The sequence below is a fragment of the Helianthus annuus genome, chromosome 9 (assembly GCF_002127325.2).
Source record: "Helianthus annuus cultivar XRQ/B chromosome 9, HanXRQr2.0-SUNRISE, whole genome shotgun sequence".
Taxonomy (NCBI): domain Eukaryota; kingdom Viridiplantae; phylum Streptophyta; class Magnoliopsida; order Asterales; family Asteraceae; genus Helianthus; species Helianthus annuus.
Window position 1 is genome coordinate 21,693,662 of NC_035441.2, and position 72,089 is coordinate 21,765,750.

The 72,089-nt window shown below is 37.3% G+C and overlaps 1 protein-coding gene and 3 long non-coding RNA genes across 4 annotated transcripts; all 4 read right to left on the bottom strand.

Moving 5' to 3' along the window:
• Positions 1-6,456: 6,456 nt before the first annotated feature.
• Positions 6,457-11,466, bottom strand: LOC110874143 (annexin A7). The gene is made up of 3 exons (XM_022123014.2): positions 11,149-11,466; positions 10,898-11,030; positions 6,457-6,649 (listed from the first exon to the last, which is right to left on the bottom strand). The coding sequence occupies exons 1-3, from the start codon at positions 11,195-11,197 to the stop codon at positions 6,595-6,597; spliced, it is 237 nt and encodes a 78-aa protein (XP_021978706.1). The 5' UTR covers positions 11,198-11,466; the 3' UTR covers positions 6,457-6,594.
• A 32,679-nt stretch (positions 11,467-44,145) lies between these two features.
• LOC110874164 lies at positions 44,146-45,488 on the bottom strand. The gene is made up of 3 exons (XR_002555693.1): positions 45,360-45,488; positions 44,833-44,886; positions 44,146-44,316 (listed from the first exon to the last, which is right to left on the bottom strand). It is a non-coding gene; the product is annotated as an uncharacterized LOC110874164 (long non-coding RNA).
• Positions 45,489-51,203: 5,715 nt separating this feature from the next.
• LOC110874165 lies at positions 51,204-52,460 on the bottom strand. Its single transcript, XR_002555694.2, has 3 exons — positions 52,332-52,460; positions 51,805-51,858; positions 51,204-51,288 (listed from the first exon to the last, which is right to left on the bottom strand). It is a non-coding gene; the product is annotated as an uncharacterized LOC110874165 (long non-coding RNA).
• Positions 52,461-65,907: 13,447 nt separating this feature from the next.
• LOC110877296 lies at positions 65,908-66,849 on the bottom strand. The gene is made up of 2 exons (XR_002556930.2): positions 66,410-66,849; positions 65,908-66,338 (listed from the first exon to the last, which is right to left on the bottom strand). It is a non-coding gene; the product is annotated as an uncharacterized LOC110877296 (long non-coding RNA).
• Positions 66,850-72,089: the final 5,240 nt, after the last annotated feature.

Here is a 72,089-nt window from a genome sequence, read left to right on the forward strand (position 1 = left end):
TCAAATGATTGATTTTATCGCAATAACTCCAATAAATATGATAAGGTGTTATAAGCACCTGTGAGATTAACTCAAATGTTGGAGTTTTAGAATGTTTGAGGAAAATCCTTCCTATATGTTATCCTAATTTGTTTGCTTAAATGACTAGTCTCAACTGACTTGTGACATAGATCAAATGCTAGGCATGAAATCGATACGTGTAGTTTTTAATGTATTGTTGGGTGTTATAGTAATCACCTCAGTTAGCATTCTAAGAAATGGAAAAATTGAATTCTCAAGTAACAACTCAAGAATTTTGAACAGGTAGTGATCGTTAGTCTGACCCGCAAAGCCCACCAGGATTCCCATCCACTGCAAGTTATTATTATGTGGGCCCCTGTAACAATAAATTGCCTTGTATGGTCACCCTAACGTTCCCTCATTCAAAACAGACAATTAGGCGGAGAGGGGGACATGACTGTCTATCTACCTTTAACATAGAATGGACCTTCGTGATGGTCCACGCGTTAATACTTGTTGCCATCACTCGCGGAATGGCACGACGTTAAGAATTATAAGTAAAGAGGATTCTTAACAATAATGGCTGAACGGGCACCTTCAAGATGAGTGTTTCATCTTCCTTATCTTGATAAGATTGTCACTAATCTTGATTAAGATGAACCATAGGAACCTCATTCCTACTAATAGGGTGTTCGTCCAAGGCTACCACCTCCGCCTCATTGTCATCATCGAGGTCATGCATTTTCCGTATCCGAGGGAAAACAACCATCTTTTAGGGAATGTCGAGCTCAGGGTTTCACTTAGGGACTACGCCCTTCCATAAGATCATCAATAGATGCGAGGTCAATACGCTTGTTTTGAGAATCCAGAATAATAGAATTTGAATACTAAGATATCATGGACGTGGCAAAATAATCCATACAACGTATATATGTGAACAACTTATAAATAATCGATTTTTGGGCAATTGTACTTTTGTTTTCATCGTTGTTTATTTCGTATATCGTTTCCATTTCGACTTATTGTTATCGTGTCTAAACCCCATAGACTTGTACCAAATAAACTAGTCTTTGGTATCATCGTTTCGAGCTATCGTTTAATACTATCACATAGTATCCTTGGATTATCATTTCGAATTCATCGTTTTGTATTAGTGGACGCTTTGTAAAAATAAAATGTTGCTTGTTGTAAAGAACATTGTTTTGAAATTGTAGACTAGACTAAAAAGAATCTTAGTTCACTACAATTGATGCTCTGATACTAGGTCTGTCACACCCCAATTTTTGGTTTATGCGGAAGCGTATTGCGAGGTGTGGCCAGAGCGGCAATCGTTATAATCAATCGAGTAAACAACATATGTAAACCATAAAAGGATGTTCATCCATACATTTTTTTGAAACCATAATTTACATAACTTGTTTCAAAATTGTAAACAACTACAACTTTAACAACATTGTTCAAAGTTTAAAATAGTTTCACACAACATAACAACTGAAAACGGATGACATCTCAAAAGCTTGCGTTCTTGATAACTACATGAACATATTTTTCCCAAAGTCGTCCACTAATCTCCTGTAATACATGTTAGTTTTGAAAACGTCAACAAAAGTTAAGTGAATTCATGTCAAAAAACGTTGAGTGAATTCATGTTATTTTGTTTTTGCATCAAATGAGTCTCCAAAACATTTGAAGTAGTAAAATTAATTTTTGTATAGTAAGATAAAAAACCGAATGATCATTAGTGTTTTGCAAGGACACTAATATATATACCGAATAGGAGGCAACCAAACCTTGACAATTTATCGTGTGTGTCAACGACACTAGTTTGGACACAAAGGCCCTCTTAACGATCATGGTTATGGTTGCCGATAAGAGTGAGGCTTGCCAAAACCCAAATAGATCTATCTGTTTGTTCCTCGGTACTTGTTTATTCATTAACGGTCCCTTTATTTTAAACAACTATCCGCATGTGATCAAAATTGTTTCATCGTGTCATCATACTATTTGTAACATGTATACATCCCCAAAAGTTTAAAACCAGAAACATTCAAAGTAAAAGGGGAAACATGAACTCACAAATTTGCGTTCCAAGCAAATATTGTTTCGATTTCAAATTCTTCGTTTGTTTCTCAACCTACAAGTGCTCTAACCTCATTAGACACTTAGGTTTACGTTTGTTTTTCGTACAAGTATCTCATCTTGAATTTCGTTTTTGTTTCTTGTATTCGTTTGCTTTCTTTGTTTATGTTTGAATGGGTCTAGCCCATGTGTTCTTATAAAAGTGGGTTTATCTTAATGGGTTGGATCCATGTTTAAAGTTTACTTTTATTTTGTATGGGTGTGCCTGATAACCTGGATGTCCAAGTAACTTGTTTGGGTTAATGGCTGACAACCTAGACTAATAACCTAGATGACCAAATAAGTTGTCTGTGTTATGACTGATGACCATATAACTTGTCTGGGTTATGACTGATAAACTAGATGACCAAATAAGTCGTCTGGGTTATGACTGATGACCAGATAACTTGTATAATCATGATTAAAGTTTCTAATCATTTTTATTCAAAATAATCTTTAGTTAAACATATTTTAATCATGATTAAATTTTATAAAAATTTTGCCATAGTTTCCCTTAAACTATGGACTTTTCCCATGTTTTATAAACATGATTTTATATACTTTTTCAAATCAACGATTTTCGGTTCTTCCAAAATAACAATATAAACTTAAAACCTTATCATGAAGCATTATGAACTTAGATGAAATCCTTTTTAGTTCAAAAATCATGTTTTAAAGTGTTCATCTTTATTTTCTTAACATGTTCATGTAAGTTTTCGGTTCAACAAAGCCTATGTAAACTTTGTTTATATATTTTTAAAGACTTCATTTTTGTAACATGGTTTTCTTACCAATCTATGTATTTCATGTTTTATAAAAACATTTTTAAACAAAATTACAAGTTCATAACATTCATGTTAATGGATCTTACTAGATCTAAACACGCATGTGTTTAGATCATACTTTTAAAAATGAAGATGCAAGATCGAGTTTACTACATGGTCATAACTTCAAAGATTATCAAGAACATCATAATTAACAAATAATCATATTGGTTTTGTTTAGTCTTTGTTAGTGATTCATGTGAATTTTAAATAAGCTTCAAGATGATTACTTGTACATTTGTGTTTAAACATAAATCACAAAAATGTAAGTACAAGATTTGAAGCTTACTATTAGCACTTGGCTAGGGATGAACAAGTTGAAAAGATGATAAAAAGATGAAGATCCAAGAGCTTCCAAGCTTAAGCAAATGCTTCAAGTGTGCTCCCCAAGTCTTAAAATGCCTTAAATCATCTTTGAACCTCCATGTATGTATGAAATCCTAGTGTTTGGATTTTGGAAAGTTGAAGATGGAGGTGTTTGATCTTGATGGATATCTAGAGGGAGAAAGAGAGTGAGTTGTGTGTGTTGATTGCTTATGAAAAACCTAAACTGAAATGGTTTGTGAGATGTATTTGTTAAGTGTTGTGATCATCTCTTCTTCTTACACATCACCAACACTAATCACTCTCTAAATTTTACAACACATCAATGGATGATGAGTTGGTGGGGGACCCACCAAAACCATGGACATGGGGGTGGTTTGAGGTTTTATAAGTTTTTTATAAAAACTTTGTTATGCTTTATAAACTTCATAAACTTTAATAATTTAGATGAAGTTTTCTATAAAGTTTCAAGATCCAACATTTTAAAGTAATGTGACACTAGATAAAACTAACTCACTAAAATTGGTAGTTCGTTGTTCGGTTGAAAAATATGGTTCAGGTCATGTACCGGGTTAAATACTGACACCGTGTTTCGTACATGACAAAATTTATTTTTTCACATGTTTTATTATCCAAATAATTAATCCAACTTTTTGGACTAAAAATTTTACTATTTCTGACACGGTTCCGGTACCAGCTTTGCTGTCTGGCAGTTTACTGAACTAGCCATGCAGCATAACGCAATAAGATTCAGTTGCGGATTTTGTGTCGTTTTTAATACCCATTATATTATTTATGTCAAACAATATTTATTTTTGGGTTTTTGAACAGTTACTGTTTTGTTCTGCGGAATGTTGTACACTTCCGCGGATTACTGTATTTTTCTGCGGACTTGGACAATTTGGTTTTTAATTGGAATTTTCTAATTAATAAGGCATATATTATTTTGGACAAAGCTTTTATAGAATATTTGTGTAGACATATCTGTATGTCTTGTTTTTATCGTATCAGACTGTACCACGACTAGTACTGACAAGTATCGTTTATTCGCGTTCTTATTGTTAGTCTAGGATTTGTTATCATAATTCACTATGATTTTTATAATTCCTATACTTTTACGACTTAATTAATTAAAATCAAGATAAACGCGCGAGAATAATAGTTGAAATAGTTGTTCAGGTTGTACGGAATTACCGGAATTTTGCCGATTGTCACAATTGGTACTGTGTCTGGGCGTCCCGACTGATTAACTATTATGGCCATACGAAATAGCGTGAATGGGTAGGCATACCGACTGTAAGATACGTTTATTTAACTTTGGTGTGTACCATTAATCATTATAACACTAAAAATGACCGTCTCTGATCCCTAGTTCCCATTGTATGACAAGTATGTAAATCCGATGACAAGATAAAATCCCAAGAAATATTAAATGATAACCTATGGGTTTTCTCTATGTATAAAATCATTTTTGAAAAACTATTTTCAAAATGAGTAAGTTAATTGTATTTACCAGCGAAAGCTGACGTATTTTCAAAAGATTGAACTAAAGGTACTGAACCTTATAATAGGCTGGGATTCCGGGTCGTCTTGAATGAAGGCTAAGGAATTTGCAACTCCTCAGTTAAGGCCTATGATGTCTAAAGCTCTTTTTATTAGATCCTGCATGTGGGTTTGTACTCTAATACTTGTAACATATCTTTTTTTATGTTTTTTTAAATGAAGTATCCCGTTAAATAACTGAACAAACTTGAATGCTGTCTGTGCATATTCGTGTGTATAACGTAAATTGAACAAACCAACAAATGCACATGAACACAAAACCTAATGAAATTTCTTGTTCATGCATGTTCATTTAAACATCTGACGTGTCCGTGCTCGTTCATAAAGAAAACAACTATTTTCGTGTTCGTTTATCTTCCTTTGCTAATATTTTAAACAAACGTAGAAGAAAGAACATTACTTTCATTAGCTGATTATTGTGATCCTGTTCACATACGTTCTTGCACTCGAGTTGGAGTAAATGTGTAACTAAGGAAACTTATGTCCATACAATGAGGACCATTGGCCTAACTAATTCCTTTATATGTTTATCAAAAGAGGTAAGCTTTTAACCGAATTGAAAGAATATGAATGAGCTTGCTCATATTCGTTCGTTCCAAGTTAACCAATCAAATAGACACACTTGAACACTTAATTGATGGAATTTTGGTGTTCATGTTTGATTATTAAGATAATGGGCGTGTTCCTGCTCGTTTATTATGTTGTGTTCAATTCGTTAATATTATAAACCACACAGATGAAGGGCATTACTTGATTAAATGATTACTGTTTTGATGTCCAATTTCGTTCGTTCACTAACTAGAGTTGGACTGAAGGTATAATTACTAAAAATTATGGCCATGCAACGAGGACCATCTGTGTAAATTATTTCTTCAAATGTTTATCAAGGGAAGTAGGCCTTAAAACGAACAATGAATGAGGCTTGTTCATATTCGTTGTTTTTTAAAAAAAACAAACATACCCGAACACTTAAACCAACAAATTTTCTTGTTCATGTACCTAAATTATGAAAATGAATGTGTTTGTGCTCATTCTTTAAAAAACAAATGTGTTTTGCGTTCGTTTATCTTCTTTTGTTAATATTCCAAACAAACAACAAACACTAATGAAATAACACATTTTGATTAGGTGATAATCATGTTCATCTCCATTTGTTCACTCATTAGAGTTAGAGTTGGACTAAAGGTATAATTTAGAAAACTTATGGCCATACAACAAGGACCATCTGTGTAACTAATTTCTATATATGTTTTTCGAATGAAGTTGGTCTTAAAATAAATTGATCGGACATGAAACAGGTTTGTTCATATTCGTTCGTTTGGCATTAATTAAACAATCAAATACACATAAACACTTAAACTAACGAATTTTAATTTTTATGTGTGTTCATTAAGAAAATGGACATGTGCGTGCTCATTCATTAAAATGTGTTCTTGCTCATTGATGATTCCAAAGGAAGGAAAATTTAATTTGATTAGGTGATTATTGTGTTCCTGTTTCATGTTTGTTCACTCGTTAGGCGGCGAAGAAAATAGTCGTGTTTGTGTTCGTTTCTTGGCTTGGTTCAAAAATTTGATAGGTTGATGGCTTATCTTACTAATAACTAATAAATAAATTAAAATAAACATTACCGAACATAAACATATATAGATAAACAACAAACGATGTAAATTAACAAACGGAGAACAACCAGATACATTTTCAAGTCCAAGATAATACACTAAAAGATAAAAGAAAATTTCAAATCCGGTGATAAGCCTGCTTGTTAGGGGCGCAAACAATGTTGTAGTACTTCTATACAGACACACGTAACATGCAAACTGCACACAATCACCATTAGCAAACAAAGTCAACAGCTTAACCTATTCATAGAATCAGTTTAGATCAACTATATATCTTTATAATAGTTTTGTAAACGTATTTATTTGCTATAACAAAGTATTAAATGAAAAAAAAGAAAGTTGACCAAAATACGTCATTGGGTCAATGCAATTTAAACCATATTGTCAAACAGACCATTAACTTATGTTATTCGTATATTTTTTTCTAGATTCAAAATGCAAACCAACTGTAGGTTTTGTATTACCTTAAGAATTGTGTGCGATCTGGATTTAAACTAAACTATTTCTTGGAGACAAAATCTTTAATCGGATAAGACAGATTTTTACAAAGAACGAATTTTCTTTACGTGAAAATGATGTTGTAAAAACAAGTGTTAAACATACCATTGAATTCCTTAATATAGCTATCAAAGTATCACACTTATTGGGAATAAACGATGCAATTCTTTGTGAAACATGCAACTAAGATTGGTTATAAGTGATGGTAGTTATATGTTATTGTTGGTGCACTTGTGTCTGTACTTTGTCTGTATTCGGTCACGATGTAAACGATGTCCTGATTAGTGTTGTAAGTTGACCAAGTCAACCATCCTCCGGTTTGACTTGGACAACAGTTTATAAAATGTTGAAAGATGTTCTGTGTCGAAGGATAAGAGATCGAAGGATAATGTGGATCCTTCGATCTCATCGAAAGATATGTTTCGAATGATAGATCTCGAAAGGTGATCTTTCGAGGTCCCTGCTGATCCTTCGAATGCTTTGTCATCGATAGATGATCCTTCGGACCATCTATCGGATCCTTCGGACCAGACATCATGGGCTGGGTATAAATACCCATGCAGTGTGTTGAGTTTAGATAGATGCACACAGACAAGAGACTTGAGAGCTTGAGAGCATTCTGTCCGAAACACACACACACATAGTGAGAGTTTGCAAGTTAGATTTGTAAACATTGTGCTTGTAACTGGAACCTTCATACGTATTAATACAGTGGTGTTAATCGGTGAACTCTTGTGTGTTTGTTTCTCTACTTGCTTCATCCCGGTTTGCTTACTAGCTTGGATTCCGCACTCGCTAGTAGGTTTGTATAACAAGGTTTAGGTTCGTCATCCTCCGTGAAAGGGACCTAGAATTGGTATCAGAGCTTTGGCTCTTTACCTTGTTTAAAACCGGGTTGTTCGAGTTCTTGGTGTTTTTGGACACTAGGTTTAGCACCTGTTTTGGTGGTTTTTCTTGCATCTTAAAACTGAAAAACGAGTTCTAAACTTTCGGGAGTGTTCAAGGTTGGGTTGGGTAACTTGAAAACTTGTTTTTAAGTGACTTTGATTTTTCCGGCCATATTTCCGATGTGCTCCGGTGACTGGACTTGTTGGATAAGATTTGCCTTCATACGTGATTGATTTGAGAAAAGGCTAATCGATGTTGTTAAGGTCCACACCGATGACCAACGTGCCGACTTATTTACCAAAGCTTTTGACAAATCTAGATTTGACTTCTTATTATTGGTAAACGGCATTAAGGTCAAGCAAGAGTAAACCAACATCGGAAAATCATTTTTGTATATATCTCTGTGTGTTTTAAATTTGTCTCAGTTTATTGATTTTAGGGGGAGTAAATCCGAAAATCTGAAAATCCAAAAACAACGAAAAATTTCAAAAACACAAAAACAATAGAAAAACAAAAATGAGTTTCCTGGAGAGCAAAAGAGAAAATGATAGTACATCAGTGGTCTATCCAAACCTCTTTAAACCTTAAATGAAAAACGATAAGCAGCTCTATATAAGATGTATCGGTAGGCTCACAATCATTTTAAAGTGTGCAGGGTGATATAAATCTTAATCGACTGAAGACCAGGTGGGAACCATTCATTGGCATATGGTCTTAGTACCGAAATTTCGTTTGATAGATTGCCGAGGTTCTGAGATATTCGGTCTTTATGCTGCTTATCATCTGGGTATCATGGTTGTATCTTTTACCGAAAAATAACGGGGACGCAAGTCTAGATCTTCCATGATACTATACATACGTGTACATATTACATACTGCATTCGACCTCAATAAGTGATAAACAATCACATGTCCAAACAAATAAGTGATAAAATATCACATTCTTCCGGGTGTCAAGTTCGTCTCTCTTCTGTACGGAAGTACTGACCTGTTCACGGACTTGCACCTGTGCCCTCATGCATATGAAAATCAAGTTCCTCATCAATAAGTGATTATATCACATAGGGCTTGTTTTCAAATCAAAATAAGTGAGTATCTCACAGCTTATACGGTCAAACAGATGATAATCGGTATACTCACCGGTAAGATGAACCCTCGTGCATACCTTGATACGGGAATGTGTCGTGATGTGGATGAACACCGGTCGGTAAGTATAAATCATACCTTAACGTATCCCCTCGCCATGATTACATCTGATAAGTTGAGCTTAAGTGGACAACAATACCGATAATTGTTATAGGATGCTTATCTTAATGTTAACTAACTGAACAACAAGAGTGTTTTGGCATGACCGTACACTGATATGATTCTCTTACCCTCGAAACTCGCAAAAAGAATGTCTGTATATATTTATTTACTGCTTAACTTTTATTATTTTCTTTTAAAACAGTTTCGTCGTTTGGTGCATATCAGCACGACATTAGCGGTGATGTCGTTTGATAACACTCAAAGGATTTTAAATTGTTGTCTTTTAATTTCAAAAATACCAAAAAGATTTTAAGCGTGTTTTAATATAAACTTTATAAAAGCCAAAAAGATTTTATTTCTATTTTATTTTCGATCGTACGATGTTTGGAACTCTAGTCTACGTTACCTGAAACCTGACTGAAAACCGAATTGACTAAATCTTCATAAACGGTCAAAATTTGCAGATTTTGAAAGTTAGAATTTAAAATTGATAAATTTATTAAACTTTCAAACTGTCGGACGGTGTTTGATTATGACATGGTCATTCGTGTGTCTTTTGGTTATACTAACTATTCCAAGCAGTTGTTCTCATTACGCGTTTAGATTTCTTGCATGTGCAGATTCTAAAGGCTAGGAGAACATGGTCGATGACAAGCTTTGGAATGAAGACACGACGAGAAGGCGCTCAAAAGATGAAGATGATCGAGTTGCCGCTGGCCATCATCAACACCACAAGGATCTCACTTCATAAAGATCAAGTCATTCACGAGCATAACTCAAGGGGGAGCTTATGTTAAGGGGGAGTTTGTCAACACACTTCCTACATGATACAGGTAGTTTGTTGATACACTCTCTGCTTTCAAAACGTGAAGACTTTGAAGATCCTCTGACATTGAAGACTTGAAAGGACATCAGAGTTTTGAGAACTCGAAGACCAAAGACCATCGAAGTTCGAGACGAGTCTACAACTATAGAAGATAAAGACAAAGCTACAGCCAAGGGGGAGTTTGTTGGTGCACTTGTGTCTGTACTTTGTCTGTATTCGGTCACGATGTAAACGATGTCCTGATTAGTGTTGTAAGTTGACCAAGTCAACCATCCTCCGGTTTGACTTGGACAACAGTTTATAAAATGTTGAAAGATGTTCTGTGTCGAAGGATAAGAGATCGAAGGATAATGTGGATCCTTCGATCTCATCGAAAGATATGTTTCGAATGATAGATCTCGAAAGGTGATCTTTCGAGGTCCCTGCTGATCCTTCGAATGCTTTGTCATCGATAGATGATCCTTCGGACCATCTATCGGATCCTTCGGACCAGACATCATGGGCTGGGTATAAATACCCATGCAGTGTGTTGAGTTTAGATAGATGCACACAGACAAGAGACTTGAGAGCTTGAGAGCATTCTGTCCGAAACACACACACACATAGTGAGAGTTTGCAAGTTAGATTTGTAAACATTGTGCTTGTAACTGGAACCTTCATACGTATTAATACAGTGGTGTTAATCGGTGAACTCTTGTGTGTTTGTTTCTCTACTTGCTTCATCCCGGTTTGCTTACTAGCTTGGATTCCGCACTCGCTAGTAGGTTTGTATAACAAGGTTTAGGTTCGTCATCCTCCGTGAAAGGGACCTACAGTTAAATTAGTGGTAACTTAAATGGAGGAGACTCACACCAGGAGTAACTAGCTATGTTACTACAACCACCCATATTGTTACAATCTCACAGTGGTAACACTGCTTAAAGATACTACAAGACTTAAATGAGTAATTTCAGTTCTATAGAGGGGAGAGAGAAATTGGTAATTACCAACAAGAGGCGGCCTTGACTTCTTGTGGTCCTATTCCTCGTTGTTGTTGTTGCTGCTTAGGCGCATACTCAGGAGCAGGATGACTGCCATGCTTAGGAGGGTATCCCTGTGGGGGGTGCACTGGTGGATAACCTATAAGAATCGAACACCATTCGTTGATTTTACCAATTAGTTCATAAACCATAACTCTAAAACTTCTTAAATAATATATAAACTAAACATATAAAACCAAATGGAAAAGAGAATGAACCTTCTGGTGGAGGAGGAGGAGGAGTTTGGCTTTGATTGTTGTAACTCATGATGAGTATGATGACAGTGTTGCAGATGAGTGGGTGTTAATTAATGGAGGGATTGGGGGGTTTTATAGAGTCAGATTGGGCGTTGATCTATAGAACAAACAACTACGGAATTGTATAATAATAAATTATTATATTAAAATTAAAAGAACTTAACAAATAACTGTAGTTCTAGAGTAATATTCATTTCGTTGATTTCCTATTAACATAACATGTCAAGTCAAAGTTTTTTACTCTTTTAAGTCAAAATTGTTTCCTTTCATCTGTGTACAAAACAAACTACTTACAATCTTTCTATCTTTTCTTTTATATATATATACATATACATATATAGATATATATATATATATATATATAGGGTAAGGATCATTTCAGAACCATAAATATTTACAGAACTCACATAACTCCTAATAAACAATCTTTTTATTTAAATATTTTTATATTTATGATAATTTTATCATTTATTATGTGTATTTTTATGATTACATATATATTAAAAGTAATTTTATCATTTTTTATATGTGAATTTATGACTACACATATGTAAACTAGTTTTTTTACGTATATGTAATTAGTTATTACAAATATATATAATTTGGCTATTATACATATGTAAACTACTTTTAACATGTATGTAATCATAAAAATACATATAATAGATTATAAAAAGATCCTAAATATAAACAAATGTATATAAAATGATTGTTTATTAGGAGTTCTAAAAGTTCTGCAAATATTTAGAGTTCTGAAATGAGCCCAACTATATACATATATAGATATATATATATATATAGAGAGAGAGAGAGAGGAAATATATATATATATAGAGAGAGAGAAAGAGACGGAGTGAGGAAGGTTAACGTACATTACGGCTTAACGTACATCACGTACGACAGGTAATTACGCACGTTCATTTTAAAATCACGCATGTCATAACTCAAAAATCCAAAATCACGCATGTTGAAACACAGTAATCACGCATATTGAAAACATTAATCACGCATGTTATAGAACAAATCACGCACGTTGTTGTACGTGAAGTACGTTATGATGTAATGTACGATATACTTTTTCTATATATATATAGGCTAATTATAATGAAGAAGCCCACCCCAGTTGAAGAAACCTAGGAAACTCACTTGTGTGGATTGGAGAACGCCACATCAATTCAATGATCAGTTATAAAAGTTGTGAAGTAAGGGTAGTATTGGAACTTAACAATGGACAATTTAAGAGTGATAAGGTGGTTCTTTTGCATCTATCTATATCCATTTAATGGATGCATAGTATTATTCTTTGGAAAATTGGTTTTTAATAAACCAACCTTTGTTCATTGGTAAATAATAATCTTACCTACGTAATTGGTATACAATAATCCTAACTATCAACATGTTGGTACTCAATGAACTTCCTTTAATTTTTTTAACTGAAGTTAATTTTTAATTTTTATTTATTACACAAAAAGTCCATGTAGTTGTAATTTACTACTTTTAATTATTTTATAAAACAAAAAAAAAAAAAACTCAAGGGACTGTAATTTACTAGTTTTAAAATAGTTAAAACTAGTAAATTACAACTACATGGACTTTTTGTGTAATAAATAAAACTTAAAAATTAACTTCAGTTAAAAAAATTAACGGAAGTTCATTGAGTACCAACATGTTGATAGGTAGGATTATTGTATACCAATTACGTAGGTAAGATTATTATTTACCAACGGGACAAATGTTGGTTTATTAAAAACCAATTTTCCTTATTCTTTTGTCCTTATAGCTTTTTGTTGGTGCACTTGTGTCTGTACTTTGTCTGTATTCGGTCTGATATAAACGATGTCCTGATTTGTGTTGTAAGTTGACCAAGTCAACCATCCTCCGGTTTGACTTGGACAACAGTTGAAAGATGTTCTGATCGAAGGATAGCCTCGAAGGATACACCTGATCCTTCGAGGTGATCGAAAGATATGGTTCGACCATGGTTCGACCATTAGACCTCGAAGGATGATCCTTCGAGGTCCATGCTGATCTTTCGTGTGAACTATGATCGATAGATGATCCTTCGGACCATCTATCAGATCCTTCGATCAAGACTTCATGGGCTGGGTATATATACCCATGCATGTGTTGAGTTTCAGTAGACAGACACACAGACAGAAAGATACCGAGAGATAGGTTGAGAGCATTCTGTCCAAAACTCACACACACACTTAGAGAGTTTATAGAACATTTCTGTAAACATTGAGCTTGTAACCGAACCCTCATTGCATTAATACAAGTTGTGTTAATCGGTGAACTTGTGTGTTTGTTTCTCTACTTGCTACTAACTCGGTTTGCTTGCTAGCTTGGATTCCGCACTCGCTAGTAGGTTTGTATAACAAGGTTTAGGTTCGTAATCCTCCGCGAAAAGGGACCTACAAGTGGTATCAGAGCTTGGCTCTTAACCTTGTTTAAAACCGGGTTTTTACAAGTTTTGGTGTGTTGAAACACTTGGTTTTGCACCTGTTTTTACTTGTTTTCCTGCATTTTCTTTGAGTAAAAACGTGTCTAAACTAACCGGGAGTGTTTTAAGGTGGGTTGGGTAACTTGAAAACTTGTTTTTGAGTGATTTGGTGAATTCCGGCAATATTCCGGTTAAGGTTCCGGTCACCGGACTTGGTGGATAAGGTTTGCCATTTTTGGGCTTTGTTTTTGAAAGTCAAAAAGTTGGTAAGATCCGTGTGCAGAACATACCTTTCTGCCGAAAGTACTTCACCAACCCATCACCTTTTCACCAACCTTTCACATCAGATCAGTTTGTGTCAGAACCTCTCGAAAGATATCTTTCGACATCGAAAGACTATCCTTCGACATCTGTCGATCAAGGAAGGCTCGAAAGATTGTTATCCTTCGACCCATCCTTCGAAGTCTGAATCATATCCTTCGAGAAAGGAATCTAATCGAAAGACAAGTGTCCGAAAGATAAGGATCTTTCGTATTGGTGAATCTTTCGAGATCTGTTGTCCGAAAGATAGGGATTTAGCTCGAAAGATAAGGATCTTTCAAAGGAGAATCCTTCGAGCTCTTGAATCTTTCGAAATCATTGTTCGAGAGTCAACAGTAATCTTTCGAATACTGTTGATCCTTCGAACAAGGTTATATCTTTCGATTGTGGTCAGTTTGTTGTTAACAAGTTTCTGTGATTTCAGATCCTTCGACCAGGATCCTTCGGCTGTGTATCTTTCGGATCATTCTTACTTAGCATTTATTTTGCTCATCTATCATGAATCCGAGTTGGTGGGGAAGTCCGGCTCCAGACAGTGGAAAATACATGAATACCAGTCAATCTCCATCATGGGCCGAATCGCCAGTATCTACATCCTCACAAACAAATGCCACTCCAGCTGGTCAATGGGCGTTTGTTTCAAATCAAACTCCGAGTATTCAAAGTCTTCTTCTAAGCGAAAGTGAAACCGGAAGTTTGAACAGGCCTCCAAAGTTGATGCATCTTAATGAATATCCGGGATGGGTTGATCGTTTCCATACATACATTCTTGGTCAAAATACAGAGTTGTGGTTGCGGTTCACTACGGAATTCGATCAAACTATCGAGGTTGCTGCTTCTTCTACTGCTACATTTGCCGATCTTCCTGATGATCAAAAGAAGACGTATGACTTAGAAAAGAAAGCATACGCTATTCTCACTCAAGCACTGAGCAAGGATATTTATCATCAGTTCGTCAGTTTCAAGACTACGAAGAAGCTGTGGGATGCATTGAAGACAAGAGGAGTAGGTAATGAAGCCACACGTCAACTACGACGAGATCTACTGAAGAAAGAATTCGATGGCTTCACATGTATGGATAAGGAGTCCTTGGGAGATATGACAAGCCGTTTCTATCACCTGCTTACTGAGCTGACCAACTTTGAAGTCACAACGACTCCAACAGAGGTGGTAAAGAAGTTTGCCGATGCATTGCCTCCTCAATGGAATAACTTCCTGGAAATCTTGAAGTACAACGGAACGTTGAAAACTACAAATATCAACGATTTCGTGCAGCTTCTGGAGAACAAGGATCAGGAAGAAACGTTGAAGGCAAAGAGAGTTGCAGTGCCACAGAATCCAGAGATGTATTATGGCACCTCCACTACTTCATCTGCAAAAGCCGGTTCACATGCTCCACTTCAGACGGCGTTTGTCACAAGCACGGATATGTATGGCAATCCAGTGCAAGTTCCTGTAAAGCCGCCTCCAACCACAGATCTGTATGGAAATCCAATACAACCACCTCCTCCTCCTCCTGCTCAACAACCACAATATGCGTGTTATGGAGGAACATCATCTGCTGCAGGTCAACAATCAAAGTCAAGTACAGTACAGCTCGACACGTCAAGCTTTTCTAAAATCAGTGTCGAAGTAGCTAAGGAACACATGGAGCTGCTTAACACTGTAGTCAGCGCGTACTGTGGGTTGATAGAAGGTCAGATTGGAAACATTAATCTGACACAAGAAGATTACAGGCAGATTGATAAGGAAGAGATGGACTTGATGGATATCAAGTGGGCCTTTGCGAGTGCTGTGAGAAGAGCAAAGGATTGGATGGAAAGTACTGGCAGAACCAGCTTGGAAAGCAAGCGAGACACCAAGTATGGGTTCGATAAGCAGGCTGTTAAATGCTTCAACTGTGGTGAACGGGGCCACTTTAAAAGGGAATGTACAAAGCCAGCACAGCACGGGAATCAAAATCCCTTCAGAAACCGAGGCAACCAGCAGAATCAGAACAGAAACACTGAGCGTTCATTGGTGCCTGCAAATAACCAAACCAACCGAGCACTTGCAGTTCAGGTTGATGAAGGTTGTGACTGGTCAATCCAGTTAGGTGGTGATGCTCCTGATGAAACAGCATGTTTTGCTCAGATTGTGAAGGAGCTAGTTCACACCAGTGGTGGAGAATCTTCTGCCAGTGGTGGTGAATCGTCTGAAGATGAAGACTCTTCTGGTTATAGCAGGAGTGCTGATGAAGAATCATCCAATTCTGGTGATGATTATGTGGGTGAGACATCGAATGCAGCAGTCAATGCAGATATTGATGAACTCTTGGAGGAAGCTGCAGCAGAAACTCAAAGAAGATCTATTCTGGTGGATCAAGCTGCTTATACTTCGTCTTCTCTCCATTCAGCCTTTATGGCTAATGTCGACGGTTCATCAAGTCAGGTATGTGTCGATGAACCCACTGCTGTTAATTGTGATGAATGTGATAGGTTGCATGCTAGATGTGCAGAAATGGAGAAAAGTATGTCTGAGTTGCAAGGCAAACATGATGCTTTACAAGCTAGTTTGTTTGACTTGCAAGACAAACATACTACTGTGAATGAGAATTTGAGTGACTTGCAAAGTAAGCATGACGCTTTGCAAGAGAAATATGATGTGACATTCATCCACAATCAGAAGTTGACTGTGGACCTCTCTAAATGCACAGAAGCCAACATGTTTTATGAAAACCATGAAAAAGAATTTAAGTCAGTAATTGAAACATTAAAGAAGGATAAAACAGAACTGACTAAAATGGTTTCAAGAAAACAAACTGATATTAATTTGTATATATCTCGCCTTGAGAGTATGCAAAAAGAGATGGCTTGTGTGAAAACCGAAAGTGATGCGATCAAACTCAAGCTAGACAGTTATTTGAGTTCTAGCTATGTGTTAGATCACATCATTGACGTTCAGAAGGAAAAGAGAGATGTCACATGCATAGGCTACAAGAAATGTCCACCACCAGTGAGACATAATTATGACGCCATGCCTGATGAAGAGGACAGGGTTTTCTTTGAACCTTCTGTGCCTCTAGATGTTAAGGAGTTTGCTGCAGGACTCGGATACCAAAAGGAAGTATCCTCAGATTCAGATGTGTCAGCAGATACATTTGTGAGTGCTGAACAGAATCAAGATCCTCCAGTTGTGATTGAGGATGCTGATTCGTCTGATGATGAATCTGATGATACTGTCCCAGCAAAGTCTGATGCGGTAGTCAAAAATGAGGACATACCTCTTGAGAATCACATTCTATGTGATCCCCCTGTCAAACCCGCTAAGACTGTTGCAACTGAGTCCTCGTCTGAGAAGGAGTCGGAGAGTGTGAATTTGCTGTACACTCTAGTTGGTGATGATAAAATTTACTCAGACAAAGATTTTCCCATTAAGAATGTTAATCAATCCTTAATCTGCAAAGTCTTTGAGAATTCGACGAGTAAGTTCTTGGGAAAGGCAGGACCTAAAGTTACAGTTACACAGTGTCCTCCTATTCCAAAAGCTGAAATTCGAAAGCAATTTGGTAACAAGAAATTACCAACAGTGCCAACACAGCAAAATCACACCAAACCCAAAGGTAAAACACCGTCTCAAGCTGACAAGAAGCCGAACCAAAAGAAGAAGAAAAAGGTTAACTTTGTGAAATCGACGGGAACGGACAAAATTGAAAAGTTTGAAAATCAATCTAACTTAGATTTTGTCAAGAAAGTTTTTGTCGAGAAAAGAAATGAACCAAGTAGTTCAAAACCTAGTACCTCGGGTTCACAAAGTACAACGTCATCGGCTAAGCGATCACATGATTCTTCGGGGTTTGTAGAACGAAGATCATGTTTTGAGTGTGGAACCATTGGGCACATTATTAGAAACTGCCCATATCTTCATAAGCAGAAAGGAAAGGTTGATGATCCCCGTGGCAAAACTGACCGTAAGCCAACTGTTTCCACAAAACAAGATCCCCGCCTTGTAAAAGAAAGGGAAAAGAAACAGAAACGCCAACAGGTCAAAAAGATAGAAAAAGCGATTAAAACCGATGCGGTTCAAAAACAATCTGTTGTTGTAAAACCAGACAATTCTAAAACTTCAAATCATCAAGAAGTTAAAATTTTAAAGAAGAACACTGGTGAAACCAAACAGACTTGGAAACCTAAATCGGTTACTGAATCAGGGGGACCATCACAATTCACCAACCATCAAAGACAAGAAGTTATTGTCATTGATGAAAATGGAAGACCCAAGACCACAATGGCTTGGGTCCCCATCTCCAACTAATTGATTGAGTTCATGTGCAGGGTGCTTCAGGAGGAACTATCAGTAGTCATTGGATTGTTGATAGTGGGGCATCCAGGCACATGACGGGCGACATGAAGCTTCTCTACGACGTTAAATCTATTAGAGGAGGTTATGTTGCTTTTGCTGGAGATAAAGGTGGATACATTACGGGTGAAGGAATGATATCTAACGGGATTGTCAGCTTTGACAAGATCAATTTTGTGCAACAACTTGATCACAATCTTCTTAGTGTTTCTCAAATTTGTGACAAGAAATTTTCAGTACACTTTGATGCTAATGGATGTTATGTGCTGAAACCCGGCTTCAAAATTCCAAAAGAATGGATTCTCTTGTCGGCTCCAAGGATAAATGATTTGTACGTCCTTGACATGAGCCAAGCTATTACTACGTCTGCACAAGCAACTTGTTTCGTTTCAAAAGCCACAGAAAAAGACACTATCTCTTGGCACAGACGAATGGGTCACATTCACTTACGAAAAATGAATCATTTGGTTTCAAATGAATTGGTGAATGGTGTTCCCCTCAAAAATTTCCATCTTCAAGACATCTGTGTTTCGTGCCAGAAAGGAAAACAAACAAAGAAGAAGCACCCTACAAAGAAGATCAACACAGTGGCAGTTCCTCTTGAACGTTTGCACATGGATTTGTTCGGTCCTGTCAAGCACAAGAGTATTCGGGGTGATCAATACTGCCTCGTGGTTACTGATGATTATTCAAGATTTTCTTGGGTTGCGTTCATGGCACACAAGAGTGAAACCTTCGGTATTATCAAAAACTTGATCATTCAGATTGAGAATTTGTATAAGTTGAAGGTTAGGCGGATACGTAGCGACAATGGTACTGAATTTAAGAATCATTCCATGGCGGAGTTCTGTACTTCAAAGGGTATTCTTCATGAGTTTAGTGCAGCCTATACTCCTCAACAGAATGGTGTCGCTGAACGTAAGAACCGCACATTGATCGAGACTGCTAGGACAATGTTGGTAGAGTCACAGTTACCCATTCCATTCTGGACTGAAGCTGTGGCCTCTGCATGTTACACATTGAACAGAGTTCTTACAGTCAAAAGGCACAACAAGACCTGCTTTGAGCTTCTTCAAAAACGGAAACCAGATTTGTCTTATCTAGAACCGTTTGGAGCTCCATGCACGATCATCGATCCTAATGGAAAGTTTGGGGCAAGAGCAATTGATGGATACTTTCTTGGGTATGCCACCCCTAACTTACGAGTCTGGAATCTAGAGACTAAAAGGGTCGAGGAATGGTCTGAGGTCAGAGTACAAAGGCACACCTTGCCAGTCAAAAATCCGGGTCAACCTTGGATGTTTGAGTACGATGACTTCTTCAATTCGATCAATGTTGAAGCCGTTGAAGAAAATGCTGCGGCTAGGATGTTTTTCGAGAGTGACAATGCAACAGTTTCACCGGTGGTTCGTCCAATTCTTGTTAATCAAGAACCATCTTCTTCGGTGAACAATAATACTCTCAATAATGAGGATTTTCATGATGCAAACGAATTGAACGAATCTTCAGAGGATGATGAATTTCTAGATGCAGATCAAGAAGCTCCTACAACAGCAGTTCATGGTACTTCAGAGGGTACTCCTCCAGTGGATACACATCGAACAGCTGAGACTACTGCATCATCCTCTTCGTCAATTCCGGGTCTTGAATTGGTTGTTAATCTTAATCTCAACAACCTGGGTATAAATGTTCCAGTTCCAGATAATCCAGAAACAAGGATTCATAATACCCATCCTCAACAAAACATCATTGGAAATGTGCAGAGTGGCGTTCAAACAAGAAACATGTTGCGAAACAACAACAATGCAGGCTTGTATGCAGCTATTCGAGAATCCGGGCAACAAAACGATTGGTCCTTCGCGTGTTATGTCTCACAGGAAGAACCAAGAACTTGGAAAGAAGCCTTGAAGGATAATGCCTGGGTTGAAGCAATGCAGGAAGAACTGCAACAATTCCAGAAGCTGGGTGTCTGGAAACTAGTAGAGAAACCTGCTGGATACAAGAAGATTGGTACCCGTTGGGTTTTCAAATGCAAAAAGGATGACCGGGGAGTTGTTATCCGAAACAAAGCTCGTTTAGTCGTTCAAGGTTTTCGTCAGATTGAAGGGATCGACTACAACGAAGTCTATGCACCTGTTGCACGTCTCGAAGCAATTCGAATCTTTCTAGCCTATGCGTCCTTCAAAGGATTCAAGGTCTATCAGATGGACGTGAAAAGTGCATTTTTACATGGTGTGGTTGAAGAAGAGGTGTACGTCGAGCAGCCTCCAGGTTTTGAAGATCCTATCCATCCCGATCGGGTTTGGTTGCTCAACAAAGCTCTTTATGGTCTTCATCAAGCACCACGAGCTTGGTATGCAACCTTATCACACTATCTGCTGGAGAACGGTTTTCGCAGAGGTCTTATCGACTGTACTCTTTTCATCAAAGAACAAGATGGAGATCTTCTTCTGGTACAGGTATATGTTGATGATATTATTTTTGGTTCTACTAATGATGTCCTGTGTAGGGAATTCGAGCGCATTATGCAGGATAAATTCGAGATGAGTGCTATGGGGGAAATGACTTTCTTCTTGGGCCTACAAGTACAACAAACGGAGTCTGGGATATTCATCCATCAGACTAAATATGTTGGTGACATCTTGAGCCGGTTCCAGATGTCTGATGCAACGCCCATTGGTACCCCATTGCCAACTAATCACGGAATTACTCCAGACTTGAAGGGAGAAGCTGTTAGCCCTTCAATCTATCGCGCTATGATCGGATCTCTTATGTACCTCACAGCATCAAGGCCAGACATAATGTACCCAACGTGCCTGCTTGCCAGATATCAAGTTAACCCGAAGGCCTCACATCTTGCTGCTGTTAAAAGGATTTTTCGTTATTTGAAGGCGTACCCTGACACCGGTCTGTGGTACCCTAGGGATAATAACTTTGAATTGGTAGCTTTCAGTGATTCTGATTTTGGCGGATGTAAAATCGACGGCAAGTCCACAACGGCTGGATGTCAGTTCTTAGGAAATCGCCTAGTCACATGGCAGTGCAAGAAGCAGACGTGTGTAGCTACATCAACATGCGAAGCTGAATACATTGCTGCCTCAAGTTGTTGCTCTCAAGTTCTTTGGATCCAACAACAAATGCGGGACTACGGTTTTGAATTCCTAACTACTCCTATTTACGTTGATAATTCTGCTGCTTTAGATATCACTAGAAATCCTGTGCAGCATTCAAAGACCAAACACATCGAAATCAAATATCACTTCATACGTGATTGCTTTGAGAAAAGGCTAATCGATGTTGTTAAGGTCCACACCGATGACCAACGTGCCGACTTATTTACCAAAGCTTTTGACAAATCAAGATTTGACTTTTTATTATTGGTAAACGGCATTAAGGTCAAGCAAGAGTAAAACCAACATCGGAAAATCATTTTTGTAAATATCTTTGTGTGTTTTTAAATTTATCTTAGTTTATTGATTTTAGGGGGAGTAAATCCAAAATCTGAAAATCCAAAAACATCGAAAAATTACAAAAACACAAAAACAATAGAAAAACAAAAATGAGTTTCCTGGCGAGCAAAAGAGAAAATGATAGTACATCAGTGGTCTATCCAAGCCTCTTTAAACCTTAAATGATAAACGATAAGCAGCTCTATATAAGATGTATCGGTAGGCTCACAATCATTTTAAAGTGTGCAGGGTGATATAAATCTTAATCGACTGAAGACCAGGTGGGAACCATTCATTGGCATATGGTCTTAGTACCGAAATTTCGTTTGATAGATTGCCGAGGTTCTGAGATATTCGGTCTTTATGCTGCTTATCATCTGGGTATCATGGTTGTATCTTTTACCGAAAAATAACGGGGACGCAAGTCTAGATCTTCCATGATACTATACATACGTGTACATATTACATACTGCATTCGACCTCAATAAGTGATAAACAATCACATGTCCAAAACAAATAAGTGATAAAATATCACATTTTTCCGGGTGTCAAGTTCGTCTCTCTGCTGTACGGAAGTACTGACCTGTTCACGGACTTGCACCTGTGCCCTCATGCATATGAAAATCAAGTTCCTCATCAATAAGTGATTTTATCACAAAGGGCTTGTTTTCAATTCAAAATAAGTGAGTATCTCACAATTTATACGGTCAAACAGATGATAATCGGTATACTCACCGGTAAGATGAACTCTCGTGCATACCTTGATACGGGAATGTGTCGTGATGTGGATGAACACCGGTCGGTAAGTATAAATCATACATTAACGTATCCTCTAAACATGATTACATCTGATAAGTTGAGCTTAAGTGGACAACAATACCGATAATTGTTATAGGATGCTTATCTTAATATTAACTAACTGAACAACAAGAGTGTTTTGGCATGACCGTATACTGATATGATTCTCTTACCCTCGAAACTCGCAAAAAGAATGTTTGTATATATTTATTTATTTACTGCTTAACTTTTATTATTTCTTTTAAACAGTTTCATCGTTTGGTGCATATCAGCACGACATTAACGGTGATGTCGTTTGATAACACTCAAAGGATTTTAAATTGTTGTCTTTTACTTTCAAAAATACCAAAAAGATTTTAGGAGTGTTTTAATATAAACTTTATAAAAGCCAAAAAGATTTTCTTTCTACTTTATTTTCGATCGTACGATGTTGGAGCTTAAGTCTTCGCTACCTGAAACCTGACTGAAAACCGAACAGACTAAATCTTCATAAACGGTCAAAATTTGCATGTTTGAAAGTTAAAAACTAAAGTTGACAAATTTAAACTTTCAAACTGTCGGACGGTGTTTGATTATGACATGGTCATTCGTGTGTCATTTGTTTATACTATTCCAAGCAGTTGTTCTCATTACGCGTTTAGATTTCTTGCATGTGCAGATTCTAAAGGCTAGGAGAACATGGTCGATGACAAGCTCTGGAATGAAGACATGACGAGAAGGCACTCAAAGGATGAAGATGATCGAGTTGCCGCTGGCCATTATCAACACCACAAGGATCTCACTTCATAAAGATAAAGTCTTTTCACGAGCATAACTCAAGGGGGAGCTTATGTTAAGGAGGAGTTTGTCAACACACTTCCTACATGATACGGGTAGTTTGTTGATACACTCTCTGCTTTCAAGACATGAAGACTTTGAAGATCCTCCGACATTGAAGACTTGAAAGGACATCAGAGTTTTGATAACTCGAAGACCAAAGACCGTCGAAGTTCAAGACGAGTCTACATTTATTGGAAGACAAAGACAAAGCTACAGCCAAGGGGGAGTTTGTTGGTGCACTTGTGTCTGTACTTTGTCTGTATTCGGTCTGATATAAACGATGTCCTGATTTGTGTTGTAAGTTGACCAAGTCAACCATCCTCCGGTTTGACTTGGACAACAGTTGAAAGATGTTCTGATCGAAGGATAGCCTCGAAGGATACACCTGATCCTTCGAGGTGATCGAAAGATATGGTTCGACCATGGTTCGACCATTAGACCTCGAAGGATGATCCTTCGAGGTCCATGCTGATCTTTCGTGTGAACTATGATCGATAGATGTTCCTTCGGACCATCTATCAGATCCTTCGATCAAGACTTCATGGGCTGGGTATATATACCCATGCATGTGTTGAGTTTCAGTAGACAGACACACAGACAGAAAGATACCGAGAGATAGGTTGAGAGCATTCTGTCCAAAACTCACACACACACTTAGAGAGTTTATAGAACATTTCTGTAAACATTGAGCTTGTAACCGAACCCTCATTGCATTAATACAAGTTGTGTTAATCGGTGAACTTGTGTGTTTGTTTCTCTACTTGCTACTAACTCGGTTTGCTTGCTAGCTTGGATTCCGCACTCGCTAGTAGGTTTGTATAACAAGGTTTAGGTTCGTAATCCTCCGCGAAAAGGGACCTACACTTTTATTTGAATACTTTTCTTCTTCAAGACACCATTATTTCTTTCTCTATTAACCAGATCCCTTTTCTTCAACACACCTTCCACATTTTTTTTTTTTTGAAAAACAATTTCTGCAACAAAGAATCAGAGTTGAAGATATCATATAGAACGACCAAAATCATAAGATACAGATCAAAGAACTGATTTTCCAGATCCACGATGTCTCTCTCTCTCTCTTCACAAGATCCAGATTTAGCATCTTGAAGAAAATCGCACATGAATATGAAGAAGATGATGATGATGAATAAGATACGAAGATGACGATGAATCTGATATGGATCTTGTTACTTTTTTTAAATTCTTTTATGTTTTTTAACTAAAATTACACATTTTTTGTAAGTGTTTTTAGTTGAATTAGGTATTTAAGGTATAAAATGTGTAAAATGTGTTATTTATGACTTTTCTCTCTCTCTCTCTCTCTCTCTCTCTCTCTTTATATCTTTATCTTCTAATTCATTTCCAGTTCTTGAAAATCTTCATCCAGATCTAAAAGTGATCTGAATCCAAAAGATGATCCAGTTCAAGTTCAAAAGATCATCATCCAGATGCTCCAGATCTAGAAGATCGTCATCCAGATGTTCGATGTTTGAATATGATATTCCAAATCTGAAAGATCCTCCTCCAGATCCGGTTGAAGATGATCGATGTTGAAGATGATGTGATGGCGGTTCGATGTTGAAGATGACCCAAAAGATGTTCGATCTTTAAACATGATGTTCCAGATCTAGAAGATCCTCCAGGTCCATAAATATGTTTATTTTCAGGGTTAAGAGATCTTAGTTAGGGTTCGAAAAGCCAGTTCCAACGCCGCTGGAATGAGTACAATCGGAGTTCGTTTGAGTCCGTTTCCCGCTATTCCCCACTTTTTTAGTGTTCCCCAATGAACATTCCCCTATATATATAGAGAGAGAGAGTATGGGTCATGCAAGAACCACCTTTATTGCGAGAACCAATGTAAACACAAAAAATAAACCTCTCCACCCCTCACCCAAGCTAAATGCTAAACACTAAACCTTCAAAAAACCAAAAAAAAAAAAAAGAAAAACACACACACACACAATTTTTTTAATATTTTTTATGTATAAATCGATACTTTTAGTAGCCAGAAAATTCTTTTTTTTAATTTGTTTTTTTAATAACGAAAAGTAGCGATTTAAACATAAAAAATATTATAAAAATTTTGTTTTTTTAGATTTTTTAGGTGTTTTTGGTTGTGATCACGTTGGTTCTAGCGGTTCTCGCAATAAAGGATGATTACTGACGAATCATTCTCATATATATATATATAATGGAAGTATCTATTAAAACCCTTATAATTGAGAAAACTTGGGAAACTCTAACCACCCGATTTAAAAAAAATTACACATGTTATATACATGTTTTTAAGGGTTTTGGGAAAAAAAAATAAAAAAAGCGCCGAGTGGATATTTAAAAAAATAAACAAATTTTTGGGGTAACATATGTCAGACGAATGTAACTTATGTTACACCAAAACTTGTTTATTTTTTTTTAAATATCTACTCGACGCTTTTTTTATTTTTTTTGCCCAAAACCCTTAAAAACATGTATATAACTAACATGTGTAAATTTTTTCAAAAAAAAAAATTGAGAGCTTTGAGTTTCCCGGGTTTTCTAACCACAAGTGAGTTTTCTATACATCCTTTCAAAAACTCAAAGTTTGAGGTTGGTGAATGTTCAAAAAGGTATTACAAGAGAAAAACAAATCTTGACAATAAAAAATGGGTTGTTAAGAAATCTGATGATAGTTCTAGCAATGATTCTGATTCATCAAAATCAGAGGAGCTATTTTCTGGCAATGAATCTGATTCCACAAAGTCAGAGGAGCCACAAGTTGAACCAAAAGTTGAAAAATCAGTTCCGCCAATGGAAGATGCAAATTTTCCACCATTGAGGGCTGAAAATTTTAAATAAAAAATTGGTAAAGTTGAGATTTCAAATCAATTCTTTTCTGAAAAGAAAGAATTTCATGTTGAAAAAGCCTTTAACCCCAAAGTGAAACATATTTTTAGAAAAATGATTGATGGGAAAGTCAAAGGGGTAAAGGAATATTATGAGAAGAAGATGAAAGGAAAGAAATCGAGTGTTGACAACTCAGAATCTCCCAAGGACTGTCAGGCTTGGGAGGATATGTTTAACTGAAAAAAACCTGACTTACCAGAACCCCCAGGTTGGTAATTGGGGAGTAGGAATCGGTATCTTTCTTGAGAAATTCACATCTGTGATATTTCGACTTACAAGTGGTTAATCAATGACATTAAATTGTACTTGATTTAACTATTTTACAAGTGGTATGATTATTAGAAATTGTTTTTTTTTTTTTTTGTCATAAACCTACAAGTGGTTGAAAACAGTGTGATGAATTAAACCCCATGTTTGTGAAATGGCAAACAAGCTTAAGTGTTTTGAAATCATAATGGGAAAATAGATTGTTGTCAGGGGGAGTTCTGATTGTTTATGCCAAAGTGAATGGAGAATTGAAGCAATTCACAACAGTTTTCACTTTATTTGTACAGTTTGCTTTCAAATTTTCTCAGAAAATTAAAATTGAAACATATTTTGATTTTAGGGGGAGTAAAAATTTTCGAAAATTTCGAAAATTTGAAAAATTCAAAAACATGATAAAATTCAAAAGGCCAAAAACATCGAAAAAGAAAAAAGAGTTTTGTTGTGAAAATGAGGAAATGATAGTACATCAGTGGACTATCATAACACGCTAAAGATTTGGAAAGTCAAATGCGATAAATGATCTCACCGTGGATGTGTCAGTAGGTTTTTACACATTCAGTAGAGTGTTTTCGAGATATAAACCTAAATAGAAATACTTACTTCTCTCGTGGGGAACATCTCTCGGATATATAGGTAACCCCTGAAACCTTGTTTGAAAGACTTTCTATTTCTGACATACTAGGTCTTTGTGCGTGATGATATCTGTGGTATTATACCAGCACTTCTGATTTTGCCAAAGCAATAGCCTAGTCCTCGTATAATACTTTGCATAAGCTTTAATCTTAAAGCCAGCCCTTAGTACAAAAAACGATGAAACATTGAAAAATGCAAATCATGTGCTGTTGAAGAATAGATCCCCAAACGGGACCCACCTAAAGACGAGCCATCATCTCTCTGTCTGAACGGAAGTTCTAACCTGAGCTCTCATGGTCTCGCATTACCCGTTTACAGATATCATTAGTGTACATTCACCTGTAAGACTGAATATAGAAGTTTGGATACGGGAGTATATTCTGAGGTGGTACACGCGAATAAGTTTAAGTGCTTAAAACACTAATCTCGTATCTCGAAACAGTTGAACTTTGTGTGAAAATTTAAGTGGATCAGTATACTTACAATCTAAGTGAATCGTTTAGAAGTTAAAATGTTTAAAGCTTAATGGTGTTTGTGATTTGTCTCATGATGATCCTTTTACACAAGCTCACAAAAATATTGTATGTAAATATTTCTTTATTGCATCTTGTTAAAAACAAAATCCAAAAATATTTTCAGTGTGTTTTAGCATAAAATTTTGAAAAATCCAAAAAGATTTTATTTCATCTTACTTTCGACAACTAATGTTGAAAAGCTAATATTCAAAATTCCAAGTGCTAAACATGATGAACAAAAGGTTTGGGAGAGTTTGTTTGAGACGAAAAAATAAATTTGAAAAGAAAAATGATATTGTTACAAGTGGTTCATCAAAGATTAACATTGTAAAATCATTTATTGATTGATTAATATCTGAATGTGATATATAAATTTGTCAGATTTTAAATTTGTGAAATTTATTTTGAGGCAGATGATGTAAGTGGTTCATCAGAGATTAACATTGTAAAATCATTTATTGATTGATTAATATCTGAATGTGATATATAAATTTGTCAGATTTTAAATTTGTGAAATTTATTTTGAGGCAGATGATGTGGGATGTGCAGGTCAGCCAGGATTCTGTTTCTGAGTAGAGAGCCAGGTCACAATCCTGATCCTGTGAAAGCCAGACTATGATCCCAGGCACAACTTAAGGGGGAGTCTGCTAGTAAAGGAGAGTCTGTAGATGTAAAGAGCCAGGTTCTGATCATGGATCTGTGGTTTGCACAAGCTGTTGATGCTGATGAACTTAAGGAATCAAGAGATCTGACCAAGAGAATTAGAAAGCTTGAGAGCCAGATTGCGATTCTGAACCTTTGAATATCAACATCCAAGAGGAAAATTAGTTGATGGAGAGAAGAGAGAGATTGTGGATGCTTACAATGTCAGATACTTCGGGAAAAAACAAGAAGACTGATAAAGACTGAAGATTGAAGACTCGACACTGAAGACTTCGTCAACATCCAAGAAGGAGTCTGTTGGTGCATATGTCTGACGACTTCATCTTGTATCGAGTCTTGTAACAGATTAGATAGATCAGGGCACGAAATTCGAGAAAACATGTTAGAAGCTCATTTCGCACGAAATAGATAACTCATTTCGCACGAAATAACTTTGTCATTTCGTACGAAAGAGGCTTAGCTATTTCGCTTGGACTGTTTCGTGCGAAATAACATGTCTATAAATAGTGGTGTCTTGGGTCTCATTTGTAATTTTTCCGGGTTCAGTGCCGAACTGCTGCCGAAGTGTATACTCGCTATAAAACGTTGTTATATCAATCGAAAGACAGTTTAAAGTGAATTGCAAGCTGAATCAACTCGATACGTTTGTTTCCACCTCTCGTATTGAGCAAAAACTCTTCTGAACTACTCGTTTGGTCGTAAAAACGATCCTACACTTTCTTTAAAACTAACCAGTCTAAGTTTCAACTTAAATAAGACCCGTTAGGAATTTAATAGGTTAATAAAACCTTCGTTCCAGATTGAGAGCCCTAGTAGAGGTACTTGTGCTTGCTGATTGGAATATACAGCTGAGTATAAATTGCATTTTAGCTCAGGTAAATACTCTTAACTTATTTTCCCTATACGGGCTTGGGATACGGTATTATAATAATAACATTTGGTCGGGTATTGAATGTTTAATCGGATTGTGATTAAACTATTGAGGTAACTCGTTTTAATCTGTCTTGTTTGAAATAAAGGCCTTTAGGGGTTAATGACCATGTCCCGGATATCCTTGGCAGCATTATTAAGAAAAATGGCCACGTCTTAAGCATGGGGTGTAGGCATACACCTGACAGTTGCATAAGGGAAACGGTATTCCACTCTCTTGTGGGCCTATACTTGTGGTGTGTCTGTTAATCTTGACCCGGTTTCTAACATTGGGACCTAAATGTATAACGAACATGTAAATCTGTATACAAGATTATTTAATATAATTGTCCCAAGTTATAAAAGATATTTTGTGCCTTGTGCATTCAAATCAATTTTCTTAAACATTTTTAAAAGAGTTAGTTAATTGTATTTACCAGTGTAAACTGACGTATTTTTCCAAAAAGGTTAAGTGACAGGTACTGTTCTGGGAGCTTAGGGCGTTAATAGGGAATCTTGCAAGCTCTAGATGCCTAAAGTCTGTTGAACAATGTTCCTTTTAAATTTTGATCCGCCTGTGGATCTTTTACAACCGTGTCTGTAATACTTAATATTACTCTTCTCGGTTTGTAATATAATTATCTTTTGCTTCCGCTGTGTATTAAATTGTGTTGTTTGACTATGACGATATCAACTACGTCACGATACTCCCCACCGGGCCCACCGGTAATACGTGGAAATATCGGGGTGTGACAGGTTGGTATCAGAGCCAACATTGAGTGAATTGAACACTAGCCTTTTGTGTTTAATCTCAATGACACAGTAGCACATTCCTTAACTTCCGAGTCTAGACTTGAACTAGAATGATCTCATCCTTGTTATATGTATGCATTGTTTTCAATATTTCTGCATCTCCGGATCGTGTCGCCGAGCAAAGCTGCCATTGGTAGAGGCTCTCCAAATCCGGAGTTTGAGAACGTAAAGCTTCGTACTACAGCTCAAATTAGCATACGACCAGTATGGAGGAATGACCTTTTGAACCCATTAATCATATTTCAATTCTTTACCCAAGACTTTTGAAACTTCAAATGTGAAGCCAACATCGGAGGAGTTCGTACTTGTTGTCCTTGAAGATCCAATTCCAAAGAAAATACCTATAAAATCAAAGGACTCGTATTTCTTACCTCCAAGTCTTGGAATCCCAGACTTGGAATATACCTATCCTGATCTTATTCATGATCCATATTGTTGATTACCCATAAAATCCTTGGATTCCACTTTTGCAAAGATCCCAAAATAGAAGATTTGTATTACCCGCCAAAACTTTCAATATTCATACCTCACACATTGAACCAAGGAGAAAATTTCCAGAAATAAAGTAAAGAAGAAACTCTTTCGTTGCTTTTCATTTCTTTATTAGTCCTTATAAGGACATGTTTATCTTTTAGTTCCTTTGTGGACGAATTTCTTGTTTAAAAGTCCCGTTAGGGCATCTATGTACTTCTTTCATTTAATGATTCAAAAATTCATTACTGATACATATAAATGAATATATTATATAAAATAAATCATAATATCCTTCTTTTTATCAGCCTATATAATGAAAGGAATCTTAAAGGTATAACCTAGCCGATATGTCGTTTTAGACATGGCCATAATGGTAAAACCTATTTAAAGGATTCAAATCCTTGTTAACATCTGAAAACATGTTAGCACTCCTGACAACAGTGATACGATGAAATCACACATGTCATCTTTACACTGGATTTCTTCCAAATCTTTAAATAGCTCAATGATCTAGAAATCATGGCATACATCATCAATTAAGATGATCATTTTTTTACAAACATCCATTAGTGATGAAACGCCTACGGGCTATATCTATTGTCCTAAAAGACAAAAGATAGTTGTAGTCTTTGACTCTCTGTCAAGAAAGGTAATGAACTACGTTCAAACCTTAATGCCTCGATCCTATAAGATCATGGCTTATAAATCCAAAATTGTCCTCGTGACAAGGCCTTTTGTGCCATTTCAATATCCTTAATAGCTTATAGCTGGATTAATTATAATGAAAATTTAAAATAAACCTGATTATCAAATTAACCAAGTATGGTCTATTAATACCATGGTTGATGAAACATCGAAGATGATGGTTCCAAAATAGACTCCCTGTCAAGAAAAGGTAATGAACTATGTTCAAACCTTAGTGCCTCGATTCTCAAAAATCGTGGCTTATAAATTTAAAATTGTCCTTGTGATTAGGCATGTTGTACCACTTTAATATCCTTAATGTTTTATAACTAGGATAAATTATAATGAAAATACTAATATAATTAACAAATTAGCCAATATGGTTTATATTACCATGGTTAATGAGTCGTCAAAAAAGATGATTCCATAATGACCTCTGAATAAATCATTGTCAATATTTACGTAGCAATCAAGCTACATGCCTGAATCAGATGAGGTTAACAGCCACCCGAGAGAGAACAATGATACTACCAGAGTTAATATAACTGGTGACGAACTGCAGGCATTAATAGACAATGTCGTTACTCGAGCTCTGGACAGACGAGATAATGAATCGAGTGGTACTCGCGTCAGAACTCAGTCAGAACCTCATTCAAAACCACCCTCTAAGACTCATACGACTCGCAAAAGCGATTCTCGTCATTCATCAAATCAGAGGAGTGTCCCGTCTAGACAGGTTGTGCTTAACCGAGAGCCACATGTTAAATCCTGTTCATATAAATATTTTGTCTCCTGCAAGCCCAAAGACTTCACAGGAGAAAAAGGAGCCATCGATTGCATGACGTGACTCGATGAGATGGACACCATTGTTGATATTAGTGGAGGTGCAGAGCAAGACATTGTGAAGTTTGTTTCACAATCCTTTAAAAGAAAAGATCTAGCTTGGTGGAGGTCACTGATCCAAGCTACAGGGAAGATCCCGTTGTACAACTTGACTTGGGATCAGTTTATTGTTCTTATCAAAGAAAATTATTGTCCTCAACATGAAGTTGAGAAAATTGAGACTGATTTCTTGACATTGGTCATGAAGAACCTAGATTGTCAGGCATATCTGAAAGTTTCAATACCATGTCTCGATTGGTTCCTTACTTGATCAGACCAGAACCGAAGCGTGTAGCTCGCTTTATTGGGGGTCTAGCCCCAGAAATCAAGGCAAGTGTGAAAGCATCGAGACCTACTACATTCAGGTCAGCGGCAGATCTGTCACTATCTCTCACACTTGATGTGGTCAGAAATTAACAAGGCTACCAAAGCTTCTGAAGATGGAAAGCGAAAAAGGGAGGATGAGGATTCTCATCGCTCCGATAAGAAGAAAAAGGGGAGCTTTGATCATAAGAAGAGTTCCGGGTTTAAAAAGGATAACCAGCGGTCAGGTGAAAAGACCAGGTGCAAAACCTGTAGGAAATACCACCTCGGGAAATGCAGATTTGAATCTCAGCCTCTACCTTGTGGAATCTGAAAGTCCAAGGAACATAAGACCTTGGATTGCAGGAAGTTGAAAGATGCGACCTGTTATGGTTGCAACGAGAAGGGGCATATCAAGACCAACTGCCCTAGGAATCAGAAGAAGCCTGAGGAGGCTAAGAAGACCAATGCTTGGGTCTTTCAAATGAACGCCCAGGAGATGGTGCAGAATGATGACGACGTATCAGGTACCTCTCCTTATCAATGATGTGTATGCGAGAATTGTTTGTTTATGGCGCAGAAAAGTCTATTGTGGACAATAAATGTTGTAAGCTGTTGTATCCGCCTATTAGGACTTTAGGCATATAACGCAAGGTGGAATTGGCCGATGATACTTTAGAGACTGCTTCAACAACCTTAGATAGAAATTTTATATTAGGAATTACTCTTTTCCAATATCCTTATGTCAAGCTTTCAAACTATCCAAAATCATCAATATGATCAAGACAGATGTTACATTTGATCCCCTATCAAAAAGGTGATGGACTAGGTCTAAACCTTAATTGCCATTAATGGTCTTTTATGGCCTAGGCTAAGTATAATTGATATATATACATATCTAAATAACGTTCATTGAGAATGTTCGTACTATATTAGTCTGTATGGTTTAATGATATCATGGTTAGTGTATGTTAGGTCATCGGGATGATGAATATCGGTTGTTGGATTGCAACTAAGTAATTATTTTATTTGGTGTTAGGAACCAAATATCGAGTATGACAAACAAGGATAAGACATCCGTTGATTGTGCCATGGATGATGCGACGCATGCTAATGATCCTACAATTGTGAACCTCAGAATCTCCAAAGATGTTCTCCAAGCTATGATAGACGCAGCTGTTGGAAAAGTTATGAGGAAGGCCGTGAAAAAGTTCAAGGAGCCCAATGCTACTTGCTCCAAATCTCATCCAAGACTACACTTCCTTACTCACGAAAAGGATCTTGTTCATGCCTCGAATGCAAAAGATGAACTAAAAAGGAAAGGGAAGGAAGATAACTCCCAAATTTCTAAGAAAAGGAGTAAGCAAGAGTCCAATAAGAAACCTATATGCAAGATCTGCAAGAAGCGCCATCTAGGGAAGTGTAGGTTCGAACCAAAATCCCAATCGCAGCCTAGGGCTTGTGGGATCTGCAAATCAAGGGAGCATAAAACATTGGATTGCAAGAACATGGAGAATGTAGTCTGTTTCGGCTGTGGTGTGAAAGCCCACCTCAAGACTACATGCTCTACATCTATCAAAAGAAGTGCGGCTATGGATAGAAAGCCTAAGAATGAAAGCGCTTAAACTCTCCTAAATAGTGCTAGAGGTAGTTCATATCAATAATGACATCAGATACGTTCTTTAACATTGATTGGAATATAAATGCTAAGAGTTTTGTTTTATTTCGGATACCAATGAATCCTTCATAAATTGTAAGTATTGTAGAATTTTAAAATATACCATAAAAACCCTAGATATTAAGTGTAAGGTAAAACTTACAGACGAAAATCATAGGAACCGTTTCTTCTGTTCCCTCAGAAATCTTCAGTCGTAAAAATTCTAGAATGCCCTCTCTCCAGATGAAGAACGTCAGCTTATGTCAGCTTGATATCTCTTTGATCTCTATCGATTGCGAATACCAGATGGTATGACAACAGCGCCATATGAGAAATGGTGTATCTTAATATGTTCCATAGATTGCTTCCATGCTTGATCAGTATGGAGGTTTAATGCATGGAACCACAAAGATATTCCAATGGTCATACAGTGTTAAAGTCAGCTAATGGTATTCAAAGGTGATATCTAGAATGGAATTATCCAAGTAAATGTATCTGATTAAGGAATACATGAACTCATAACGTGAATGTGTCACTTATCTGACACAAACAATGATAGATGAACTGGAGCCTAAGATTTGGAAAATCTTTGTAACCTCCTTATGTCTTGGTTATCTTCTCCAAAGATTACCCTGTTTACCTCCTGAGAGGCAAGTAGAGTTAAGATTAACATCCCGCTTAGGGCTGCAGTATTGTAAAAACTCCATGTTGATTATGGAATAATCGAATCCCTGATTAAGTAAGTTTTAATATAGATGTTCATAAAGCCTAATTCATTATTCTGAGAGTTAAGTATTGTTAATTAAGAAAGACGGTTCACCTTGCTTATGCATTGTTTACCGCAACCCTAATTAGGCAACAATTAAGAATCACCATCAGCTGCCCAGGATCGTCAATTTGTTCGACTAGCTGTGAGGATTAGCTATTCCTTGAGATTAGTTTTAAGCAGTGGATGGAATAACCATCTCACCTTAATATAAGCTTTTCTATAATAGTTGTTATGTAAGTATCAAGGCTGCTCCTTTGGAGACCTTGTATAGATAGGATGTTAAACATCTGTGGTTAGACTGAAGAGTGGTAAGTCCAATTATCAGGATCTGAAAGTTGCCTTGGAAACAACGAATAAGATCATTCGAATCCATAATCATCTGTAAGTTGCCAGTAATCGGCAGAAAATCAAGGATTAATGAAACTCGCAACCCTCCTAAGTTCTTGATAAGGAATAAGATTCGAAAGAAGGTATCACCCTGGAAGGGTGTGCTAATTTGTTAATTGTCGAGCTAGTTAAGCTCTGGACAAGTAGTATCATTCGAGGAAATCAAATACATCAAAGGTCAATAGCTTAAAAGCTAAAACCTATTTAAGGAACGAGGTGGAGCTCACAATGTGACCCACACTAGTGATTTAAGAATATGTTTCGCCGATAAGTCGAGACGCATTATCACATAATGTAATATAGATTAATGAAAATTATGGTTTGATAAGAAACCAGTATAAAATAAGGATCGGCAGGTTAAGAAGCTTCAAAAGGATACATGTACCTATTATAGAGGTTAACATGGGTGCTTGGAGAGGCCCCAGATATGCTATAGAAGTTAAGTCCATTATGCGACAAAAAGTACTTCCATCATTTTAGCAAATATCGAGGTCGAGATTTCTTTTAAGGGGGTGAGGATGTAACACCTCGTAAAACCACGTCCAATGATGTATTGACACGTGTAATAAACCCTAATTAAGTCAAACATTGAAATTAAGGGACTAATTTTTTGAAAAATCAAAAACTTTGATTATGAAAGGACTGGAAGTATTAACATACCTAAAATAAGTTTCTGAATAACCTCGTATGGTATTCATATTCAAAAATGAGCCACTTGTTGATCAAGTGTAGCCGTTTGCGTAATTAATTGAAAGTTTGCGCAATGAAGGGTTAAATGTGTAGGATCGAATAATCGACCAAATGAGTCAATTCAGAGTCAATACGCACTGCTTATGTGGCGGAATCACACAAACAGAGTTGAATTAGCAAGAACGGAGTAGAAATAGACTGAATATCACTTTAAACACTGTTTCTCATTAATTGATCATAGAAAAATTTGGCAGCAGTTCGGTATATAACTTGACGAATCGGTACCTAATGAGAAACACACAAACATATATATACTGTTGAGATTTCACTTGAAATGACACCTTGTCATTTCAAGCGGAATCACATCCAACTGATTTCGCTTGAAATGACAAAGTGTCATTTCAAGCGGAATCACTTCCTTCTGATTTCGCTTGAAATGACAAAGTGTCATTTCAAGCCGAATCACTACAATAACACATAATTTTACATTTCAGCCCCCTGTACTATACATACTTGACATATTTAAACCCTATACAAGCAACCGACATGATCTAAGACGAAGTCAACAGACATATTAATTCTTACCTCTGAGTGACCTTTAACAAACCGAAAGCTTCATGATATTTGATTATACTCTCGGAAGTGCCAATTATTGGTCGTATATGGTTTTTATGCCTTTAAGTGAAGTTACGCGCAACTTTGCAAGTTTAAGGGGTTAAAAGCGTCAATATGTTTAATTATACCTCTGAATGACCTTTTTATGAACCTAAAGCATTATGATGTTTTATAATACTCTCATGAATGGCTAATATGGATTAGATAAGGCTTCGATGCTATTAAACGATGATATGCGCAAGTTTGCGCATTAAAGGGACTAATTGCGTCAAACAGCAAAAGTATAGCGATTCGTATGGTATCAAACCTTCTGGAATATGATCATAAGTTAAACATGCCCCAAATATCCTTTACATAGCTTAGAAATAGGCTTAGAGGTGTTTGATGCACAAAAATAAACTTATTTGATCTATAGGGACTAAAAGTGTCAAAAAGTGCATAAGTTTGCATTTTCGCGCATATCTTACTTTCTGAATATATCCCGACATCAAAAAATTTATGTAAGAATTAAAATATTTTATTTTAGTGATTGGCATGATAAAATTCCATTCGTCGCGTAATTTGGATTGTTTTTCGTGTCCGTCCGTGTTTCGTCGTACTTAGCCGAACAACGTGACCGTACGACCAAACGAACCGACATCCGACATGTTTTTGAGCATGTTTCATGTTCCTATGTTTGGGCATCATGGTAGAGCCTTAAAAATGGTTTAACGGGCCTCAAATGTGTCGGAAATCGCATTAATCAAGTGCAGGGACCAAAAGTGACAACATTTGAAATTATGTATGAGCAGACCTGCTCCTTACGGACCGTATACAGGACCTCATATGGTCCGTATACCTTTTCTGGTTCCAAAAATCCAAAAGCCAGCTTTGGTTTTGTTCTTTGTCTCACATAATTGATTCTAGGGGCTGGTTTTGGAGTACCCATGGTTTTCTAAATCAGGGGGTACACTTGTAGGGCTGAAATCGAATCTCGTTTATCGAGGAACGATCCTAACGGTTCTCAAAAACCTATATATACCCCCCTTGATCATGGCTCTCATTGCTCATCATTTCATTTCTTGCTCTCTAGACTCAAATCTGAGGATCCTAACCTTGGGGAATCTCATTTTGAGTTATATTCTGCCCTTGGACCTTTTGTAAGTGTCCTTCCTTGCTTGATTATTTTGTTTGGCTCTTAAAGCCGAAAAGTCAAGTGTTTTCGATAAACGCTTTGACTTTTAGCTAGACCTTGTATGGTCAAGCCAGGGTTCGCAACGAACATGGCTACGTGATCGTAATTAGGTAGGTGTTAAACCCTCATAAGGGCACCTCCTAATTACCACGTTTACTTAGTTAATTGTCGGGTCAAATAATTAAAATAAAAGTCAAACAAGTTAGTTTTTAAATAAAATTCATAACTAATAATATAGAAGCTATAAAATCAGTTTTGTCACTTTAATAACTTGGTAAATATTAATTGAACATGTCTAAGCATGTTCAACCCGACAATTCTAAGTTTAGAATCGGTTCCCAACCGAAAGTCGCAAAAGTTGACTTTTGCTTTGACTTTCAGTTCTAACCCGAATTAACTTAGTTTGATTATGCCTTACGGTTCCTTTGTGACCATGTTATATGTTAGTATAACCCCCTGAAGTTCTTGGTCCTTTAGAATTAGAGTTCATATGCATGTTTCCGTAATATGCTTAAAGTTGACTATTATGCCCTTTTGATATTAAAACAAGATTTTTGAAAATGTGAAAGGACAAAAACCTTTATTACTGATTTATAAACATGTCCATAAAATTTCACATCAGTTCATGGTCTAAAATGGGAGTTATGCGCAATAGCGTAAATTGACAGTTTTTTATTAATTAAACAGCATTTTCGGCATAAAGCCTATTTAAACTCAAATTTTGACATCAAACCTTTTACCTACTGATGTAATATAATATTTTGGGATTTTTGGAAATTTTTATTAAATTTTATGATAATCATAACATAGAGTTCTCGCATAGGCTCGGTAATTGACGATAACGCTCTTTTTGCTAATAAAATGAGTTTTATACATCCTTTACATGTCAAACCTTTTTCTACTAATTTTATATGATAAATAAGTTATTTAAACTGTAAAGGCTGGTCAAAATCTCAGACTTCCCTATTTAAACAGAATATCGTCAAATACCGACTTCTATGCGATTTAGGCGCATAGTATGGTTTAAAAACCATATTAGGCACCTAAAGCATGATACCTACTGATTTTATGAATAAGTTTTTATACTTTAACAGTAAATAAAAGTTTTGAACTTAGATTTCCAAAATTAACCCTTAAAGCATATGTGAAATAACCAAAATGCCCCTACGGTGCATAGTTTGGCCATAAATGATAAATTTCACATATATGAGATATTTTACTGATATAACTTATTAAATTAAATATTTTTACTGATCACTTTAGACCAGAACCTCAGATTATTTTTTAACCTCTTTTATAATCTTTAAAATGACCAAAATACCCCTTCGGGGCTTAAATTGATTTTAAATTCGTTTTGAGCATAATAGAAGGTATCCTACTGATATCACAACATATTTAAGGCATATTAACTTGTGGAACATGTTCATGACTCATTTGGTTACCCGTTATGCATTTTTCGCGTTCGATACGGTTTATGTAACTAGTTTGCATAAATTAACCGAAACAGGCCAAACCTTCTCATTTTCACTTCAAAATCCAGAATGTGTTTAGTTTACCCATATTATACAAGTCTTCGTACTTGTCAGGTCTAAATCACATTCTAAGCCGGTTTGCGCTTAATCTTGCGTTTTGAACCGTAAACCTTTCCATAAAACTAACCGGTCTAAGTTTCAACTTAAATAAGACACGTTAGGAATCTAATAGGTTAATAAAACCTTCGTTCCAGATTGAGAGCCCCAGTAAAGGTACTTGTGCTTGCTGATTAGAATATACGGCTGAGTATAAGATGCATTTTAACTTAGGTAAATACTCTTAACTTATTTTCCCTATACGGGCTTGGGATACGGTATTATAATAATACCGCTTGGTCGGGTATTGAATGTTTAATCGGATTGTGATTAAATTATTGAGGTAACCCGTTTTAATCTGTCTTGTTTGAAATAAAGGCCTTTAGGGGTTAATGACCATGTCTCGGATATCTTTGGCATCATTATTAAGAAAAATGGCCACGTCTTAAGCACGGGGTGTAGGCATACACCTGACAGTTGCATAAGGGAAACGGTATCCCACTCTCTTGTGGGCCTATACTTGTGGTGTGTCTGTTAATCTTGACCCGATTTCTAACATCGCGCCCTAAATGTATAACGAACATGTAAATCTGTATACAAGATTATTTTATATAATTGTCCCAAGTTATAAAAGATATTTTGTGCCTTGTGCATTCAAATCAATTTTCTTAAACATTTTCAAAAGAGTCAGTTAATTGTATTTACCAGTATAAACTGACGTATTTTTCCAAAAAGGTTAAGTGACAGGTACTGTACGTAATTGGCTGAGAGCTCAGGGCGTTAATAGGGAATCTTGCAAGTTCTAGATGCCTAAAGTCTGTTGAACAATGTTCCTTTTAAATTTTGATCTGCCTGTGGATCTTTACCGTTTCTGTAATACTTAATATTACTCTTCATTGGTTTGTAATGTAATTATCTTTTGCTTCCGCTGTGTATTAAATTGTGTTGTTTGACTATAACGATATCAACTACGTCACGATACTCCCCACTGGGCCTATCGGTAATACGTGGAAATATCGGGATGTGATAGTTTTATTTTATTTTTATTAATATTAATGTTATTCGGGTCCATTTCTCCCACACGAGGTGTATCTAGGAGCATTTAGGGGTGATTCTCGAGGGTTGTTACAAGAGATGTTTGCATCTGTTATGAGGAAGTAACAACAGATGTTTTTGCTTTTTTGTTCCAGCAGGGATCTCTGGCATCTCAACCTCTAGAGACACCTTCCTTTTTTGTTTTTCTTTTGGATTTCAGGATGGGAATGGAGATGGTTTGTGTGGAAATTTCTGATGTGGGTACCACAGAGGTGAGTTGATCTTGGCGGTTGACGAGATGGAATGGGAGTATATTTTTTTTTTAGATATATTATAAGTACTTTTCACCTGTTTATTCAAGGAATAATGAATTTTAATAATCTCAACGATTAGTCATTGGACGGCAACGGTCCCAACTTCAAAAATAACCAGTGTTGGTCTCACCTTCACACATATTGTAAACCAATAGACCTTTAGTATCAGAACCTTAATTTCTTTTTGTCCCCTTATTCTTTTTGGTTTAGTAAACTTTCATTGGTTTACAATATGTGAACAGGTGGGACCACCACTAGTTATTTTTGAAGTTGAGATCCTAACTCTACCTATAAAAAAATAACCCTAACTCTACCTATAAAAAATACGAATAAAAAGTCATGAAGATGACGATGATACCTACACTGGAGGTTCCGCCTTTCTGACGGCTTTACCTTCAGGTGTGAGAACCATTGTCATTACAAATGGTAATGGTCACAATCATCATTAAACCAACCAAACTAAAAACCGATGGAACATGCAATTAGAGGAGGACATACCGGAGCTTCGTCGGAGACTTCGCCGGAACCCTAGCTGCCATCGCAGGAGGCGGAGGCTAGGGTTTTCTGTCACTGTCTTTCTCCTCATTTTAACCTTGGAACCGTCAATAGTGTATACGTGATCTTAAGGACCACCATTGTCACATTATATAGAAGCATGTAACCGGATCATCACCATCGTTGCTTTCTTCCGTCCCCCAAACTCCATGAGTCTGCAAATCCGGTTACAGATCTTAAAGGTATCGTTAACAAGAACAAGTTCAACATCATTAGCACTTCAAAAAACATTATAAAAACACAAAACCAACACATATCTGAAAGTATTACAACAGATCTGACATAAAAACATCCAAAAAGAGTAACAAAGTTGTGAAAATTACTCTGGGGGAAACTGAAAGATCACATACCTTTATCATTAACAGGAACAAGTTCAACATCATCTCTGTGTTAAACTGAGTTGGAACTCAGTCGATCTGGGAGAAACCTTAGATTTGAGCGAATCCACTCAACCTTAAGATTTCAAGAGGTGAAACTTATTCGATCTGGCTTCGTATAGAGAGATATGGTGTCGTTGAGAAAGGCACATCTTGAATCGCCATTTGATCGCTAGAGAGAGAGAGAGAGAGAGAGAAAGAGCAGAGGATGAGAGGCGGATAAGAATGAGAGGATTCTAGAAACCCTAGTTTGATATGTGGTGTCCGCGTGTTTTGTTTGAGTGAAGGGGTATAATTGAAAAGTGAAGTCTATTTTTTTTATTTCATGTGCTTTAAACACTTGTACATAATGCTTTAAAGGTGTTTTAAGTAAAGTGGCAAATTACCTTAAGTTTTCCTTCGGATATGCTTTATAATATAATAAGTATATATATAGGGATGTGTTGAAATGAGAACCACTACGAGTTGTGAGAACCGTGAGAACATTTTGATCCCGCGCGAGTTGGGCCAATTTTTTTTTTTTTTTTTTTTTTTGCACAAACGTAGATGAAAACATTATAAACACATACATAAAAAGGTAAAAAAAAATTGTCGAGTCATTAATTTTACTGATAAAAGTTTTTTTTACACCCTAATAAAAAAAATAGTTGTCAACTATAAAATTTAACACCATCATGTAATAAAAACTTGCATCAGTCAAAACTAACGCCTCGACCATTTTTTTTACTTTTTTACAGATGTGTTTATAGTTTTTTCATCTACGTTTGTGCAAAAAAAATTTGACCCAACTCGCGAGAGATCAAAAAGTTCTCACCGTTCTCACAACTCGTGGTGGTTTTCATTCTACAAAAGAGTATAAAAATAAGAAGTGTAAGAAGGCACTATAGAGTGATAAGCGTTCTAAAAGAAATCAAGTGGAAAGGGTAATTTTGTCAAAGAGAATTAGAAGATTATGCACATTCAAGTCACTTGCTATTTCCCCCTATTTTTTAAACATCAATAACTTTTTTATACGTCCTTTGTTTATATGAAAATTATATCATAAAATCGAACGTATTTTTATCTTTAATATGAGTAACATATTGTTATATTTAGAAAAAAAAATTCGAAAACAAGTTGCGTATAACACAACGGACATAACGTACAAAACAATGAGAAAACTCAGTTGTGTATTACACAATGGATATAACATAAAACACAATGGGTCTCAAACTAAAAACACAATGAAAAGTAGACTAAAAACATAATCGATGACAACAGATAAAAGACATTATGGACATAACGTAAAACATAATGACTATAAAACTAAAAACACAATGGAAAGTAGACTAAAAACACAATCGATGACAACAGATAAAAGACACAATGAACATAACGTAAAACATAATGAGTATCAAACTAAAAATACAATAAAAAGTACACTAAAAGCACAATTGATGACGACAGATAAAAGACACAATTAGTAATAGCAAATAAAAGACACAAAGGACAATACACTAAAACACAATAGACAACAGATTAAAACACAATGGATAGCAGAACAAAAACAATGACAACAACCTATAACACAATATATAGAATACCCAAATATAACATCATCTTTATTGTGTCATAAATTGTGTTATAAGTTTTGATAAAAACGCTATGATCTGAACCCAAATTAATATTGTGTTATAAGTTTTGATAATAACACAATGTATAGAAGTCCTAGTAAAAATGTAATGGACAAAACAAAGTTAAAAGACACAATTATCTAAACCTTTAACACAATAAAAAGAAAACTCAGTAAAAATGAAAATTTTTATTTTATTTTTGTATAGCAATATCATACTTATATTAAAGATAAAAAAACACTTGTTATTATCGTGAACTTTTTATAAAAAATTGTCGTATAAAAAGTTATGAACGTTTTAAATTGATGGGGAAATGACATGTGGCTTGCATATGGGGAGAGAAAATAAATAAGTGTAGGATTGCTTTTATACCCTTTCATTATGTTCTTTTCTTTAAAACTAATCTCAAGCCTACAAATCTTAGATCAATAGATCAAAAATCCTTTTTACCCTTCCTATTTATTTTACTTTGTATTTGATCTTGATTCATCTATATATATATATATATATATATATATATATATAGGGTGGGGTTCTAGAGTGAAGACTAGTGTATTTGCGAACTGAGTGAACAAATCCTGACCATTGATCTACCCACGTGTATGGCCATGATCTCATCATCAAATCGTAAAATACACTAGTGTATCAACATCAAATCCTTGCCATTGATCTACACACGTGTATGGCCAGAATTAGTTCACTCAGTTCGCAAGCTACACTAGTGTTCACTCTTGAACCTAATCCGATATATATATAGGGAGCCGCTAAAATGAAAACCACCTCCAGTTGTAAGAACCGCGAGAACCACTCTCAACCAATCAAAATATGTAACGACCGCTTTTTCTAAAATACTAGTTTACTTATACAAACAAGATCCTTCGGACATTGAAATAAAATTTTGACACTTAATAGAAAATTTTTACAAAATTTGGGCATGACCCGTTTGTAAAAACGAGAATACCCCCTGTTTTGACATAACTTATAACGTTTACGATACGACCCTTTTACATAAAACCAACCCAACAAAAACGACAAGTTTCCAATTCTAAAACATTTCAACAAAGTTTAACTAGTAACAAACACGACCCAAAAGCATGCATATAAGTTGCAGAAGCGCTTGGTATTATAAGGCTTGAACATGTGCTCGTCCCATTTCCAAATCGCCTATAGAGGTGCTTTACCTACAATAACATTCACAATTTAAGAAGTTAGTTATCGCCATAGAAAATCATAACCTTTCATTTTAGCTTTATCCATATAAAACATTCTTTCTCTTAAGCATACAATAACCCGGTAGTTGGGTTAGGCATAATCACTCTCATAAGGAGTTAAGCATACACATTCGACCCGTGTAATTGGGTTTAGCATAAACACTCTCGTAGAGAGTTAAGCATACCGTTCAACCCATAGAATTGGGTTTAGCATAGACACTCTCGTAGAGAGTTAAGCATACACATTCAACCCGTGTAATTGGGTTTAGCATAAACACTCTTGTAGAGAGTTAAGCATACACCTTCAACCCGTGAAATTGGGTTTAGCATAACTCAACATTACTTTCGTGAACATACCCAAATCCACAAGGGATTTGTCGCTTAGTTACTACATTGTCACGTTCGTTATACAAGGATAGCTTTACATTAAATTTAATATAAATGGGAAATATAATAAAGATTCGTATAAAACAAAACGAAACATACCTCGATCTTGTACACCTCCCGCTTTACTAGTGTTAGAGCCTTCCTCCTTCACGCCTACATTACAACATTCGTTTACTTAGTTGAATCAAGTCATTCCATCATTTTCTCTCATACTACACATATAGTCATCTCTTAAGCATTTTATCAAACACTTGGTGGGCATTGAATTTATAATCATAATGTACAAGTGTTCATAGCGTGGATTTCACTTGATTAACTTTCTAGTTCAACAAGAATTTGTTAAATTCCTATACTTCCTTTACCTTATAATAATTTGTCTAATTCCTTCATCACATACAAGATCATGCAACAACTCACAATTGTAAGCATATTATAAAAATCATCTTGTTCATGCAAGTCTTTCAACATATGGGTATAACCCTAACCTTTTCAATAATCGAAATCAAGCACAATTCTAAGTTTATTATAGGTTCCTAACCTGCATTTGCACATGAATTGCACCTAATTTCACGTTTGGGTCAAAAACCCACTTCTCATTACTCACTAAAACATGATTTTCGACTTACCTATTGTTGTTTGAGCTTAGATGGTTGACAATTCGGGTTCTTGCATCGATTTGGGCTCTCAATTTCTTCCAAATCTTGAGAATCCTTGAAAGCTAGGGTTTCCCCCCTTTTGTTCTTGCTTATCGTCGACCAACAACACCACCAGTGTGTTGGTCTTGCAAACTTTCTAGTAGTAATAAAACATTTTTATCATAATTACTATTTCAGCCCTTATAGTTTTAAGTGTTGATAATTATCATACTAACCCTCTCTCTTATTAACTAATAATACATTCTTTTAACTTGGTTAATTTCTTGCAAGTTATATTTACTTAAATTAGCATAAATAAGTGATTAACATATTTTGGGGTGTTACAAGTCTACCCCCCTTAAAGGAGGTTTCGTCCCCGAAACCTGATCATAAATTTAATCATGGACATACCGAATAGAAAAGGATAGTGTCTCCTCATTTCGTCTTCTGCTTCCCATGTAAGATCCGAACCCTTCCGGTGCTGCCATTGTACCAACACTTGTCTAACAGCTTTGTTGCGGAGATTCTTCACCTTAAAATCCTTAACGGCTATGGGCCTTTCGACATAATTTAACCCTTCGTCCAACTCGATATCATCAAGAGGTACTAGCGCTGTCTCATCCGCAAGACACTTTCTTAATTGTGACACGTGGAAGGTATTGTGAATCCCGTTTAGAGCAGGCGGTAATTCTAGTCGATACGCAACCCTTCCAACCCGAGCTAAGATTTTAAACGGTCCGATGTAACGAGGACCTAACTTTCCCCGTTTGCGAAAACGGATTATACACTTCCATGGGGACACCTTTAGCAAGACAAAATCTCCAACTTGGAACTCGATAGGACGCCTTCTCTTGTCTGCATAAGCTTTTTGCCGATCTTGAGCTGCTTTCAACCTTTTTCTAACCATTTCAATCTTTTCATTCGTTACTGCTATTAAATCACTTGGTGCAAGCTCCCTTTGTCCCACTTCGCCCCAACATACGGGAGTCCTACATTTTCTCCCGTATAATAGTTCGTAAGGTGCCATTTGAATACTACTATGGTAACTGTTGTTATAAGAAAATTCGACCAGTGGCAACTGATCGTCCCAACTTCCCCCAAAATCTAAGGCACACGCCCTCAACATATCAACGAGCGTTTGAATGGTTCTTTCTGACTGGCCGTCAGTTTGAGGGTGGTAGGTGGTGCTTATGTGCAACTTCGTACCCACACTCTTGTGAAACTTCCGCCAGTATCGAGAAGTAAATCTAGTGTCCCGATCCGAGACAATCGATACGGGCACTCCATGACGGGATACGATCTCGTTCATATAAATTTCTGCCATTTTCTCGGAAGAGTAAGCTTCTTTGATGGGTAAAAAGTGAGCGCTTTTTGTAAGTCGGTCTACGATTACCCATATTGTATCATGCCCTTTCTTTGTTTTAGGAAGTTTGGTTATCAAATCCATCGTTAGTTCCTCCCACTTCCATACCGGTATCTCCAAAGGTTGTAATTTCCCATACGGCTTTTGATGTTCTACTTTCACTTGGGAGCATGTTAAGCATTTCGCGACGTATTTAACTATGTCACGCTTCATACCCGGCCACCAATAATTTGCTTTCAAGTCCCGATACATCTTTGTAGCCCCGGGATGGACCGAATATCGAGACTTATGTGCCTCGTCGAGCAAGGCAGCCTTGACTTCGCAGAATCGCGGAATCCAAATTCGGCCGAACCGCGTCTTAAGCCCGGTCGAATTTTCTTCTAGATTATCGATCATACCTTTTAGTCGTTCCCTCTTCAGGTCTCCCGCTCCGAGCGACTTTATTTGGGATTCGCGTATCGCCTCGAGTAATCGTGGCGTAACTATCATCTTCATGGATTTCACTCTTATGGGAGGTGGATACTCTTTACGGCTTAATGCATCGGCTACTACATTTGCCTTCCCCGGATGGTAGAGGATATCACAATCATAATCTTTGATAAGTTCCAACCACCTCCGCTGCCTCATATTTAGGTCTCTCTGTTCAAAGAAATATTTAAGGCTTTTGTGGTCCGAGTAAATGGTGCATTTTGCCCCATATAGATAATGCCTCCAAATCTTTAATGCAAACACTACCGCCGCTAATTCCAAGTCATGTGTGGGGTAGTTCACCTCATGAGGCTTCAATTGTCGCGAAGCATAAGCGATAACTCTCCCTCTTTGCATTAGAACACAACCCAATCCCTGATGTGAAGCGTCTGAATAGACCACCAGGTCTTCGGTTCCGTCTGGTAGTGTTAAGATCGGGGGACTTGATAGTTTCTCTTTTAACATTCGAAAAGCCTCCTCCTGTTCTTTCTCCCATACAAACTTCTCTTTCTTTCTTGTCAATTTTGTTAAGGGCAAGGCTATCTTGGAAAAATCTTGTATGAATCTTCTGTAATATCCCGCAAGACCCAGAAAACTTATTATCTCTGTCGGGTTTTTCGGAGAAACCCACTTCATTACAGCATCAATCTTTGATGGATCAACCAAAACACCCTCCGAATTTATTATGTGCCCAGAAACTGCACTTCCCTAAGCCAAAAGGCGCATTTTGAAAATTTTGCGTAGAGCTTCTCCTTACGGAGAACTTCAAGTACTTCACGCAAGTGTACTGCATGTTCATCTTTGCTTCGTGAATAAACCAGAATATCATCTATGAATACAATCACAGACCTATCCAACATGGGTCGGCATACACGGTTCATAAGGTCCATAAAAGCCGCCGGCGCATTTGTTAACCCGAAGGACATAACTAAAAATTCATAATGTCCGTAACGGGTTCTAAATGCGGTCTTTGGAATGTCTTCTTCTCGTACTCTAACCTGATGGTACCCCGATCGCAGATCTATCTTGGAGAACCAACTCGCCCCTTGTAACTGATCAAAAAGGTCGTCAATTCTAGGTAAAGGGTAGCGGTTCTTTATGGTTAGCTTATTTAACTCCCTATAGTCGATGCACATGCGCATCGACCCGTCTTTCTTCTTAACAAATAAGACGGGCGCCCCCCAAGGCGACACACTTGGGCGTATAAAGCCCTTGTCTAGGAGGTCTTGTATTTGTGTCATTAATTCCCGCATTTCCGTGGGAGCTAATCTATAGGGAGCCTTCGCGACCGGTTTCGCACCCGGATTCAATTCGATATTGAATTCCACTTCTCGCTCGGGAGGGAGTCCCGGCAATTCTTCCGGGAATACATCCGGAAATTCGTTCACAACTTCAACATCTTCAAGCTTTGGGAAGCTTTGTTGAGTATTTACTACGTAAGCTAAGTATGCTCTACTCCCATTGAGCACATACTTAGTGGCTTGAACGAGAGTACATAGCTTCGCTTCCATCTTTCTTTCGCCTTGTACATTTAATCGTCTTCCACTTGGAGTTTGGAGATGTATAGATTTGGATTCACATTTTATCTCTGCACGGTTTTGAGACATCCAATCCATACCCACTATTACTTTGAATTCCCCCAAGATCATGGGGATAAGATCAATAGCAAACTCCTCATCCTCAATGGTCAATTTGCAATTTTTACATATTTCGTGCAACAAGTAACTTTTACTATCTGCTATCTCTACTTCTAAGGGCATCGACATTCGTTCAATCTTAAAGGATGGACGTTGAACAATTTCACTAGAGATAAACGACATGGTAGCTCTGGTGTCAAACAAAACATAAACCGGTATAGAATTTATTAGAAAAATACCTGAGACCACATTTGGTTGGGACTTGGCTTCTTCAGACGTGATCTGAAACATTCTCCCCTTTGCCCTAGAACCCTCTTGCTTCTTATCTTCTTTCTTTGACCCTTGTTGAAGCTTTGGACATTCCGACTTGATATGCCCTTTTTCGAAACAGTTGAAACAAGTCTTTGGGTTGTCCGGGCATTGATAGGACGAATGTCCCTCCTTACCGCATTTAAAGCACCCCTTCTTTCCTAGCAAACACTCTCCGGTATGGAGCTTTCCACACGTCTTGCATGGTGTAATCCCACCTTTCGACTTACCCTTTCTTCCTTGATCCTGAAACTTCCCCTTTTTGGATGGACTAAAACTTGCACCTTTTTCACTCGGCCTCTTTTCACCTCGCTCCTCTTGCCTTTTAATTTCGATCTCTCTATCCCGCGCTAAATCAATGAGCTCTTCAAGAGTTTCACATTTTGAGGGAGTGATGAACTCTCTAACTTCTGCCTTTAACACGCCATAAAAACGACTTATCTTCATCCTCTCGGTTGTTACCAATTCTCCACAGAACTTCATCTTATCCATAAAATTGTTTGCTATTTCATTCACTGATTCGTTTTTCTGCCGGAGGCGTAAGAAATCCTCCTGAATCTTGTCGATAGCCGACTGAGGACAATGATATCTCATGAAGGGCCCCTTAAACTCCTGCCAAGTCATAACTTGCAGTCTGTCTTCGCCTACCTCCTTGCTGTGAGCATCCCACCAATCCTTCGCCTGATGGGTTAGTAAACCGGTAGCGAACATCACTTGATCCTCCTTATCACACCGACTTCGTATAAAGACCGCCTCTATGTTCGAGATCCATCTTTGACATTCAACAGGATCTATTTTACCGTCATACGTCGTCGGATGGCATGCCATAAAATCCTTATAGATGCACCTTCGTTCCTTACCTCTACTTTTGGATCCTTCGATTAATTCCTTCAACTCTTCGAACCTACTAGTCATCATAGCATCCACAACCCCCAGAACTCGGCTTTCTACTTCTTGAGCCAACCGTGGAAGATTGGCTTGTATAACCCCTTCCGCTACTTCTGTAACTCTGTTCTCGAATGCTTCTTGTCTAGCCACATCATTGTTATCATCATTATCATCGTTAATATTTCTTGCATCAGCCATCTACACAATGTTAATATTTCGTTTAATACAATTTAATCATTCAGCATATCTTTAATCATTAATCATCATTCATTTAATCCATTTCATCTCATTTGCTTCGTTTCTTTTGATTCTTATGAATCCATTCTCGTTGTGTTCGCTAATAGTGATTACACACACTTGTTAAACCTTATATGGACACAACGTAGCCAAGAAATAAGCCTTTAAACAAACCGGTAACACAAAACATGAAAAACAAAACAATTCAGCGCTTCAGCATTAGGTAAGACGTCGGCGACGGCTATGTTGCCCGTCGGCGACGGGCTCGTATAATGGCCGTCGGACATGTTCACCCATCGGCAGGGTGTTAAGGCGTCGGATGAGGGTGTGGCGTCGGCGACGGGTGTCTGGCCGTCGGCGACGGCCAGCCGTTTGCCTGTCCGCTGCAGCTTCCTTTTTAATGTTTTAATTCCTTCTCGATTTCGTTTTTCCAGCCATATGGTACCTGGAATTCATTGTTTTGCTACCCATACTAATTACTTCACATCCTTAACTTAATTTTTATATCTCGAACTCATTACATATACTAGCATTTATCGGAATCATACATTATTACCTCATTGGCGATTCTGGAGCGAGCACACTTTCGAACGAGCCATGGGTTTGAGTTCAAGCATTGCGTTGAAAGCTCGAATCTCTCAAACCTTGGCTCTGATACCAACTTGTAACGACCGCTTTTTCTAAAATACTAGTTTACTTATACAAACAAGATCCTTCGGACATTGAAATAAAATTTTGACACTTAATAGAAAATTTTTACAAAATTTGGGCATGACCCGTTTGTAAAAACGAGAATACCCCCTGTTTTGACATAACTTATAACGTTTACGATACGACCCTTTTACATAAAACCAACCCAACAAAAACGACAAGTTTCCAATTCTAAAACATTTCAACAAAGTTTAACTAGTAACAAACACGACCCAAAAACATGCATATAAGTTGCGGAAGCGCTTGGTATTATAAGGCTTGAACATGTGCTCGTCCCATTTCCAAATCGCCTATAGAGGTGCTTTACCTACAATAACATTCACAATTTAAGAAGTTAGTTATCGCCATAGAAAATCATAACCTTTCATTTTAGCTTTATCCATATAAAACATTCTTTCTCTTAAGCATACAACAACCCGGTAGTTGGGTTAGGCATAATCACTCTCATAAGGAATTAAGCATACACATTCGACCCGTGTAATTGGGTTTAGCATAAACACTCTCGTAGAGAGTTAAGCATACCGTTCAACCCATAGAATTGGGTTTAGCATAGACACTCTCGTAGAGAGTTAAGCATACACATTCAACCCGTGTAATTGGGTTTAGCATAAACACTCTCGTAGAGAGTTAAGCATACACCTTCAACCCGTGAAATTGGGTTTAGCATAACTCAACATTACTTTCGTGAACATACCCAAATCCACAAGGGATTTGTCGCTTACTTACTACATTGTCACGTTCGTTATACAAGGATAGCTTTACATTAAATTTAATATAAATGGGAAATATAATAAAGATTCGTATAAAACAAAACGAAACATACCTCGATCTTGTACACCTCCCGCTTTACTAGTGTTAGAGCCTTCCTCCTTCACGCCTACATTACAACATTCGTTTACTTAGTTGAATCAAGTCATTCCATCATTTTCTCTCATACTACACATATAGTCATCTCTTAAGCATTTTATCAAACACTTGGTGGGCATTGAATTTATAATCATAATGTACAAGTGTTCATAGCGTGGATTTCACTTGATTAACTTTCTAGTTCAACAAGAATTTGTTAAATTCCTATACTTCCTTTACCTTATAATAATTTGTCTAATTCCTTCATCACATACAAGATCATGCAACAACTCACAATTGTAAGCATATTATAAAAATCATCTTGTTCATGCAAGTCTTTCAACATATGGGTATAACCCTAACCTTTTCAATAATCGAAATCAAGCACAATTCTAAGTTTATTATAGGTTCCTAACCTGCATTTGCACATGAATTGCACCTAATTTCATGTTTGGGTCAAAAACCCACTTCTCATTACTCACTAAAACATGATTTTCGACTTACCTATTGTTGTTTGAGCTTAGATGGTTGACAATTCGGGTTCTTGCATCGATTTGGGCTCTCAATTTCTTCCAAATCTTGAGAATCCTTGAAAGCTAGGGTTTCCCCCCTTTTGTTCTTGCTTATCGTCGACCAACAACACCACCAGTGTGTTGGTCTTGCAAACTTTCTAGTAGTAATAAAACATTTTTATCATAATTACTATTTCAGCCCTTATAGTTTTAAGTGTTGATAATTATCATACTAACCCTCTCTCTTATTAACTAATAATACATTCTTTTAACTTGGTTAATTTCTTGCAAGTTATATTTACTTAAATTAGCATAAATAAGTGATTAACATATTTTGGGGTGTTACAAAATATGACAACCCAAAGGGTATTTTGGTCATTTACCCCAAATGTCAAAAATCCCTCCCCTCTCTCTTCATTTAATTAACTTAATTAACTGAATTTTTAATTACCTCTCTCCTTGAAATCTCATCACTCTCGTCTCTTTTTGAGCAAATGTTGAAATCCTCTGATGTGGATCTCAAAAGTGAAATAACTTATCTCCTTCACCTCCATTTTTTGCTACACACACTTAAGGTGTGTGAGAAACGTTCTTTACCTCTTCCTATGGTCGTCATCCCTTCTCTAACCTAAATCTGATTGTTCTTTTGGCTTCAAATCACTGTGTAGAATGGAATCAAAGGGTGAGGATTCATTCTAGCATCAATTTATCGGTGTATTATAGATATAGGAACTGAATCCGTGAAGAATGGGAACTGAATCCATGGTGGTGCACGGCGACCTCCACCGTCACCCCTTCCGCCACCACCTGTGACCTCCACTCCTTCCGCCGCCACCTATTCAGGTCACCTACACCCACCTGTGATTGATTTATTTTGTTGATATTGGGGGTTTTTTGCTAATGCTTTTTAATGTTTGTTTTTGGTTGGTTTTTCTGGTGCTTTTTTGCTTATGCTTTTGAATGTTTGGGGGGGTTTTGCTAGTGCTTTTTTGTGATGAAGGTGGGCGACGGTTGTTGGTGGCTGGTGGAGAGAAGCAGTGGTGTTGGTGGCTGGTCGGCGACGGGCTGACGGCAGCGCCGCCATGGACAGCGGCGGTCCTGGTCTTCCGACGAGTTGTGAATGTAGAAGATGATGATGTTTCAGCTCAGAGTTGTTGCTTGGGTCGACTTTGGATCTTGTGGTTTGAATCTGGGTTTTTGTTGGGTTTGATTTTGTTTTGCATCTGGTGGTGGTGGGTTTAAACGGGTTCAGGTTTGTTTCGGTTGTTGATTTGTTGGTTTGATCTGTTGGTTCAGGGTTGTTTTGACTGTTGATGTGTGTGTTGATTTTGTTGGTTTAATCTGTCGATTTTGTATGTTCTACTGTTCTTGAATTTGATGGTGGTATGTTGGGGGTTTGATTTGGGTGTTCTTGAATCTGATGATGGTATTTTTGGTATGTTAAATGTTTTACGTTGATTTTCTGGTGATTTTTTTATTAGTGAAATATGCGCGTTTTTGATCTGTTGGATTGGGTAGCGATGATGCAAAAAAAAAAAAAAAAAAACCTAGAATTTGATGACGATGGCGCGGCAACGATGGTGGAGTGTTGGTTTTTGAACCTGCAACCCCACTTTGCAGCCTTTTGATTATCCGAAAATCTGAGCCAAACCTCGTTTTTTTTTCGAGATACAATTTGTTTTGATGTTGTTTTTTTTTTTATTTTTTCCCCCAAGTCGATGATGATAACCATATATCTGAGACATCTCCCGAGTAACGATTTTCTGGGTGCGTTAGTTTTTGCGTAAAAAAGTTTTTGTTAAAAAAAAGTTAAACCGTAAACTTTTTAACGTAAAACGTAAAATGTTTTACGTAAAACGTTGAACGTAAAAAGTTTACGTAAAACGTAAAAAACTTTAACGTAAAAAACCTGGATTTAAAAATGTTAACGTAAAAAATCGGCGCGTAAAACGTAAAAAACCGGCGCGTAAAACGTAAAAAAAAAACGTTACCGTATGTAAAAAACGTTAACGTAAAAATGGCGCCTTAAAAAAAACGACGCTTGAAAAAACGGCGCGTAAAAAACGTATAAAAAACGGCGCGTTAAAAAAAGTGGAAAAAACGGCGCGTCAAAAATGTGTAAAAACCACGCGTTAAAAAATGTGAGAAAATCGGCGCGGTAAAAAACGGTCGAAAAACCACGCGAAAAAACGGAGCGTAAAAAATTAAATAGTAATGCGTAAACTTTTTAACGCAGAAATGAAAAACGTACTCTTTTATGTAAATTTTTTTAGCGTAAAACGTAAAAAACGGTGCGTAAAAAACGGTCAAAAAACCACGCGAAAAAACGGAGCGTAAAAACAGGTTGTAAAACGTTCCGCAAAAAAAACGCTCGTAAAAACGGCTCTTAAAAATGTTTTAATCTCATCCATCCATTTTGAAAATCTTTAAAAAAAATTTATCATAAAAATCTGATTATAAAATATTGTTTAACAAAAAACTTTGTTTTTTAATAAAAAGTAATTAATGAATAGGAAAAAAAGGCAATTAAATATAATATATATAAAAAGACAAAAGTAATTTTACTTAAATACCCTTTTGAATTAAAATATTAAAGACATAATAAGACAAAAAATACTTAATATTATATTTAATTACTTTTAATCTCATCCATCCATCATCTTGATCTAATGGCTAGAAAATGGTTCGTGCGATTCTTACAACTGGAGTTGGTTTTCATTTTAGCGGTCCCCTATATATATATATATATATATATAACAGAAAAATTAAACTCACTAAACTTTTATGGTTAAATTTTTTATATATAAAGTTTGATTAAAAAATAAAAAAAAAACACTAGAGTTTACTATTCTATTTTACATCATAAAGATATAAGTAACATTTTAAATATATAAATAAAATAATAGTGAGTAGTGGCATGGCTGTGTGGCAGCATTGAAGGTTCCACAAGTGAGTAAGTCTATGGTTTCATGTTGAATTATAAAGTGAAAATTCAATTGTTTATCACCACCAAGAGAAAGTAGGTATACTCTAACTTTTGGGTCCCTGCCTTATAATTGGTGTTTATTAAAAGCACACAATTAAAAATTTCTATGGTTTAATTTTTCGAAGACCATGACTTTTCATACCTCTTTATCAACCCCTTTTAGTTTTAGATAGAAAATTACAACAACTTGTAAGGTAAGCCGTCCATATATATCATGTGATCAATCTATAGAATTTTATATATAGTACCTTCTAAGTAAGTACGAGAAGGTGGGATAATTCTTTTAAGTTTGGTGGACGTGTATTAAATAAAATAAAAACAATTTTTATTAATAACTAGTAAAGAACCCCGCGCTTCGCGGCGGGTAACTGTCTTTCATTATCATATTCATAATGAAAGTTCTTAAAACAACATAAAACTTGTATATCTGTGATGTGAAATCCTGTATTGAAAAGATCACATGCTGCCATTTTTTATATCCAAATTGACCGATTTGATCGTTTGTTAGTTCTTGAGTTTTCATGCTATTAATAGTAGGAGGCTGCACAATAAAGAGACTTGTGTTAGGTTTAGGACTTAGTGTTGGTGCTCAAAACCTTCTTACCTATGTAGCCCATTACAAACATAACCACTATCACCTTTACAACGTTTATTTGGAAATACTTATAATAAAAGTTACAAAGGAGAAGAAGAAACAAACCTTCTTACTTATGTAGCCCATTACTGATTATACACCATCACCAAGTACTGACACATGTAAATTTTGCCACAAAATCTAATAAAAAAACCCAATAATATATATTGTTAGAAAATACATTCCATGTAATGAAATGAAAACAAAGATTGTAGTCGAAGACTTGACTTGATCGCTCAAGCTATAAAAAATCGATCAAACAAAATGCAATTTGTTGCGGCAATCGATCAAACAAAATGCAGCAAACCAAACTTCCAGCCACTAAATTGTTAGAAATTTTGATTTTTTGAACGAATACCTAAACCAACTTGCCGATTAACATACCCAAGACCTTAGGTATACTAACAAACAAATTGAACCAAGCAAAACACACAGCATAATGATTTGTGGAATCTAACCTCAGACAACCTCAAATTATCTGAATCATGAATATAGAAGTCCTGTTTCCAGTTGGTCGTACAGGCACATTTGGTCTTCATCAGAGAACTCGTATGCCCTTTGTCATCGTTATTGTTGGTGCACTTGTGTCTGTACTTTGTCTGTATTCGGTCTGTATGTAAACGATGTCCTTGGTAGTCTGTAAGTTGACCAAGTCATCTATCCTCCTAGTTTGACTTGGTCAATAAGTTGAAAGATATCTGTCTGAATCGAAGGATAACCTCGAAGGATAATGTGGATCCTTCGAGGTGCTCGAAAGATATGCTTCGAATGATTAGACCTCGAAAGATGATCTTTCGAGGTCCCTGCTTATCCTTCGAAAGCATTGTATCCGAAAGATGATCCTTCGGACCATCTATCGAATCCTTCGAGAAGACCTGCTGTATATGGGTATATATACCCATGCAGTGTTGAGGACAGAAGATAGATGCACACAGATAGTCACACCGAGAGATAGAGAGTTGAGAGCATCCTGTCCGAAACACTCACACACTTAGAGAGTTTATAGAACATTTCTGTAAACATTGAGCTTGTAACCGAACCCTCATTGCATTAATACAAGTTGTGTTAATCGGTGAACTTGTGTGTTTGTTTCTCTACTTGCTACTAACTCGGTTTGCTTGCTAGCTTGGATTCCGCACTCGCTAGTAGGTTTGTATAACAAGGTTTAGGTTCGTAATCCTCCGCGAAAAGGGACCTACAAGTGGTATCAGAGCCTCGCTCTTTACCTTGTTTAAAACCGGGTTTTTACAAGTTTTGGTGTGTTGAAACACTTGGTTTTGCACCTGTTTTTACTTAGTTTCTTGCAGTAAAAACGTGTCTAAACTAACCGGGAGTGTTTAAAGTGGGGTTGGGTAACTTGAAAACTTGTTTTTGAGTAACTTTGTGTTTTCCGGCGAAAGCTCCGGTTAAACTTCCGGTGACTGGTTTGAAGATAAGGTTATCCATTTTTGGCATAGTTTATTTCAAATCTTGGTTGGTAAGATTGTTGTCAGCCTGCCATACCCTTTTGCCGAAAGTTGACTTACCAACCCATCACCTTTTCACCAACCCGTCACATCTGTGTCAGTGTGTCAGTGCACATTCGAAAGATATCCTTCGACATCGAAAGATATCCTTCGACATCGACAGACCATCCTTCGATCAGTGACAGCTCGATAGATAAACATCTTTCGAGTAGTCCTTCGAAGTTCGAAACATATCTTTCGATCAGGGAATCTTTTCGAAAGATAGTTGTTTTATCTCGAAAGATAAGGATCTTTCAAGTGTGAATCTTTCGAGATTTTGAGTCTTTCGAAGCCAGTGCTCGAAAGTCAACAGTGATCCTTCGAACACTGTTGATCATTCGAACAAGTGTGATCCTTCGGAAGTTAGATATACGAAAGATAAGGATATTTAACTCGAAAGATAAGGATCTTTCAAAAGGGAATCCTTCGAGTTCTTGAATCTTTCGAAATTATTGTTCAAGACTCAACAGTAATCTTTCGAGTACTGTTGATCCTTCGAACAATAGTTGATCTTTCGATTGTGGTCTGTTTATTGTTAACAAGTTTCTGTGATTTCAGATCTTTCGAACAGGATCGTTCGGCTGTGTGATCTCTCGGATTATTCACTTAGCATTTATTTTGCTTATCAATCATGAATCCGAGTTGGTGGAATCCTGCTCCAGATAGTGGTAAATATACAAGTTCAGGAGTTACTCCTTCATGGTGGGGTACACCGGCTCCTGATAGTGGAAAATACACGTGTACAAGTCTATCACCATCATGGGCCGAATCTCCAGTATCTACATCTTCACAAGTAAATGCTTTACCATCAAATCAATGGGCATTAGTAACGGGTCAAACTCCGAGTGTACAAAGTATCTTATTAAGCGAAAGCGAAACAGGAAGCTTGAATCGACCCCCAAAACTGATGAGTTTGAATGAATATCCAGGATGGGCTGAGAGGTTTAAAACATATGTTCTTGGTCAAAATACGGAACTGTGGATACGCTTCACCACAGATTTCGATCAAGCCATAGAGGTTGCTGCTTCAGAGACTGCGTCATTTGCTGATCTTCCCGAAGATAAAAAGAAAACGTATGATCTGGAAAAGAAAGCATACGCCATTCTCACCCAGGCTTTGAGCAAGGATATTTATCACCAGTTTGTCAGCTTCAAGACAACTAAGAAGTTGTGGGACGGGTTGAAAACAAGAGGAGTAGGGAATGAAGCAACACGTCAGCTGCGTCATGATCTACTCAAGAAAGAATTTGACAGCTTCGCTTGCCTGGATAAGGAGTCTCTGGGAGACATGACAAGTCGTTTCTATCACCTGCTTACTGAATTGAACAATTTTGGAGTTACAACAACTCAAGCAGAGGTGGTAAAGAAGTTTGCTGATGCCTTACCTCCGCAATGGAGTAGCTTCTTGGAAATCCTTAAGTATAACGGAGCGTTGAGAACTACAAGTTTTAACGACTTCGTGCAGCTTTTGGAAAACAAGGATCAGGAGGAAACATTGAAGGCGAAGAGAGTTCCATTGCCACAGAATCCAGAAATGTATTATGGAACTTCCAGCTCTTCGTCTGCAAGAACTGGTTCACATGCTCCAATTCAAACGGCGTTTGTCACAAGCACAGATTGTTTTGGCAATCCAATACAAGTCCCTGTTAGGCCGCCTCCCACCACAGACATATTTGGAAATCCAATCCAACCACCTCCACCTCCTCCTGCTCAACAACAACGTGCATGTTATGGAGGAACATCATCTGCTGGTCAACAATCAAAGCCAAATACAGTACAGCTCGACACTTCAAGCTTTTCTAAAGTCAGTGTAGAAGTAGCCAAGGAACACATGGAGCTACTTAACACTATAGTGAGCGCGTACTGTGGGTTGATAGAAGGTCAGATTGGTAACATTAATCTGACACAGGAAGACTATCGGCAGATAGATAAAGAAGAGATGGACTTGATGGACATCAAGTGGGCCTTTGCGAGTGCTGTGAGAAGAGCAAAGGATTGGATGGAAAGTACTGGAAGAACCAGCTTGGAAAGTAAGCGAGACACCAAGTATGGTTTCGATAAGCAGGCCGTTAAATGCTTCAACTGTGGTGAACGGGGTCACTTTAAACGGGAGTGTGCAAAGCCAGCACAGCATGGAAACCAGAACCCCTTCAGAAACCAGGGCAACCAGCAGAACCAGAACAGAAATAATGAACGTACATTAGTGCCTGTCAACAATCAAGCCAACCGGGCACTTGTAGTTCAGATGGATGAAGGTTGCGACTGGTCAATCCAGTTTGGTGGTGATGCTCCTAATGGTACAGCTTGCTTTGCTCAAGTTGTGAAGAATGTAGTTAACACCAGTGGTGGAGAATCTTCCGTCAGTGGTGGTGAATCTTCTGAAGATGAAGACTCTTCTGGGTACAGCAGGAGTGTTGATGATGATTCATCTAGGTCAGGCGAAGAGAATGTGGGTGAGACATCTGGTGTCTCAGTTGATGCTGATATTGATGAACTTTTGGAGGAAGCTGCAGCAGAAACTCAAAGAAGATCTGTTCTGATGGATCAAGCTGCTTGTACTTCGTCTTCTCTCCATTCAGCCTTTATGGCTAATGTCGACAGTTCTTCAAGTCAGGTATGTGTCGATGAACCCATTGCTGTAAACTGTGATAACTGTGATAGCTTGCAGGCTAAATGTGCTGAGTTTGAGGCAAGCATGTCTGAGTTGCAAGCCAAACATGATGCTTTACAAGCTAGTTTGTTTGACTTGCAAGACAAACATGGTTCCTTGAATGATGAGTGGTGTGCATTGCAAAGCAAACACGAGGCTTTGCAAGAAAAATATGATGTGACATTCATCCACAATCAGAAGTTGACTGTGGATCTTTCAAAATGCACAGAAGCCAATATGTTTTATGAAAACCATGAAAAGGAATTTAAGTCAATGATTGAGACATTAAAGAAAGATAAAACTGAATTGACTAAAATGGTTTCCAGAAAACAAACGGACATTAATTTGTACATATCTCGCCTTGAGATGATGCAAAAGGAAATGGCTTGTGTCAAAACAGAAAGTGATGCGATCCAGCTTAAGCTAGACAGCTATTTAAGCTCTAGCTATGTGTTGGATCACATCATTGACGTTCAGAAAGAAAAACGGGATGTCACATGCATAGGTTACAAAAAATGTCCACCACCAGTCAGACACAATTATGATGCCATGCCTGATGAGGAGGATAGAGTGTTTTTCGAACCATCTGTTCCTCTTGATGTGAAGGAGTTTGCAGCAGGACTCGGATACCAGAAAGAAGTATCCTCAGATTCGGATGTGTCAGCAGATACATCTGTAACTGTTGAACAGAAACAGGATCCTCCAGTTGTGGTTGAGGATGCTGATTCTTCAGATGATGAATCTGATAATGCTGCTCCAGCAAAGTCTGATGCGGTAGTCAAAAATGAGGACATACCTCTTGAGAATCACATTCTATGTGATCCCCCTGCTACACCCGCTAAGACTGTTGCAACTGAGTCCTCGTCTGAGAAGGAGTCGGAGAGTGTGACCTTGCTGTACACTTTGGTTGGTGATGATAAAATTTACTCAGACAAAGATTTTCCTATTAAGAACGTTAATCAATCCTTAATCGATAAAGTCTTTGAAAATTCGACAAGTAAGTTTTTGGGGAAGAAAGGACCACATGTTACAGTTACACAATGTCCTCCAATCCCAAAGGCTGAAGTTCGAAAACAATTTGGCAACAAGAAATTACCAGCAATGCCAAAACAGCAAAATCACACCAAGCCCAAAGGAAAGGCACCGGCTCAAGTCCAGAAGAAGCCGAATCAAAAGAAGAAGAAAAATGTTAACTTTGTGAAATCGACGGGAACGGACAAAATTGAAACGTTTGAAAATAAATCTAACTTAGATTTTGTCAAGAGAGCTACTGTTTTGAAAAGAAATGAACAAAACAGTTCACAGCCTAGTACCTCGGGTTCACAAAGTTCAACATCATCGGCTAAGAGAACACATGATTCTTCGAGGTATGTTGAACGAAGATCATGTTTTGAGTGTGGAACTATTGGGCATATAATTCGGAATTGCCCTTATCTTCATAAGCAAAAAGGGAAGGTTGATGATCCCCGTGACAAGACTGACCGTAAGCCATCTGTTTCCACAAAACAAGATCCCCGACTTGTAAAAGAAAGGGAGAAGAAGCAGAAACGCCAACAGGTCAAAAGGATTGAAAAGGCAATTAAAACCGATGTGGTTCAAAAACAATCTGTTTCTGTAAAATCAACAAATTCAAAAACTTCAAACTGTAATGAAGTTAAAATTTTAAAGAATGACACTGATAAAACAAAACAGACATGGAAACCTAAATCGGTTACTGAATCAGGGGGACCATCACAATTTACAAACCATCAAAGACAAGAAGTTATTGTCATTGATGAAAATGGAAGACCCAAGACCACAATGGCTTGGGTCCCACTCTCCAACTAATCTCTGAGTGAGTGTGCAGGAAGTTCCAGGAGGAACTATTGATAGTCTTAGGATTGTTGATAGTGGAATGTCCTTGCACAAGATAGGCGACAGAAGAAATTGTTGCCTTTGATGGAGAGAGAGGAAAGAAAAAGAAAATGTGGCTGAATGAAGTTGCAAAATTCGACCAAATGAAGAACGTGCCAAAAATTTGGTCATTCTGGTTTTTGATCGGGTCCACAGGAACGAATGAAGTGAAATGTGTGTCGATGCCTTGGCGTGGATTTAACATCCGCACACCATTTCTGAAAGAGAAAGTCAAAGACCTTCGCTGGTACAATGTGGAAGACCAGCCGGACCCGGAGGTTTATGATTTTGTTGCTGTCAAGAGACTTTTCAGTAGTTGCAAATTCGACTTTGAAGTCCACACCGGGTGGATATCCAGTTGGGAGAGTGCTTAGATTCCTTGCAATGCACGGAACAGTTGCAGGATACGCCTTTAAATTCTTAATCTCTCCTATACTTGTCGATATTTAAGCTACTTTGTGAATTATTATTATCTCGAACAGCACTCTTTGACCTGACACGTTGATCTTGGATATCACCTCACACGTGATTGTTTCAATGTGAAACTCATCAATGTTGTCATGGTCCGCACCGCTTACCGACATGCCAACTCACTTTTCCAAAATTTGTTAAACCTTTTCTGATAAAACTTAATTTTGGTAAACGGCATAAAGGTCAAGCTAGAGTAAACCAACATCGGAAAATCATTTTTGTAAATACCTTTGTGTTTTAAATTTATCTTAGTTTATTGATTTTAGGGGGAGTATATCCAAAAATCAGAAAATCCAAAAACATCGAAAAATTTCAAAAACACAAAAACAATAGAAAAACAAAAATGAGTTTCCTGGCGAGCAAAAGAGAAAATGATAGTACATCAGTGGTCTATCCAAACCTCTTTAAACCTTAAATGAAAAACGATAAGCAGCTCTATATAAGATGTATCGGTAGGCTCACAATCATTTTAAAGTGTGCAGGGTGATATAAATCTTAATCGACTGAAGACCAGGTGGGAACCACTCATTCGCATATGGTCTTAGTACCGAAATTTCGTTTGATAGATTGCCGAGGTTCTGAGATATTCGGTCTTTATGCTGCTTATCATCTGGGTATCATGGTTGTATCTTTTACCGAAAAATAACGGGGACGCAAGTCTAGATCTTCCATGATACTATACATACGTGTACATATTGCATACTGCATTCGACCTCAATAAGTGATAAACAATCACATGTCCAAATCAAATAAGTGATAAAATATCACATTTATCCGGGTGTCAAGTTCGTCTCTCTGCTGTACGGAAGTACTGACCTGTTCACGGACTTGCACTTGTGCCCTCATGCATATGAAAATCAAGTTCCTCATCAATAAGTGATTCTATCACATAGGGCTTGTTTTCAAAACAAAATAAGTGAGTATCTCACAATTTATACGGTCAAACAGATGATAATCGGTATACTCACCGGTAAGATGAACTCTCGTGCATACCTTGATACGGGAATGTGTCGTGATGTGGATGAACACCGGTCGGTAAGTATAAATCATACCTTAACGTATCCCCTCGCCATGATTACATCTGATAAGTTGAGCTTAAGTGGACAACAATACCGATAATTGTTATAGGATGCTTATCTTAATGTTAACTAACTGAACAACAAGAGTGTTTTGGCATGACCATACACTGATATGATTCTCTTACCCTCGAAACTCGCAAAAAGAATGTTTGTATATATTTATTTATTTACTGCTTAATTTTTATTGTTTTCTTTTTAAACAGTTTCGTCGTTTGGTGCATATCAGCACGACATTAGCGGTGATGTCGTTTGATAACACTCAAAGGATTTTAAATTGTTGTCTTTTAATTTCAAAAACACACCTAAAATCTGTGTTTTAATATAAACTTTATAAAAGCCAAAAAGATTTTATTTCTGCTTTATTTTCGATCGTACGATGTTGGAGCTCTAGTCTTCGTTACCTGAAACCTGACTGAAAACCGAATTGACTAAATCTTCATAAACGGTCAAAAAATTTGCATGTTTGAAAGTTAAAAACTAAAATTGACAAATTTAAACTTTCAAACTGTCGGACGGTGTTTGATTATGACATGGTCATTCGTGTGTCATGTGTGTATGTTAACTATATTCCAAGCAGTTGTTCTCATTATGCGTTTAGATTTCTTGCATGTGCAGATTCTAAAGGCTGGGAGAACATAGTCGATGACAAGCTCTGGAATGAAGACACAACGAGAAGGCGCTCAAGTGATGAAAATGATCGAGTTGTCGTTGGCCATCATCAACACCACAGGGATCTCACTTCATAAAGATAAAGTCTTTTCACGAGCATAACTCAAGGGGGAGCTTATGTTAAGGGGGAGTTTGTCAACACACTTCCTACATGATACGGGTAGTTTGTTGATACACTCTCTGCTTTCAAGACGTGAAGACTTTGAAGATCCTCCGACATTGAAGACTTGAAAGGACATCAGAGTTTTGATAACTCGAAGACCAAAGACCGTCGAAGTTCAAGACGAGTCTACAACCATAGAAGATAAAGACAAAGCTACAGCCAAGGGGGAGTTTGTTGGTGCACTTGTGTCTGTACTTTGTCTGTATTCGGTCTGTATGTAAACGATGTCCTTGGTAGTCTGTAAGTTGACCAAGTCATCTATCCTCCTAGTTTGACTTGGTCAATAAGTTGAAAGATATCTGTCTGAATCGAAGGATAACCTCGAAGGATAATGTGGATCCTTCGAGGTGCTCGAAAGATATGCTTCGAATGATTAGACCTCGAAAGATGATCTTTCGAGGTCCCTGCTTATCCTTCGAAAGCATTGTATCCGAAAGATGATCCTTCGGACCATCTATCGAATCCTTCGAGAAGACCTGCTGTATATGGGTATATATACCCATGCAGTGTTGAGGACAGAAGATAGATGCACACAGATAGTCACACCGAGAGATAGAGAGTTGAGAGCATCCTGTCCGAAACACTCACACACTTAGAGAGTTTATAGAACATTTCTGTAAACATTGAGCTTGTAACCGAACCCTCATTGCATTAATACAAGTTGTGTTAATCGGTGAACTTGTGTGTTTGTTTCTCTACTTGCTACTAACTCGGTTTGCTTGCTAGCTTGGATTCCGCACTCGCTAGTAGGTTTGTATAACAAGGTTTAGGTTCGTAATCCTCCGCGAAAAGGGACCTACAGTTATCGGTGTCGTCGCCTATAGCACAATAGAAAATAGGCTGCACAAAAAGATTAGAGCTTTTCTGATCTACTACCTAATGAAGCAAAGAGCCTTTTTTCTGCCAAGATTAGATCCAGCGGACATTCTCAACAAACAAAGAAACGAACGCCAACGGTAAAGCTGTCCGATGGTGTCAATTTCAGCAGCTCTGGTTGGCCTCCACAATTGCCTGAATACCTTCCGATCTCCCAATCGCTAACGGTGAAGCAATAGGTCGTACCTTGGTGTTTGCGGATCTACACCAAAACGGGACATGCACAACATGTCAGGCTCGCCGGATCGCCGGAGTTCTGCTGGAACCCTAGGCGCTACCACCTTCATGGTTTGCCTCGTTTTGAGTCCATAATCACAATTAACCTTTGGTATCAACGACGCTCGTCGCTGCTGCAACAGGGGCAGATTCCCTTCATTGAACAAAAAGAAACAATGGCAGAACCGTAAATATGTTTGAAAACTTGGTCAATTGGTGTACTGTTCCTAAGGATCGAGTAAACCCCCGCGTTGCCCGGGGGGGGGGGAGTTAAACCTAGCTACAAGCATTTTTTCCTTTTTTGTGGGGTAGAACGGTGCTAAGTAGCAAGCAAACGACGACTAAATCAAGAAAAGCGAGGTTTCAAAGTAACTTATATTGTATATTTTTCTTTAGAAAATTGGGGCCAAAAGTTTCAAAGTTATATTTTTTACCAACCAACAGAGAATTGTATTAATCACAAAAATTATAACCCCATTAGTAAGCAGGTTAACAACTGGGACCACAAACACAAATGCAAACAACCAAAACACCCTAAAAAACAGATACCCATACAGTTGCATATCCCCCCAATTACAAACCTACACCAATTTTCATACAGAATGCCTCTAAGCTTAGACCTCATAGATATTGACCAAAATGATGTCTCATTTAAACCTTCGATCACCTTGACCACTGAAGAGGGTGATCTGAACACCTTCTCGTTTCTATGCATCCAAAGGTTCCAAGTTGTGCAAAAAAAATAGCATAGAGAACCTCCCTTTTAACACAAGAACCTCCCACATCTAGGATGAATTCCTGATGTTGTTGTAATGATAAAAAATTGGCAGGAATCAACATTTTGACCACATCAGCTCCTGCATTTCAGAACAGATAGCGGGTCAAAAGGGGGAAACCTTTTAGTACCTGTGAAACAGGTTGGGTTGACCTGCTTTGATGCCGGCAACCACCATCACCGCCGTCAACTACATAAACCCTAGTTTCTGCCGCAATAGTAGTACCACCAACGCCGCCTGATTGAGCAAATCTGAAAATGTAAAAGGATGATGGGCTTGGGTAGGAAACCCTAACCATTATTGAGTGGCCACAGTGAAAAACCCCCAAAAAGTAGAAGGCATGCGACGATCTAGGGTTCAGACGAACGTCATGCCCCAAAATCCATATGCTTTGCCACAACCGGGATTCCGATGAATGCCATAGGCACCCTTGGATCGACGAATAGTTCCGTTGATGACGATGGCGACGAAGACTTTCTGTTGCTCTCTCATTCTCTAGCCTCTCACTTGTCTCTAAAACACAATTGCCAAGAACATAAAAGAGAGCGACTGGCAGATGCAGGTTAATTAAACCGGGAGACCGGAAGTGTTCTTAAGATCTACGTGAATTGTATATATAGAATAATTAGTTGGTGCCCCGCCCGTATTGCGGGGCGATTACCGAATAATGAGCGAGTGTTAGTCAGCTCATTGACACGGAAAACAATTACATCAAGTCAACAAATTAAAACAAAACACTTTTATAGTTTTGATAATAAAAAAACTAAAACAATGGCAATCTTGTAATTTTTAACTGAGTGAAAGTTGTATTTTTTGACTGAGGTAAAATAGTAATTTGACAAAAGCTAAAGTAATGGCAGTACTGTAAATTTGAATGGTTTTGGGGCAGCAGAATTAACCTTTCTCAACCAGAACACTTCATGGTCTGGTCTACCTGCATTAATCTTCTCCATACCGCCGTTTTAGGGCCTGGTAACGACATCTGGTTATGGAAATCAAGTACAACATGTGAAGAGTTCAGCGTCAACTCTCTTAGAGCGGAGCTAGATCACATCAACGCTGTGCCAGAAGCGAAACTTCTCACTTGGTCGCATTAGATCCCTAAAAAAGTGAATTGTTTTCTGTGGCGTGTGGTGCAAGATGGTATTCCATCGAGAGAAGCACTATTGTCTCGAAGGATAGTGCTTCCCTCCTCTGCGTGCGTCTTCTGCAACGACTCGATTGAATCAACTGATCACGTATGGACTCTAATTTTTCAATGGCTGAAAGTTCCACTTCCGCGTTACATTCTAAGTGTAGTACAGTTACTCGAGCTAATCTCTTCACACAAAACTCACAAGACTATGAAGAGGGCAATTGGGGCGGTACTTGCTGCAACCTGCTGGCACTTATGGCGCAAAAGAAACGATTGCATCTTCAGACAAAAAACACCTTTGCTGAAACAACTAATAGGCGACAACATATTCTTGGGTAAAGTCTCGGGCCGGATACTCTCAATTAAACTGGGAGAAATGGAGAGGTTTTATTTTCTTAGATTTTCCCTCATAAGGGACTGTCTCCATCCTGTACTCTTGTTTTTCTTTTTTCCTGTACTGTAACTTCCTGAGCTCCTTGCTCAGTTTCTTTTATAAAATTCGCCTTTTTTCAAAAAAAAAATATTATATATATTCACGTGACTTTGATCAATTTCAAAAGATATGGAACAACTTATCCAAACCGAATTAAATGACCACAATTTTCAAACAAATTGATTACACTGTTTCACACGATATGAAGTATTTCGCGCGATATAAAACTTTTCAAACGATATGGAATAACTTTCAAGCGAAATGGAGATTTAATAATCAATCCGTATGAAATGAGTGTATGTTTCAAACGAAATGAACAATATTCAAAAGAAATGATGTATATTCAAGCGAAATGAATTGATTTCGCACGAAATGGTTGGTTTTGGTGCGAAATGGATTTATTTGACACGAAATGAATTCAAGTCATTTGAACTGATGCGAAATGAGATTCTCAGATCGTGCGAAATGGGTTTCTATTTCGTACGAAATAGATGATGACGTCACACTATTTCACACGATCGGTCATGATTTCTGACAATTTGACCAACTTTTAAGATGAATTAGGGTCTGATATGTTCAAGGATTGAATAAAATCAAGTTTTGTATGTAATATATGAAAATCAGTTCATTTTAACCGTAAATCTTGATTAATTTTGAAAAAATGTGAAAGAATGAGTAGAAGTCAGAATTTTCCAGTGAAAACAAGATAAATGGTAAGAACTCTTCCTCCTAAGCTCTGATACCACATGTAGGATCGTTGTACCACCTGAATGAGTCGTTCAGAAGAGTTCTCGGATCAAATCAAAAGGGAATTCAATGATATGATCTTCGTTCAACTTGTATTGCACTTGGGATCACTTTACTAGTCTCTTGTATTGATTTCACAACGTTTAGAAGGCTGGAGACACTCCAGCAGAGCTTCGCTACTCAAATCCACTGTTCTTTCCTTTTCTCTCGTCCCGCTCTTTGTTTTGTGATCTCAGACCCATGACACCAATAACAGCGCACAACAGGTCTTAATCAGGCAGCAACAACAACTTCGGATTCCGCCAAAGAATAGTAAATTCTGGCCATTAAACTCACGAAAACAACATCTTCATCACTCTTCCGGGTATGGTTCGATTAATTTGTTGTTTTCTTGTTTTATTTAGATTTTCAGGATAAATAAAATTGTTAAAAAATTTTGAAATTTTAGTTGTTTTGTCGTTTTTTGAAATTTTAGTTGGTTGATTTTGTTGTTTTAGTTAAAGTTTAGTGTGTTTAAATGGTTAGTTACTATAAATTAACAATTAAAAATAGGGCTTGATTTTCAAATTAAAAATTATGAGGTCTGGTGATGATTGTTTAAATGTTTAGTGTTAAAAAGTAGTTGTATATGTTATTTAGAGAAAGACTTGCATAGAAAAATAGTTCTAAATGATGTTTGGATAGATTTTAAAAAGTAAAAATCGTAAGGCGACATTTTATATATGTTTGTAACGACATCTGACGTGTTTTTATCATTATACAAATTTTAGCTTGATTTTCTTTTGTTTTACATGACCAAACCCGACCCGAACCGACCTAATACGACCCGATATGAACCGAATTCTTTTTCTATATTTATGGGCCTAAAATTTTTAAAACTATTCCAAAGCCACATGAATAAAATCATGGGTCCGCCACTTCTGAAAAAAACGTAATAATTACCAAAAACAAAATGTTCAGATATTTTCGTTTTAAATCATTTACAAAGAGAATTGCCTAAGGATAAAAAATAAAGTTTTTGGGTTTTAGTAGTTATTCCAGAGGCTTGTTCATAAAAAATAAACAACCAATGTTATTTATTTTATGTATAAAGTTGACTGTCTGCTAAAACATTGTTCGAGAGCCATATTATAATGTCATCATGCATGAGGTATCAATTGTTTAAAGAACGGTGTTCAAAAGTTCATTACTATACTCTCTTTTTTTGGGGGCTATGCATGTTTCCAATGGGCCGGGATTCATGGTCAAAAACCATACATGGTGTCGAAAGTTGAAACAGGAGTAAGACTGTCCGCAATGCAACAGGCTGCATTTACTACATGCATCTTAGTCATCACTGTCACATCAGCTTTTTACTCATTATTAACAAATGCACTCTCTCCTCTTTTTAACTCCAACCCATCCTTCCCACATGCACCCTCTCTCTTCCACATCACCATTTCTTTTTTTCCAACCCATTAGTTTTTAAAGGACCCACCTTCACCTTCTCTCTCCTGCATTTAGGTGCACTTCACTAAGTGCAAACCCCTTAAGTGCAAGTCCACCCCAATGCATCCTTCACAAGTGCACACGCCACGTCATTAAGTGCAACCCTTCAAAAGAAGCATTGGAGGCAGTCTAAGACATTGTTTTAGAGTTAATTGCCCAGATAGTTCTTGTGGTTTGCCATTTTTTCACGTTTAATTCTCATATTTTGAAAATAGCATGTTTACTCCCTATGGTTTAATAAATTGTTACTCGAATAGTCCCTACACCAGATGGGGGTTAACTTTTGGTGTTAAGTGGTGTGAAATGACCAAATTGTCCTTACTAATTGATATAATTAATATTCAATAATTTATGTGGGACCCACCAGACAAACTTCCTAAGGGTGAACGGTGTGGTGTTCGGTAAATGGGTAAATGGGTTTACCGATGTTTACCACGACCGCCAACCTGTTCACCGCATTCCTGTTACTGAATTGGTGGCCAAAATCGGTGAAGGTCCAACGAGTCGGGGAGAGGGAGGGAAGGGGAGAGAGAGATGGGTGTGTGGTGGGGTCCATGCCTTCTCAATCAATAACACATTTTTCCTCTTATTTTTTTTAAACAGTTTACCTAAACCCAATTAGATAAACCACTGCCAATGTTTTTCAGCATCAGGTAAACAAAATAGGTGAATTGACGTGTCACTGTTTGATTGGTTAAATGGGGAGTTTACCTATTCCAAATAGGTAACCACTCTCTACACCCTAAATTAGTTAGGTGATTGTTGGGTTATTTTGGTCTTACTAATTAGAAGAGAAAAGGCTTCACCTTGAAAAGAAACCGACAAACTTCTTGTAGATGTAACCAGAAGTTTATCAGCCGCTGACAACTCTCCACCACCACCACCACCGACATTGTTAGGTTTTAAGGTAAGATCCGGTCTGGTGGGTCGCCTCCGGTTGACAGAAAGCGACCGTTTTGCTACCGCAGTTGTCGGATTTCTTGAAATTAGAGAAGAGCCCTTGTAGAAGGTGTCACTATGCGTAATGAATTCGAATTCGAATTTGAAGTTGAAGTTGAAGGAGATATGTATCTTGAAGAAACTTGTCTTCATTTGGGTCTAACCGAACTTTTAGAGGTGATGACGTCATCATTTTTTTCAGTCGGCAACAATGAAGGTCGAATTGTATGGTTTCTAGTGGTTGTTTCAAAAACGGCAGCCACCGTCATCAAACAAGATACATATAAATGATACCCATATGAGATTATCAAGATCCCTTACATTGTCGATCTAAGCCATCAAAATATCAAGAAAAACCTATCCTTTTCCGAAAAGAACTTAATTTCCTGCAAGAAAAAGATCATGAACTACCATAATTATCTAAATCCGTAAATGGGTAGGCGAAATTCCTATCTTTCTTCATAAATATATGAAAATTTAAGTGCACAACCAGTATATGGTCATCTCTTAATCAAGCGTATCATACCGTTTTTGTTAATTTAAGTTAACCTGTCCAAGCCTACGACTTAAATATGACCCATTGACATTCTAACTGGTTATTATACCATTCATTCCAGACTAGAGCCTTCCGGTAGATTGCAACCAACCTTAGTTAATTGATTACGGATGTGTTATTTATAATTCTTGCATTATATGACGATTTTTAGCCAGGTAAATACTTTTAACCTATTTTCCCTAATCGGGCTTGGGATACAGTAAATTATTACCGCTTGGTCCGTTATGGGATCTTATGTCGGATTGTGACTGCAAAATCTTCAAAACCCGTTTTAATTTGTTTTGTCTAATAACATAAACATTGGGAGTTAACGCGACTGTGTCCTAGCTATCCTCGGCTCATTTAAGTTGTTAATGGCCACGAATAAGCACGGGGTGTAGGCATACACCTGACAGATGTTAATGCTATTATAAAATGTTTTTCTTAACCATATTGGGGATACCCCTTAGTGGGTTAAAGTGGCGTGTCGGTTAATCATATTAATCGGTTTCTACACCGGACCTCATATGTGTTGACAGGCATGTAAAATTGTAT

Coding starts and splice junctions, on each gene's coding strand:
- LOC110874143 (XM_022123014.2), bottom strand. CDS start 11,197: ATGAGTTACAACAATCAAAGCCAAACTCCTCCTCCTCCTCCACCAGAA. Junction 11,031..11,148: donor TCCTCCTCCTCCACCAGAAG/GTTCATTCTCTT, acceptor CGATTCTTATAG/GTTATCCACCAGTGCACCCC. Junction 6,650..10,897: donor GTCAAGGCCGCCTCTTGTTG/GTAATTACCAAT, acceptor GATTGTGTGCAG/TTTGCATGTTACGTGTGTCT.